General features: G+C 45.3%; 2 protein-coding genes across 8 annotated transcripts; both read right to left on the reverse strand.

Moving 5' to 3' along the window:
• Positions 1–594: 594 nt before the first annotated feature.
• On the reverse strand, positions 595–9463 carry Irak1 (interleukin 1 receptor associated kinase 1). 6 transcript variants are annotated; one of them, XM_051141323.1, is made up of 14 exons: positions 9258–9463; positions 9014–9181; positions 8725–8856; positions 8504–8598; positions 8153–8341; positions 7839–7903; positions 7512–7626; positions 6676–6794; positions 6086–6293; positions 5624–5689; positions 3823–4059; positions 2861–3242; positions 2261–2407; positions 595–902 (listed from the first exon to the last, which is right to left on the reverse strand). In XM_051141323.1, the coding sequence occupies exons 1-14, from the start codon at positions 9391–9393 to the stop codon at positions 841–843; spliced, it is 2121 nt and encodes a 706-aa protein (XP_050997280.1). In that variant the 5' UTR covers positions 9394–9463; the 3' UTR covers positions 595–840. The 6 variants fall into 6 exon arrangements, with proteins under 6 accessions (XP_050997280.1, XP_050997279.1, XP_050997278.1 ...); XM_051141322.1 differs by having other exon boundaries at positions 8153–8344; XM_051141321.1 differs by having other exon boundaries at positions 8504–8607; positions 9258–9462.
• A 10683-nt stretch (positions 9464–20146) lies between these two features.
• On the reverse strand, positions 20147–57954 carry Mecp2 (methyl-CpG binding protein 2). Of its 2 annotated transcripts, XM_051141329.1 has the most exons (4): positions 51752–51875; positions 48706–48796; positions 23818–24168; positions 20147–22898 (listed from the first exon to the last, which is right to left on the reverse strand). In XM_051141329.1, exons 3-4 carry the CDS (start codon positions 23913–23915, stop codon positions 21815–21817), a joined length of 1182 nt encoding a protein of 393 aa, XP_050997286.1. In that variant the 5' UTR covers positions 23916–24168; positions 48706–48796; positions 51752–51875; the 3' UTR covers positions 20147–21814. The 2 variants fall into 2 exon arrangements, with proteins under 2 accessions (XP_050997286.1, XP_050997285.1); XM_051141328.1 differs by lacking the exons at positions 48706–48796; positions 51752–51875 and adding an exon at positions 57792–57954.
• Positions 57955–70939: the final 12985 nt, after the last annotated feature.

Raw genomic sequence — 70939 nt, forward strand, 5'->3', positions numbered from 1 at the left:
CTGTGAGTTCCAGGCCAGTCTGGTCTACAAAGCGAGTCCAGGACAGCTAGGGCTACACAGAGAGACCCTGTCTCAGAAAAAAGGAACCTTCTTCCTTCCTTAAATGTTTTGTTTTGCTCTCAGTTTCTGCTTTCTTGGGGCTTCTCTGTGTCTTGGGACCACAAAGTTGGGCTTTGCTGAACCTTTCTGCCACAACCAGTACTATGGTCTAACGCTTAACTTGGGACAGCCACAGCCCACCTGCAGGGCCTGCTTAGCAGGCAGTCACATGAAACTAACTCACAGGTATCTATGCCAGACAGGGCGCGGGGTTCTAATGGACTCTTGGGCAAATCTCAGAGTGCTCACTTCTAGCTTAGTGGACTTAACTCTAAGACACTTAAAAAAAAATTTTTTTTTTTTTTGCAATTTAGAAGCACAATAGCTACTTTCACTTGGGGCTCTGGGACATTCAAAGGGATGGAGTGACAGTTATTACAGACCTGGGCTATAGACACCTTGTTTAGCTTCCACCATACCAATAGCCCCAGTTGCCTTCCCTGGGCTGTGTAGCTAGCAGTCTTCAATCATGTAGTACCTGAGCCCTTAGGTGCTCTGCTTGCCTTGCTCCCAAATGGTGGCCTGAGACGGCCTGCCCTCTGAGCTTCTATCAGGTTCTTCAGCTGACCCTGTTTGTACCTCATACCCTGAGAACAGCAGGGTCCACCCCCCTCTCTCCTTCACCAGGGTGGGCCCCTACACTGGATGCCTTTGGGCTATTAAGGAGGTTGCACATCCTGAGAACTTCCAACCATGAGAACTTTGACATCTGAGTCTGAAGGATTTGCCTGGGTGAACAAATCAGCTCTGAAATTCGTCACTTTCTTCAGGCCCGTGCCTATTTTCAGGTTCTAAATCCAAGCCTACGGAAGAGAAAATACACTGAGCAAGTTGGGGACAACTTCTTGTCTTCCAAATGCCCTGGCTTGGACCATAACCACAGAATTTACATGGCACTTGTCTCCCTCAGGATCAAACCCAAGGCCTTGCCCTTGCTAGGCAAGTGCTCTACCCCACCTCACCCGGTCTTTTTGTTTGTCTGTTTCAAGACAGGGTTTCTCTGTGTAGCCTTGGCTGTTCTGGACTCTCTTTGTAGACCAGGCTGGCCTCGAACTCACAGAGATCCACCTGCCTCTGCCTCCCCTGAGTGCTGGGATTGTAGGTGTGCACCACCATTGCCCAGCTCAGAAGACTCTTTGGAATCAAGGTTTTCTTTTTTTGTTAGTTTGGTTTTTGAAAATAAGATTTTTTTGTTTTGTTTTGTTTTGTTTTTGTTTTCTCCGAGACAGGGTTTCTCTGTGTAACAGCCCTGGCTGTCCTGGACTCCCTTGGTAGACCAGGCTGGCCTTGAACTCACAGAGATCTGCCTACCTCTGCCTCCCGAGTGCTGGGATTAAAGGCGTGCACCACCACTGCCTGGCTCTAGCTAAGATTTTTGTATGTGTGCACCTGAGTGAGTTTTATATGCACCATATGTACACGGGTGTCTGAGGAGGGAGGGACTCAGGTTGTGAACTACCTAATGTGGATCCTAGAAACTGAAGCCACGTCATCTGCATGCCCTTATCCACTGAGCAATTTCTCTAGCCTGCTAGTTTTGTTTGTTTGCTTTTTTAGATAGGGTTTCTCTGTGTAGAGCTGGCCTCAAACTCATAGAGATCCACCTGCCTCTGCCTCCCTGAGTGCTGGGATTATAGGTGTGAGACACCACACCCTGCTGCTAGTTTGTTTTTTGAGACAGGGTCTTGTGCAGCCTAGCCTAGCCAAGAATGACCTTTACACCTTTACAGGCACACTCTCACCCCAAGATAAGGCTTCCCTATTCTAAACAGGAGTCAAATAGTACCTGGAGTAGAAAACTCCTGCTGGGACTTCCCATTTCCTGGAGGCATGTGGGAGGAGATTGGTACCCACAGATAATGGGAAGGTGCTATTAGTGGTGAGTAAGGGACTGAGCCAGGCATCTCCCTACAGATGTTGAGCACAAGGTGGGTTGCCAACCATCATCAGAAGGAGTGGCCTGTCTGTCCAACACTCTTGTGAGTAGCCAAGAGTGTAGCCAGAACAAATGTTCTACTGTTTAGGGTTGGCATGAGGGATTATGCCTGTGTGCCCTGGGGCTGCAGAGTATGAGCTTGCGTGCATGTGTGCATGACAGCAGTGGGGAGCTCTTCTGGGGGCCCATCCTTTAGGAAGCTCAGCTGGAAGCATCCCCGGGTACCTGGGGAAAAGCCTGATGACAGCAGCTGCAGGCTATCCAAGACCCCCTCCTCATACAGGGTCAGCTTCTGTACCATCTTCTGTCGGGCTGGGTTGATGATGATCTGTGGTGGCTCTGATGATGAGGAGGAGCTGCCCATGGATGAGCCTGGGCAGAGACAGTAACTTCTAAGCTGTCCTTGGCAACTGTGAGCGATATGCTAGACTCCAGTTTTCCCCATCCCCACTGCCTATAACGCTGGCCACAGGGCAGGAGTCCCCAGTGAACTAAGGCCCAGGATGGGAGGGGGTCATACCACAGACCAGGATCCCAGGCTGCCTGGGCAAAGCCTTCTACACTTTTGCCTTCAGGCATCAGGTAGAAGGACTAAGACGGTAGCTCCCTAGTTCTTTTCACTCACGTGGGGAGCATGGCCCAGTGAGGGGAAATAAAAGTACCACGCCACTCTGGCCCTTTCCATGACCTTGAGCTTGCTAAAGACACAGTGGTCCAAGCATTTGGCCCTGGATCCCTCAGTTCAGAAGACATGGGTGGGGAATAAAGAGACTATTGTCAAAGGAGATCCTTGCCCCACCTCTGGATACCTATCCCCAGAGTTACCTTCCATGGTTGTGGGCTGGACGCCTGGACCACTCCTCAAACTTGATTCTCTGGTGGTACCCCTCTGGGTACAGCTAGCTTCTCTGAAGGATGCTGGACTTGGGCAGGCATCTGGGGTCAGGTGCCAGGAGTGCAGTGCAGCAGAGAGGCTGGGAGCACTCTCATCACTCTCCACTGGCTGGTTGGGACTTTTCTGGACTTGCTGTGCAGCTTGGGCTGGGGCTTTTGTGCTCACTACTAGAGGCTGCCATCCTTCACCCCCACTCTGGGCACTGTTAGTGCTGGACATGTAGGAGTTCTCCTGTGGGGAAGGGGGGCCATGGCCAGCAACCTCTAGCTCCCAAGGAGGCCCTACCTGCAGCCCCTCAAGCCTCTTGTACACCTGTGTGGAAAGAGAGGTTCTCAGGATGGGCAGAGCTGGGGCTCCTGGTGGGCAGGTCAACCCAGACCTGACACCCTATGGTCAAACCACACAGCTGCTCCAGGTTGGTCTAGACTGTGTTCAGGTTGCTACCACAGGCCCCATATAACCATAGGAGTGGCAGGAGACACCAAGCAGCTAGGAAAACATTTCCCTTTGTTTCTTTGTCTCATCACAAGACCTGTTGAGATTCATGGCCACCAAAGCCAAGGACTACATTCTCAACTATCACCAGAAATAAGAGGTGGAGGTTAAGAGAAAGATGAAGGTAGTGACACAGTGCTCCCACTAGAGGGCACAATCAGAGCCTTTTCCTTCTACCTGTTACTGGGATCTGGGCCCCACCCAGCAAAGCAGCAGCCCTTAACCACTTAGTTCTGCGAACAGAGCCAAAGGGCAAGCAAGGAATATTGGAAGTTTTGCTTCTGTAAAGAGATCATCAGATAGGCATTTTGTAGCTCTTGCCGTCAAGCAGGGCAAGAGTGCAAGGTTTCTCACTGGCCACTATGTCCCCATTTGTAGCTGGCTTCCCCAGGGCTACCTGGGTCATAGGGGGCCTCTTCTTGGCCCGACGGTACATGCAGCAGCAAGCCAGTTGAGCCAAGGCCAGGCCCAGTTGGGGTGGACAGGGCCCAGGTCTGGAGTCCAGGTGCTTCTTACAGATCTGGGCAGCAACTGGAGCAGCCCAAGCATCCGTGGCCACACCCACCTGCAGAGTAGGCTGGGTGCTTTTCAGGGCCACTCCAGCCTCTTCAGCCTCATCTTCAATCAGGTCTTTCTGTAGGACAAATACTGTGAGCATGGCTCTGCCAAATCTTCTAGGCCACTGCCACTCAGCCCTATGGTTTTCTTCCTCTGGGTTCATTAAATGCTCTCTACTGATAACAGCCACAAAGCAAACCCTCTGGGCCTTGTTTTACAGTCCTCACATTCCACTGCAAGGGCCTGAGCAAGTGGCACTTGAGCTGGGATGTGCTAATGGATGCAGAAGGTTAAAGGAAGGAGGGATAGCCGGGCAGTGGTGGTGCGCGCCTGTAATCCCAGCAACTCAGGAAGCTGAGGCAGGTGGATCTCTGTGAGTTCGAGGCCAGCCTGGTCTACAAAGAGAGCCCAGGACAGCCACGAACAAACAAAGAAGGGCTGGGTAGAGTCTGGTTCTCAGTTTGTTGACTGGGTTAAATCCCACACTGAGCACAACAGTGGACAAAAATACACACCATCTAGGAGAAGCGATGGGAAATGCACAACTTTGTTAGAGGTGAAGACCCAGCATTAGCCAAACATGTTCTGGGGCCAGGAATTGCTGGGATAGTGCTCATGTGTTAAAGTCTGTTTTCTATATGGGAAACTGAGGCTCAGTGAAGAGTGGGAACATGACCCATGGCCACTGTCAAGATAGGGTTAACTTGGCACTTGACTCCAGGTTCCTGCCCAAGCCCAGGTTTTTTGTCTCTTCTTTGTATGTTTGTCTGAGACAGGGTACCAGTGTAACTCAGGCTGGTCTTGAACTTACACTGTAATTGAGGATAATTTTGAATTCCTGATCCTTCTGTTTCTACCTTCCAAGTCCTAGCATTACAGGCATGTGCCACCATAATTAACTAATTATTTTCGAGACAGGGTCTCTCTGTGTAGCCTTGGCTGCCCTGGGCTCGCTTTGTAGACCAGGCTGGCCTTGAACTCACAAGGATCTGCCTGCCTCTGCCTCCTGGAGTGCTGGGATTGTGAGCCACCATTAGTCAGCTAGTTTTTTGTTTGTTTTTTGACAGAGGGTCTTCCTATGTAGCCCCAGCTGGACTACAGCCATCCTCCTGCCTCAGACTCTTGAATGTTGGGACTAAAAGCACATGTTCAGATGCTTTAGATCTCGTATTTCTTAGCCCTATCTCAGTGCACAGCAAGGCACACAGGAATACAGGGGTACAGGCCAGGATGGCTTGGAGCTGCCTCTATAACAGTCTGCCTGTGTATCCTTGGCCCTGTCTTCTCTAAGTTCCACTACAGGTTTGGTCCTAGGGTATTAGGAATATCCCTCTCTTTGTTCCCAGCCCAGGGAAGAGGGGGACCTAGCAAGGTTTTTTTCCCCTTTTGATGGAACCCAGGGCCTTGTATATAAGGTAATCACTCTGCCACTGAGGTTACATCCCTGACCCGAAGGCTTCTGTGCAGAATAAAAACAGGTTGTTCCTTGCAAGGTAAAAGAAACTGCTTGGGGACTCACCCACTTTCAAAGATGAGTCAGCAGCAGCAGTGGCAAAGGCTCTGAATCATTCCACTCTCTGGGGATATACCCCTGATTGCAGCTTCCCCCTCCTCCCTCCATGCCCAGATACTTGGCTCACCAGATACTTGGTCCTGGTACCTTGTGTCCTCACAGCCCTCTGACCGGTGAGGGTCTCCAGTATTACCTAGAGTGGGTGGGATGGACAGCATCACCCTAGGTCTTAGCAGAGAGGTACTGTATAGAAAAGAGGCCTGCAGCATGGGGATGGATTGGTGCTGATGGGAGAGCAGCCCTGGGACAGGCAGGTGAAAACCACCTCCCGGCAAGGACAGTGTTGTTATGGGACCAAAGCTTAAGCAATTCAGAGTAGCTACACGAAGCAAAAAGGTGCAAAATTAGACACATAATTTAGTGCAAGGGAGGAGGGAGGTGTATGAGGCAGGGTGGGCCCTGAGGCCAAAGCTATGCTAGCTTCTCACTAGGTTTGCCTCTGGCCTATGCCTAGAATTCTCTAGGCTTTTCTGCCTTTACTTACTGGTGGTTTTCCCTCCCCAAGCCAACAGAAGGGCTGGTGGCTCACCACCCCAAAGCTGAAGGTATCGGTGTCCACAGCCAGCCGGCCCGTCTTGATGTACTCCTCAGGCAGGTAGGCGAGGGTACCCCGTACTGTGCAAGTCCGGGCCACAGTACTGCTCTGGCTTGGGTTGGCCCCTGCAAAGCGGCTGAAACGAGCCAGGCCAAAGTCTCCCAGCTTGGGCATCAGTCTCTCATCCAGAAGCACATTAGAACTTGGAGAGGGAAGAATGGCACCAGTTCAGGCTGGTCCTAGCTTTCTCTGCCCCACACACCTCAGTGGTCCTGATAAGCTGGACTAGAGGGTACCAGCCTGGCACACTATTTATGGAAAGTGGCTAGCACTGCATCCCAGCCATTTATGGGCCAGCTGTCCCAGGGACCCTTCACATAGTTTGGCTTTTGCTCACCACTGGGGCCTATCACTGGCTTCATTTCCATGCCTGTCCTCAGAGCCCTAAGTACTCTCAGCTCTGAGGTCCCAGGCAGCACTTGTCCCCAAACCCACAGGACTGGGCAGGAGGAATCTCACAGGGGCACTCAGAACATTGAGCAGGGGGCCATGAGACTCTACAGCTCTTCTGAGCCCCTCCTCACCTCTTGATGTCTCCGTGGATAAGGCTGGGGCTATCCTGATGTAAAAACTGAATAGCCCGGGCTGTGCCCAGAAGAATGTCCAGTCGTTGAGGCCAGGAGAGAGGGGAGCAGGCTTGGGTCTGGCAAAGATGGAAGCACAGGGGCAGCTCAGGGCAGCTGTTCTTTGACCCCCATCTGCTCCCCTCACCTGCCATTTTGTGGCTTGGAGCAAGCTATCCACTTTACTCTCTGAGCCTCAGTTTCCGTTTCTGGAGAACAAGGCACAAGACTGTCCATGACCTAATTCAATGAGCAAGTGGTGACTCAAGGTATTCCGAAGCCTTGAATGGCTAGGGAACATTTCTCAGGGCTCAAGACAGAATGTGACGGGCTCAGGCTCACCTGACTGCAATAAAGTGCTGGTGCCCTTCTCCACCGCCTCCCCCACCCCCTAGACAGCCCGTATCCTGTATGTGTGGTAGCTTGTGACACCCAGGCATGGCTCAACCTTGGGTTCAGGTGGACAGCCTGTCTCCATTGGTCCTCATTCCTCAAGAGCTATGTGGACTAGATCCCTTGTCCCTGCCTTGTTCTTTAGAGGAGCAGCCAGGGAGAAGCTGGAGGAAAGGACTGTGTGGAAAATCTTGGGTGTAATGGCACATGCCTATAATTCTAGCATAGAACAGGCTGAGGCAGGAGATTTGCCAGTTTGAGGCCAGCGTGAGCTGGGTTGTGAGGCATTGATTCAAACAAACAGGCAATTAAGGGAGAAAGAAACCCTGGGCTAACCCTTGAGTTTGAGGGGGGACCAGGCTAAGGCGTGATGCCAGTAGAGGTACAAGAGCAGCAGGGACTACCTGACGGTGGAGTCGATCCTCCAAGGAGCCGTTGGGCAGGAAGCCATAAACAAGGCAGTAGAAGCCACTCTCTGCACAGTAGCCAGCAAAGTCCACGATATTTGGGTGACGGAACCTGTTACAAAGAGTGGAGGCTGAGTTCTTTAGTTCTCTGGGCTCCACTACTTTTTATCAGACCAGGTTGGGTGGGCAGCCATTGATGTTCCCTCACCTGGGCCTGGCGGGGCCCAAGGGAGCCAGGTCTTGTCTTGTGCAGCCCTAAAGACTGATGAGGCCCTGGTGTGGCTCTCCTTGTGACCCCAGACAGGAGGGACCCGTAAAGCTCACCTTGACAGCTGCTCCACCTCTGTTAGGAAGCTCTGTTTCACCACAGTCCACTCTAGGTCAGCCTCCTGCAGCCCCAGGCATGGTGGGGGAAGAGGCAGGGAAAGTATGTAGCATGGGCCAAGCTTGCCAGCTGTTTCCAGGCCCATAACAATGGAAGGCTTGGGGTCCTTGAACTGGAATCATAGAGTGCTGAGGGGATTGCTTGGGGAGGCTGGAGGCAGGGGACTGCAGAAGAGAGGGCTGATGGAGGGAGAAGTTGGACGAACAAGGAATGATGGATTGTTTTCCAGGTGGCTCCCCCATGTCCCACCTACCTCCTTCAGTCTCTTCACAGCGTATGTGGTATTTCTCATTACTGCTCGGTACACACACCCAAAACCACCCTCTCCGATCCTGAGCTCTTCAGAGAAGTTGCAGGTGCCTTGAGAAATCTCACAGAAGGGCCAGCAAAATGGGGCGGGCTGGGCTTTTTGGAGGTCAGACACTGGGCTCTCTGGGCTGGGCTGCTGGAAGAGAGAGCATGGATCAGGTGAGGAGCCTGCCTCTATTCCTAGGTCCAGGCTGAAAGCTGGCTGTCTCTCAGATGACCTGGCTGTGCTGATGTGGGCTACGTTTCTTCCTCCTTGTTTGGAGATTTTCCTGGGGGTTAGTTAAGGGGCACCTACCTTGGTAGAGGAAGGGGCTGACGATGGCAGTGGTGGCCTGAGGGAAGCAAAGATTGGAACGGGGAGGAGCTCTGATTCGGACTGGGTCTGGGAGCCTGGAAAAGCTTCATAAAGATAGCAGTAAGAGGCAGACAGAAACCTGCAGCAGTCTACAGACATGTCAACAGTCATGGTGGCCTTTTCCTCAGGCCTATCAAGCCCAACACCCGGGTTCTTTTTACCTGGGGAGAGGAAGGTGGAGGCAGAGGACTGCAATTTCCGGGGACTCCAGTCCTCAGCCTCGGGGCCTGCAGAGATGCTGCTGGGCCTTGGAGCAGCAGGGTTTGGGGGCAGAACAGGGGCAGGAGGGTGCCCTGGGATAACGAGGAAGGAAAGGAGGGTTGTGACTCAGGTCTGTCTACTTGACCTCTGTGTGTGTCCATCCCATATGGTCCCCTGTCTCGCAGGCTCTGTAGTGGTGACTTCTCTTGGGTTCCCATCCCTAGGATCCCTGGGGCTACGCTCGCTCACAGGCTGTAATGATGTCCCGCGCACGCAGCAGCTGCAGGTGCGTGAGGATGTGAACGAGGTCAGCCACGCGCGCGTTGCGGTTGATCCAGGGCCACAGAACGCTGGCCGTGCGCTGCTCGGAGCGCTCGCACAGTCGCAGCTCTGTCTGGTCGCGCACAATCAAGGCCGCTGCGGAACGGGGAAAGTCAGACTTCAGCTCCAGAAGCCCAAGTCCCCCGCCCCATGCCGGCCTGCCATCACCCACCGAACTGGCACCAGTCGGCGGGCTCCAGGGCGTCCATCACTTTGTAGAAGCGACACATAACCCAGGGTGGCACCTCGTATAAGAAGTGCTGGGCACCGGGAACTGCAGGCTCTCCGGGGCCCGGCCCTCCGGCCATGGCCGTCGCCGCCGCCGGACCGGGGCCTCAGGAGGCCTCGGCGGGCGCGGGCCTCAGCCGGCCAGGTCGGCAGACACTGACTCACTTCCCTTTCAAGCCGGCCTCGTGCGACGCCCAGCAGGACGGAAGAGGCGGTGCCCAGGCCCGGCGCCATCTTGCCCTCCGCGGCCTTCCGCCACACGGGGGCGTCCACCACCGCCCTCGACCCGGGGAAGGAGCTCTCCTAGGCAGGAGGGCATCCCTCGTGGGAGAACCAAGGGCTATGATCCTACACGGAGGGTGGGCTTAGCAGGATGAAGAACGCCTTCCAGTTCTGGAGACAAAGGGCACAGCCAAGACACGATGTTCTATAAAGGCAGTTATACCAAGCCTGGTGAAAGTCACGGAGAGGCACCTTTGCTTTATTTGGGGAATTGTTAGTAGGAGAGATCAAATGTGGGTCACAAAATGGCCCTCTGGCTGACTCTATTCATCTGGTGGTAAGGATGAATGCCCAGAGAACGGTCAAGAAGATTGTCTGCCACAGCGCGGTGTGTGCTAGGTCCCCACGCCCCCACCCCTGCCTCCAGGCTCCTGCCAGCAGCTGGGCCAAGCAAGTGTTAGGTCTTCACAGAGGCCGTCTGTGCAGGATCCTCACTAGCTTGCCAACCAACATATTTGTGTCTCTTAACAGGGCCTTGCTCTATTATCATATGCATTCATGTGCAGCTCTTACTGTCCCTTTCCTTTTCCTGTCACACGTTTTAATTTTACTTTGCACTTCTCACCATGAGGACACTAGGGTCTACCGGCTTCTCCTACTCTCTTCTAGAGGAGTTGGTGGTGGCTCTGAGAGGCCTGGTTAAGTAAGTCTAGCAACAGGCGCAGCTTCGGTTAGCTCAGAGCAGGCCAGGACCTCCGTTCTTCAGAGGTGGGTTCAGCAGTCACTGGAAATGCTGCAAAGAGTATACAGCTAACCAGAGACTGCCATGACCTGGCCAGAGAATGATAAATTTAAAAATGGTTTTTACTCCTGGTACAATTGATTAAGAAAGATATACTGCCGGTCTGGGAATCTTCTGCCTCCTGATGAACTCATGACCTGGCCAGAGTAGCCCCTGTGTTTACTCAGTTTGCCTGGGCTTTCTAGTTTAAATGATTACTTAACCCCCTTTGGAATTTAAATGCTTGTAAAAAAAGATCCAGCAAACTCACAGGGTCGGGGGAGGGGTGTCTCCATCCTGTCTGAGTGGTGATTCCAATATGCTAATGATTATCCAGCCCCTCTTAGGAATTCCCCTAAAAGCCTCGATCCCCGGGGTGTCACTTTCATCTCCCAATGGTCATGTTGGATCCTGCAGAATCTTCAGCATGTTCCAGACCCTAACACCACCATGTGTTGTGACCTCTTAGCCACATGAGTGTCTCCTGCCCACTCCTCTAATGTTTTCCACTGAGGGATTTCTTTGGCTTTTTGGCTTACTTGATGGCCCACACACATCTCAGTGCATACTACTTAGCACTCTACTCTCTGAAGTCCTCTTCCCGTGAGTCACTGCTCTCAGCATCAGCCATTCCCACTTACCTGCAAGCCCTTACCTTTATGGCTGTGGCAGGGCTCACCGCTCAAGCACAAATCACCAAATAACTTTCTCAAGGAAGACCTTCCTCAAGTTCCCAAAGCTCCCCCATGGCTGTTTGGAAGATGGCATAGTTAGCCTGTGCCCACCCACCTGAACTTGCATACACCAACAGCCTTAAGCCATTAAGAACCCTTTAGCTGCTGGGAGTGGTAGCACACACTTTTAGTCCCAGCACTCAGGAGGCAGAGGCAGGTGGCTCTCTGAGTTTGAGGTCAGCCTGGTCTAGTGAGCCCAGGACAGCCAAGGTAACATAGAGACCCCTATCTTGAAAAACCAAAAAGAAGAAGAAGGAGAAGGAGGAGGAAGAGGAGGAGGAGGAGGAGGAGAGAATGCTTTAGTTGGACTTGGTGGTGCACTCCTTTAATCCCAGCACTCAGGAAACAAAGGCAAGTGGATCTCTGTGATTTTGAGCTTAGTCTGGTCTGAATAGTGAGTTCCAGGTCAGCCAGGGATACAATGAGACCTTGCCTCAAAAAGATCTAGACCAAATCCAGAAAAAACAAACCCCTTCTTAGTCAGGTGGCCTGAGAAGCGCTTCTCATAGTGCTCTGAAGTAGAGTTTGCAGACACCCTGCTGTAGCCCTTCCTGACAAGACGGAGCATAAACAGCTGCAGGGAAAGCTTCCTTACCCTACCTAATTCTCTTGGACACATCTTGAGCGTGTTGGAGTTCTGGAGTACTTCTGAATTTTTCTAACTTCCCACTGCCCAAGGAAGATCCACAGGCAGCAACTTGGCCTTCCTTCCTTCCTTCTTTGTTTCTCCAGCTGAAAAGTATGCCTGTAAAGCAACAGCTTTCTTCTCCTGACCACTTTCCCCAGCAGATCATTTCGTTTTATCAACCCTAACTGGAAAGGGCTCCCTCTCACTAGCCTGTCCTTTAAGGAACTTATATGTTTCCAGAAAAGCCTACTCAAGGCCCATGGCTGGTCCCACTGGGACCTCTTCTCTGAAGCCAGTTATTGTGGCCACACAAAAGATGAGGTCAAACCGGGTATGGTGGCGCACGTCTTTAATCCCAGCATTTGGGAGGCAGAGGCAAGAGGATCTCTGTGAGTTCGAGGCCAGCCTGGTCTACAAGTGAGTCCAGGACAGCCAAGACTGCACAGAGAAACCGTGTCTTAAGAAAAAACAAAAACAAAAAAGATGAGGTCAAATTAAGTGTGGTGGTGAATGCCTGTAATCCCAGCACTCCAGTGGCAGAGGCAGGAAGTTCACTACAAGTTCAAGGCCAGCCAGAGCTACACAGTGAGACCCTATTATAAATAAGGCAAAGCTTGGCATGGAGGCTCATACCTGTAACTCTAGCACTTGGTAGGCTGAGGCAGATCACCCTACACACTCAATTCTTGGAGTAGAGGTCAGACTCAAACAAAACAAAACAAAACAAACAAACAAAAAAAGAAACCAAACCAGCCCAACAGGTCAAAGCACTGAGCTCCCAGTGGTTTTTCATGGGTCAGTCTTTATTGAGATGTGCCAACTCCAGTATTCAAAACTGTTGTGCGCATTTTGCTAAACTTTATGGGCAGGGATTTGGTCCATTTTATGTACTGGGGACTATCAGTCTGGTACAGGCCTTGCACTGTGGATACACCATGTCTACAGGTCGACTCTTCAACCCTTTTACTTAACATCTGAGGCCAGGACTTCAAGGTAGCTTCTAATAGGTATGGTCACAATTACATGTGACACGGCCAGTATCCTCCCAAGACCAAATCAGCCTAAGGAGAACAGACATAACATGTGCCAAGTGGGTGGCTGCAGAAGGTTCATATTCTGACAGTAAGCCAGTGACAACAAGGGCTCCCTTTGGGCAGTTTCTCAGCATGCCCTAGTTTGGTCACGAAGGCAGGCTAGCCACTCACAGAAGTCATGGAGACAGTCTTAGGTGCTATGGGCCATAGGAGATGGAGTTGGGAAGAAAGGTGTTAAAAAACACCATGGCACATCAGGACCTAGTAGCTGCTGGCCACACTGGTCAGCAGAGGGAACGTTGTGCTCTAGGCACAATTGTCTCAGGCCTTCCTGTCACATGCTGGTGCGGTGTGCCTGGAAAGCATGGGCACCTAGCAAACTGAGGATACCAGGCTTCCTGCCCGCCCCCCCTGTCCTCACAGAGGCTATTGGGGATCAGAGACAGCTGGATCAAACACATCATGTCTGGTGAGCTGGAGGGGACTGCTGACTTATAATGAAAGCCCAGACCTTGAGTCACTTTCACAGAGAGATTTATCGAGAATGCTAACAGCACAGGATACAGTACTTCCCAACAAAAGGTGCAAACGCATCACTTAGAAAGGCATGCTGAGTATTCTTTGCTTTCACATGTATTAAAAAACTTACAAAAATAAAATGAAACCGCGTGCTGCCCATCTTTTCAAATAGTAAAAGAACCTTATGAAAAACCACTTGATTTTTACAACAAAAGACACAAACGGACATTTTTATGTAAATTTATAAGGCAAACTCTTTATATAATAAATAGGTTACAGGGGTTCAGTGGGGTGTGTTTTTGAAACGTATACAGGTACATTCAGACAGGTTTACTGAAATGGTACAAATTTCCTTAATAAATTGCCTTTTGTTTTTAAATATATCAGTGCTTTCAGTCATTTGGCTATACACAAAGAACCTTTTGTTTTGAACACTACAAAAAAGCAATCAATATTTTTTTTAAAACGACCTACTTATTTTCTAAAGTAATTGTCCCAAAACACAAAAACTGAAGGTGAATGAGACAGAGGGCTTTTCAAGACCCCTCCAGCTATGTCTGTCCTGGATCTCTCTCTGTCCTGTGTGCCTGCTCCCACCTCAGATAGGCTTTTGAGCTGGTGCCAAGTACAGGGTGGCCTGTCACTGGCTGCACTGTCCTACAGATCTCAACCTTCAGGCTGGCAGAGAGGAGCACAGCATGGATTTAGGAGGGGCATGCACCCTGTCTTGTTTTTCCAGAATGCCATGGCCAACTACTCACTACAGGCAGCACTGTCTTCACATGAGGCTCCAAGGGAGCACAGGTCTGGAACAATCTGTAATAAGGCTAACACTTTACTGAAGATGGTTGCCATAGAAAAAGAAGGTGGTATCTCACACCTAGATTTTGTTGGGAATCAGATGACATCCAAGGAGAGAACTCATTGCCATGGTTTTATTCCCCAGGCATGGTGGGGAGCAGAGATAGCAGATTAGTGCTGTGTACTAGGGGACAGCATGGAGTGTGACACAAGTATTCTGACTAGTCATGTCCCTGAAACATGCCTTGGAGACAATAACACCCACAGCCTTGGTTTATCTGTAAGAGCTATCTCATGCAGGGAGTGGATAATTCATTTTCTGTCTCTTCCCTAATTGGTGCCCATAGTGGGGCATCCTCCTGCAAGCTTAGGCCTACCCTTTCCCTATTCAGTGAGCTAGGCTCTGCTGTCACATCCTCTCCCCTCCTGGCACTCCTAGAAGGAACTGACCTTGTCTTTTTAAAAAAGTAACAATACTAGAAATAATCTGGGAAGGGACTGGGTAGAAAAGCTGGTTTTGCTCTGACTTTGAAAATGGCAACACATGAGCTTCAGTCTCTTGACTTGGAGTGGGAATCCAGTGTTTTAAGTTCTGGGTGGCTTCTGGCTGATCTGGGCAGGGGTCATCCTTCAGATTGCCCCTCGTGTCCTAATCACCACTCCCATCCCTCCAAATGCTTTGTTTGTATGAAAAAGTGTCTAGAAGCATTTGTCTCTGGAACAATTACTTTAAACATAGTTACAATACAGACTTCAGTTCAAACACAGAAGAGATTTACTTAGCAAAGTTCCTTTCACCCACCAAAAATTACACAAATAGAAGCCTCAACACCACAGTTATAGAGGACCAGGAGAGAGAACCTCATGTTTGGAACACAAAAGGAAGAATAAAAGCAAACCAAACCCAAACGGAAAAACCCCAGAAAGACGAGGAAAGGGCAGGGAAGAAAGAGGAAGGAGAGCAAACACAGCACACGTTACAGTGCCCAGGTACACAAGGAGCCCAGCACGAGGAAAGGGCTCGGCACACATTGAGTAACAGTCCTGGTGATATTTGGTCATATATTCATCAACTACTGACTCTGGAGCGGCTGTTATTGATTGAAGCAGTGACAAATCAAATGGAAAAGGAGGTCGTGGTAGCAAGGGAAGGAGCAGGCTTCAAGTTCTGCAAGCCTCTCACACTCCGTTGTCCAGCTGCCCAGAAACCCTGAACTGGATGGCCTGCTCCATCCAGGCAGGGCTAGAGTTCACCAGGTGACGCTAACTTGGGTGCTGATCTCACATAAGCTGTCAAGCACGCATAGGGACATACATGGTCACCTACCTGTCAGTGGCCACGTTATCAGTGGCGACAACCCTTTGGCCTCTTCTGCCTCCATCCCATGCTGGCTGGGGAATGATGTCACATTCTGCTAATACTGATTGCTCCCTAGAGCAAGGCCCCAGGATATGGTCTCAGAGGCTTCCCCAGCCCGTCCTCCAAGAGCCCCAAGGGTAGCCCAGCCACCCAAAGGACCTACAAATCTCTGTGGTATTCTGGCCTCAGAAGAAGCAATTATGAGGGGATGGGGGTGGAGGTGTGGGGGCAGATTTTGGGCCTGGTGATTATAATGCTCTCTGCTTTGGAAGAACAAGGTTCTAGATTTTGGGGGTGTGTGTCTTTAATTATTTAATGATCATTTCGCAAAAAAGAACTGTTACAGCTAAACTTTCTAGCAGATACTGCTCATCAAGAATTTCAAAAGCAAATGTAGGTACTCATGGGAGCAAGGAGAAGAGAAAGGGGTGTCTCTGGAGTCTTCGCTACTTTCTGGAGACCCGCTGGACTGTTGAATGTGATTCTGGGATCTCTGGCATTCTGCCTGGCACAGGTCTGGAGACAGGTCAAGCCTCCTATCTCCTCTCCAGCCCCTGGACTCAGGAAAATGAGGAGGGTTTTGCAATGCTCCAAGCCCTGCTAACTGGGGGAAGCCTGCCAGACTTACTGCACACAGGCTCTCCCTGGCCAGAGAAGGGTGGAGGAGGTTGGGCCACCCCCATGCACGACAGCTCCTCACCGCTAGAGGTGGGGACTGGGCTGTGTCCACTAAGTTATGAACTTCAATAGGTAAAGGGAGTGTTCTTGTCTCCCTATGCCATGCTGAAATGAACTTTCTTGCACCCAGAATCTTGGGGCCCCTTTCACAGCAAAGGAGAAACAAAGCACACACCTGGGTGCAGCCTGGAGCTTCCTTCACTTAGCACAGGGAAGCCTTTGAAAGAAGCGAGGAAAGATCACAGATCTGCTTGGTCTGAAGACGTGACCAGCAGACAGATGTCTTTTTTTTTTCTTTTTTTTTCTTTTTTTATTTTCCCTTGTCCTACTCTATGGTTATCAGAAATATTGTAATTAAGCAACAGGTATAATTTTAAAAGGTCTTTTTTTGTGTGTGGCGCCACAAGCAAAATGAGTTTATAATTGTGCAATATACAGATATATATATATATATATATATAAATTCAACTGTTTTGTGTGTCTAGTTGGTGCATAAAATAAAAATAGGAAAACTAAAAGCAAAACTGAAAAGCAAATCAAAAGCCCAGAATAGAAGAGACAAAGCAGACCTATGCATATAATCTATAAGTTACTGGGTATAATCAGAGTCACCAGGAAGAACAGCTTTGCCACTTGACACACAAACACTGTAGGGAGAAGGACTATGAGTGGGCAGGAGCCAACCTCTCTGCCTGTTCACTGCATTTGCTCTCAGTGCTAAGCAGGGCCTGATAAAAGAGAAGAGGGGAGAGTGGGGAGCAACAGTCATTTGCGAATTGTCGAAGTGTTCTTAAACTCAAAGAGAGTACTTAGTTCTTCCCACGAGGGGCTTCTCCTCCCCCTAGAGCCTTTCTGCTGCCTGCCTGCCTGTCTTCCTGCCTCCTTTCCCCTCTCCACCCCATGTGCTTTCATTTTTCTGCAGAGGGCAGGCAGGCTGGCTTAAGGAGGAAGGGAGAAACTGGGGTTAAATTTAGGAGGGCATGCCAAAGTGCTTGCCACATAGCCATTTCATCTGTGCCAAGATGGTGGGGGGGGGGGGGGCAGTAGGTAGAGTTCAAGGGGCAGGAGGCCCCAGGGAGAGATAATCTCTCTGTAGGCAGCAGACTCTCCTGAGCTTGTGCAGTAGTGCTGGGGCAGGCTCAGTTAAAGTAAGAGAGCAGATGCGCTGTGCTGGGCCTTCCGGGTCACTGATGAGTGTTCCATTTGATGCACCAAGAGCATCCATACCACTAAGTGATAAGGTCAACAGTGCTACCCAAAGAGGGATTGGCTTTCCATTGCTAAGAAACCCTCGAACATCAAAAGGCTCTGGGTACCACCTCCTCACATGCAAGAGGCTTCAGCCTGGAGTTACCTTTGCCCAGATCACTCACTAGACATCTCAGGCCAAGAACTAAGTATTTTTAGATCAACATTTTTTCCCAAAGCCTCCTCTTATTCATAAACATCAAGATGTAATTTTTTGCCAAGTGTTTTCAAGGTTTTCCTTCTAAATTGTTCAGAACTGGTTTTTCAGTGTTCAATTTTTTTCCCCTTTAGCATATAATTTTAGACCTTGGGGGAGGCAGTATCCTAGCAATTTTTAACAATTAGACTAAGCCTTTTCTAAAGATTGATATAGTACATAAAAGAGAAAGACATAAAAATGGAGAGAATCAACAAATCTCTTCAGAGTGGGGCATAAAGCAGGAAGGAAGAGCCAGAAGAGGATGTGGACAGAGCAGAGGGCTTGAGCTAGGCCCAGACCCAGCTGCATTTGCCCCCAGCCCCCTTCAACTGGGGACTCTGCTATGCCATGGTCTGCAGGGGCTCTATGCCATGCTTTCTCTCTGAGTCTCAGTCACCCACGCTGAATCGCAACGAATCTGGGGCAAAGACAGAGGCTATGAACCAATGCACAACATCTTGAAGAACTGGCACCTGTGATGTCTCCTCAGTCTGGAGAGCCTGGCTGGAATGCTCTGGAAGGAGACTATAGTTAAGAGAAGTGCTGCAGAGCTCAGGTAGCTGGGCTCCATGAAATCTGGCTGGTCTCATCTGGTCAGTTCCAACCCTTTTGCTTCTTCCTGGATGGGCTTGAGCTACTTATTACAACTTATTTAAAATCCAGAGGTTTCTGTTAGCTAAGGAAACTCTTTCCCTGCCAAACCTGGCAGTCTGTTTCTGGTTTACTGCCCTGTTTTATCACTGTCATAGCAATAGCGAGCTGAGTGGGACAGCAGCAATCTCGGCTGTTCTGGTTCCCACTTCCAATGTTCCTGCCCTCTAGTCTGTTGTGATAGCACTGAACACAGTTGTCTGTCCCCATGCTGGGATCACGGGCTATTTTGGCACTGGTGGACTGGGGGAGGAGTGATTTCTAGACCTCCCCTGTGCCTTTTGATATAGAAATACAGCACCAGCAGAAGGGAGCTGTACTTGGGCCTGGCTGTGACCAAGAGTCCTCAACTCACTGTACTGTCAAGGGCAGCAGTTCCACTGGTTAAGACAGACTCAAGAATGAGCAAGGCTGGGGTAAGATGATTGTAGTTGGAGGGAGAGGTAGTAACTAACAACTACAGGAGGGTAGGGAAGACTGGGTGTGACCTTAATGACCTAGCCTCAGGTATCTGAGAGCTGTAGGTCAGTTCCTGTATTTTTCACATATTCTGTGAAAGACACCACCCAATCTTTACAATGTTCAAATACAACAAAATCAAGGTCACACTCCAGGTCTGAGCCAGACACAGCTGGCGAGAATCCCATGACTTAAGGCTCTTCCCTCTGACCTCCTGCCAACCTGACTGCAAGGCAGAGGCAGCCTGAGAGCTATACAGGGTCCCTGGCTGCCAGGGAAAAACCCCAGCAAAGCTCCCTGCTTAAAGGAGCCTGACTCATGACGCTCTTATTTATGGATGAGGGAATGGGGGAAAAAGCAGGAAGTGAAGAAAACTCTAAGGAGCTGCAGTTTTGGAACCAGCTCTATGTACTGGAAAGCAGGAGAGTGAGGGGGCTGAAGATGGGGCCCCAAATTAAAGGGCATCCGAAAATTTGCAATCCCTACCATGAATGTCTAATAGCCTAGGCTGTCTTCCAAGAATGAGGGATCCTTAACCTAGGAGCCCATTTCATTGGACTAAGTAAGTATAACAGGCAAAACCCCAAGCGGACCCCATAAACAATTTGCTGTCAACCTGGCTAGGTGCTGTGAGGGTACGGGAAGGTGTCCTTGAGGAGTGCGAGGCCACTGTGGGAGTCGGGGTGGGGCAAGAGGGGGAATGGGGTAGACAGCAGGGGCCTTTTGTCATCGGAGGAAGCAGGAGTTCAGAAGGACACACCCTGAGCCCTCCAGAGTCCCTCTTCTCACCCTTCTTCCCTCCCCAGGGAGGAATCCCAGGCAAGACTGAGAGGATCAAAAGCAGAGCAGGCAAACAGACTGCCTGATAGGAAGCTGCTCACAGGGTTTGCTTTTATAGCACAAGGAAATGGGTACAAATACGCTAGAAAGTCCAACTATGACTCTGCAAACAGAATGGGGCAAAAATCTCTCACTTAGTTCTAACCATTCCAGAAGAGACAAACATGGTTTTATCTTAAGCTATCAATTGGAACTACGGTTCCTGATCACTAAAGACTGGCAAGGAAGTGCTAGACAATTTCTAGGATGTTTCACTCTTCCAGGATTACACCGCAGTAAGGAAGCAGGGGACTGGTAACAAAAATACACAAGACAACACACACTTGACAGTTCATGGCAGCAGCTCACATGGGACGTGCCTGTGGGGGTTTCTGGAAGCATAAGACTGCTGTCTCATTTGCTACTTTGATAAGGTACTTCTCAGTCGGATTTAGATATGCGACATCTCTGTAAACACAGAAAAGGTTATACCAACATGATGAGGGTGTGCAGCTAGACAAGGACTTCCTGAACAGAGGTTACAACTTTGGGGTCCCAAATGAAAATTGACCAATTAAAATCCCACAGCAAAGCCAAGCCTCTAAAAGCCACCACTACGCCTTCAATGGAGCAGAGGTTGAAACATGGGATGTCCTGGCACCGCCCAGTCCCCAGTGAGCACAAGAGTAAGAGTTGGGGGTGTGTGTGTGTGGAAAGAGGAGGAGGTGGTAGAGACCCTGGTGTCACTCCCTGCTCAGGGCTGCATCTGCCCACACTATGCTTGACATTAGACTGGGGTCACTCAGTGATTCTGGCAGGCCACAGGGGGCCTATCTCCTTTAGCTACCACATGTGACCCACTTTCAAGACCACTTTTCTATAGCAGAAGATGAAAAGGCTCACTGTTTAGGGTCCGAAAAGCCTTTTGACTTTTTTCTTAGCGAAGAGGGGGCTCCCTAGGAGAGTAAGACCTTACCACCTTCTTGTTCTTCACAGAGGCTAGGGAGGACTCAGCGGAGCCCAGCACTTGCTCAGGGTTAAACATGACAGCTGGCACTGGCAATGGGAAGGCAAAGGGCAGGGACAGTCCTACGGCTCCCGCTGACTACTGTCAAGTAAGCACGTGATTGGGCACTGCAGCTGCCTGGAACAGAGGAGACAACTAGGAGCTAGGGAAGGAGGGTGGGGAGGAAATGAAAGCATGAAATGGAAGGATGAAAGAGAAAGCAATCAGGAAGTCCTTATAAAATTGCAGCAAACACTTAGAGTTTCGGAGCTTCGTGGGAACCCTATGTGCTGAGCCCACTTTAAAACAAGCGCAGGGATATACAATCCAGGTAGTTCTGAACAGTGCCACATCTGGTGGCTTGTGGGACATAGTGTCACCATTTCAAGCCGGGTTGCTTTCAGAGCATCTGTTTGTTTTGAAGTGGGAACTTGACGACTCAATAGTGCAAATAATTCTAAGCTGTCCCTAAAGGAGAACTGGAAAGTAATTGGAAGAATATTTTCCTTTCTTCCCCCATACCGCTTGTCCCATCTACTAAGTCCCTAACTACTAGTCATAGCCTGTTCTCTTGTTTTGTGGCACTAGGCCTGGCTTGACCCCACCTAGCAGGCCTGTACCTTGTCCTGCTGCCTCCATGGCACCATTTTAGCACTATCCTCTAGGGAGCATGTCTTGTGAACAGATGATGACACTTCACCCGGGGCCATCTTCTTCTGTGGCTCAGGCCAGTCTATAATCGAGCAATTTAGGACTTGCTCTTAGCCATGCCAGAGCTGGAACAGGCAGGCGCCACTTTTCTGTTTTGGATTGGGTTGGTGTGGGGCCAGACTATGCCACCAGAATTGGAATTACTGTGCACAGTCATTGGCCACCTCCATAGTCTTCTCCTGCCTCACACCTTCCAGTTCCTCAGATCAGGAGTTGGGGTGGTGGAAGTCAGGGAAGCTATGGACAGGGCATCAATGGCACCAAAAATGGGAGTGTCCTCTCAATTGCTCTCTCTAATGAGCACATGGTGGGGAGGGGAGGGGATGTTGTGGGGAGTGCCTGGTCAACAGCTTGTCTGGTCAGTAGTATCTGCAGCAAGCCTTGTTGAAGGAGCCTAGTTTAGAAAAGTGCAAAGCTACTTCTGGCCCTGGTTAGGTCTTCAACCTGACTGTGCTTGTCGGTAAGAAAAACATCCCAATGCTCCAACTACTCCCACCCTGAAGCCACGAAACTCTAAGTTTACTGAAAGAAAAAAAAATATTTTTTATTTCAGTTAATCGGGAAGCTTTGTCAGAGCCCTACCCATAAGGAGAAGAGACAACAGCTGCCTTTATTCTTGTTGGTTTGCTTTGCAATCCACTCTGTGTAAAGTCAGCTAACTCTCTCGGTCACGGGCGTCCGGCTGTCCACAGGCTCCTCTCTGTTTGGCCTTGGCATGGAGGATGAAACAATGTCTTTGCGCTCTCCCTCCCCTCGGTGTTTGTACTTTTCTGCAACTGTGGCGGTGGTTGCAACCATGGGCTGAGTCTTAGCTGGCTCCTTGGGGCAGCCATCGCTCTCCAGCGAGCCTCCTCGGGACATCTTCTCCTCTTTGCAGATGCTGCTGCTCAAGTCCTGGGGCTCAGGGGAGCTGATGGGGTCCTCAGAGCTCTCGGGCTCAGATGGGGGTGGGGGGGGGGGTGGGAGCAGTGGCATGGGGGCCTTTGGGGACTCTGAGTGATGGTGGTGATGATGGTGCTCCTTCTTAGGGGGTGAGGAGGCACTGCTGCTACGCCCCTTGGGGCTGCTCTCCTTGCTTTTTCGCCCAGGGCTCTTGCAGGACTTCAGTCCCTTCCCGCTCTTCTCACCAAGAGTGGACACCAGCAGGGGCTTCACCACTTCTTTCACCTCAATGCTGACTGTCTCCCGGGTCTTGCGCTTCTTGATTGGGAGCACAGTCTCATGCACAGACCGGATGGAAGACTCCTTCACGGCTTTCTTTTTGGCCTCAGCGGCAGCAGCTGCTACCACACTCCCAGGCTTTCTGCCCCGCTTCTTAGGAATGGCCTGGGGATCTGCTTCAGCTTTTCGCTTTCTGCCAGGGCGTTTGATTACCATGACCTGGGCAGACGTGGTAGCCCCACCTCCCTCACCCTTACCCCCAGGCGATGCTTGGAAAGGCATCTTGACAAGAAGTTTCCCAGGGCTCTTCTCCAGGACCCTTTTCATCTGAACACTTTCTGATGCTCCTGCCTTTGGTCTCCCAGTGCCGCTCCCTTTGGGGCGTCCTCGACCCCTGCCAGTTCCTGGAGCTTTGGGAGATTTGGGCTTCTTAGGTGGTTTCTGCTCTCTCCTGGAGGGGCTTCCTCTCCCAGTTACCGTAAAGTCAAAATCATTAGGGTCCAAGGAAGTATCGCCTACCTTTTCAAAGTATGCGATCAATTCCACTTTAGAGCGGAAGGCTTTTCCCTGGGGGCTGTGGAGACAAACAGAGAGACCCAAAGAATAGTTAGAAGGTTTTGACAACATGGACACTGAGGTAGAAAGGGTGGTACTGACAAGCTTTCTTCTAAGACACTGTCAGTGAACAAGGATCAAACTGAAGAAGAACTTGAGAAGACCTAAAACTGGCGGGTACAATCAAGCCAGGTGCATGAGTAGAAATCATCTTAGGGGTAATGGGTACATCTATAGCTTGTTAAGGAGCCAGAATAGGTGGGCCTAAAAACAGAGGACCCATCTGACTTCAAGCCCACTCTGTACACCCTGGCTTCTCCACAATCCAGAAACCAAAGGGGTGAGGCCTAGTACTGGGGAACCACTGGGCTGGGCTGATTCTGTTGGTTGGTACCCAGACCTAATCCACCATCAAACCATTTCTGCATCTTAACCAAGGCATGGTGTTCAGCCTCTTTGGGAAGAGTTGAAGGTTAAATAAACCTAAAAATACTGGGAAAATTGCTAGCGTTTCTGGGATCATTTAAGAGGCAGGTCTGATGTATTTCTCAGCTGCTTCTCTAAACCTCTGGCTCCAGAACTTATTCTGTTTCAACAGAAAATACTAAGTGGTCAGTGCACAGCTGGTCAGATGCAGAAGGAGCAGTCCATCTGTGTCCCTTTCCAAAGGTCCTATTAGAGAGGGGCTTTTCTTACAACTGATTTAGAGACAAACAGAAAGAACTTGACGTGTGGCATAGGTAAAGGGCACACTATTCTTAAGCAGGGAAACCTCTGTAGTGCTTTCTGAACAGATCTGGTGTAGATGTTACCTTTAAGCATCCTACAGGGGGCACATACATTTCCCTAGAGCTGTAGTACCAATGGATCCTTGTATCTAGCCTTCCCACCCACCTGGCCTTTCCTCTTCTGTAGACACAAGACTTGCTCTTACTTACTTGATCAAATATACATCGTATTTTCCAGCAGAGCGGCCAGATTTCCTTTGCTTAAGCTTTCGTGTCCAACCTTCAGGCAAGGTGGGGTCATCATACATAGGTCCCCGGTCACGGATGATGGAACGTCGCTGTTTGGGGGAAGCAGAGGCTTCTGGCACTGCTGGGGCAGAGCTTGAGCTTTCTGATGTCTCTGCTTTGCCTGCCTCTGCTGGCTCTGCAGAATGGTGGGCTGAAGGCTGTAGTGGCTCATGTTTGCCCTCTTTGTCTTCTTTCTTGTCTTTCTTCACCTTCTTAAATTTCAGAGGCTTGTCTTTGAGGGCCTGAAGATCCTGGTCTTCAGATTTTTCCTCCCTGAAGTATTAAACAAATACATAAGTATCACAGAAAACACACTTGTCTGTAGAGTAGTGAGTATGGATGAGCTTGGTAACTTCCCCAAAACAAAGTATCCTTGAACCAAGCTCAGGCCCAAAAATTTCTGTAGCAGCTGGGGATGTTGGTCAACTACACTTGACCTTTACCATAGAACTCAAAACCCTCGTTCTTTCCTTCTTTTTTTTCCCTTCTAACTTGCCCTGCCTGCGAATATTGCCTGCAGGCCAGAAGAGGGCATCAGATCACATTATAGATGGTTGTGAGCCACCATGTGGTTGCTGGGAATTGAACTCATAACCTTTAGAAGAGCAGGCAGTGCCCTTAACCTCTGAGCTGTCTCTCCAGGCCCCGCAACTCTAGTTCTACTGTTGTGAAAGTGGCATAATGATTTTCTCCTGAATATAAGCACCATGGGGCTGGCTTCTCAAAATACCACTAGCAGAAGTCAGTTTATAAATTGCACCTGATGACCCCCTGGGCTTGCCATATGACAAGAGGCTCTCCACTGCCTACCACAGCATGTTTTAGGAGCACCCCCCCCCCCAAAGTGGCACAGAGCACAGTCATGAAAAGAACATGCAGGACTGGAATTGGCCCACCTGAGCTCCAATTCTGGCTTTGTCATTTCTTTTATGTTTTGTCTGTGTGTCACATTAAGTGCCTAATGCCAGTAGAGGGAACTGGGTCCCTTTGGACTAAAATTACAGATGACTCTAATCCACAATGTGGGTGCTGAGATTTGAATCTAGATCCTCTGGAAGAGCAGCCAGTGCTCTTAACTTCTGAGTCATTGCTCCAGCCTCATGACTTTGCCATTCTCAAAAGAAAAGGAGCCCAGCAAGTGATTTCAGCAGTGGAGGCCCCAGTTTCCTCATTACTACAGTAGTTAATCTCATCCCAGGGGCATCCTGTCTATAAGAATTATGGGCAAAAGACCACAAGGTACTGCAGAACCATTGCTAACTCAAGCGAATTACAACTACTGCCTAGGGTTCCAGTATGAGAAAAAATTGTATCCTGGGTCACATGGGTCTTTATCACAAGCTATTCCTTACCCGCCCCCCAAATCACTATATCCTCAGCAGAAACAGAGGAAAGAGAGAAGTGTACTAGAACAGCGTGTGGAATATGGCAACCATCTTGTTTTTGTTCTACAGCTTTGGCTCTTCTTGGTGGAGGCCCTTCATGTACCTTAGGGTTCAAACTCTGTCTGATGCTCTAGTGAGCACTGTGGAGAGACAGTGGCCACACTGCACTGCTTGCTCTATGAGCTGCAGGCCAGAGTAAGGAAGGTTTGGAAAGAAATAGCAGCTGCCTGTTGGTCTAAGACTAGGAGAATTAGGGCTGTGAGGTACATCTAGAAGCAATGTGCTAAGCTCTCAGTGACAGAGGAAAGAAGGGCACTCATCAGCAAAGCTGGCAAAAGAAAGACCACCAGGTACTTATCACTTGCATGTAACTCCACAAGGCCCTTTGGAACACAAGGGCTGCTCCCATGATACTGAACTTGAGTTTGAGAAAACTGCTAACATGAGAAGCTGACTTGAATTCTTACTTGTAACTCTGAAATATGTTAACCACCATCAAATACAAAGCACACCAGCAAAGGAACACCTTCTAGAAACCTACCCTCAGGACATACGTCTGGAAATGCCTAACTGTAAAAGGCTATGGGGCTGCTAGAAGGCTATGGGGCTGGAGAAAGACATGTCTCATGATTTTTCCTGAAGAAAAAACAAACTACAAACCAGGTGTGGTGGCGCACGCCTTTAATCCCAGCACTTGGGAGGCAGAGGCAGGTGGGTGAGTTGAAGGACAGCCTGGTCTACAAACCGAGTCCAGGGCAGCCAGGACTGTTACACAGAGAAACCCTGTCTTGAAAAAACAAAACAAAACAATACACACACACACACACACACACACACACACACACACAGAAAGAAAAAGAAAAAACTAAACTACAGACATGCTTCTCATATGGACCAGGATTGTAGGCTAGACTAGAAACTAATGAAGTCAAGGGTAAGTGAGAACAAGAGCCTTTGAACACTTCTTGGACTATAAAATTATGTCCAATGAATCACATAAAAGTTAACGTAACTGAAAATAAAACAAACGTAGCAAAACTGTAATATTATAATGCATGCAAACAGGAACAAAGGAGCTTAACTATATTATCAAATGTAACATTCTACTTAAAAAAGACCAACTTCTCACCATAGTACTCCCGTAGTATATTGGATATATTCCAAAGCCAATAGTAATATCCCAAGGGTAGTATATACATTAGACCAGCTCAAAGGTGAAATGGGTCACTCTGGTTCTGAGGAATCCAGAAAAGCTGGGGATGGGAGTACAGAGTAGGAGGGAGGGGCGGTCAAGAAAAACCTGGCAATAGCCTAGGCATGGCCAAGGATGTAGGCAGTAGAGGATTTGGGACTTGTTTAGCAGAGGAATCAACAGAGCTCAGTGGTGGACAGGGCAGAACTAAGTTAAGAATTGTGGGCACGTAGCAGTGCCAATGACTGAGAAAAGAAGTCTGGGTGTACTGAAAGGCACACAGATGTCTGAGATTGTATTTTCTCACTGCTAATTAAGGTGGAGAGGAAATGTGGAGACTAGTCCATCTGTGGATCACTCTGCAGCTAAGGCTAGTAGACCCCCGACCTCAATTCTCCACAGTGCTGGGATTACAAGCATGCTCCATCATGCCAGCCAATTCTCTAGTTAAAAACAAGTAACTCAGTGGCTAAGAGCACTTAACCTCTGCTCTTGCAGAGAAACCTTCAGGTTTGGTTCCCAGATTCCCAGCACCACAGGACCACTCAGAACCACTTGTAAGCCCAGTTCCAGGAGATCTGATGCCATTCGCTGCTGGCCTCTGAGGGCTCTTGCATGTATATGGTGCACACACAGACAAGCAGGAACACACATGTACACATATATTAACAAAAATCAGTAACACTGGGCTGGAGAGCTGGCTCAGAGGTTAAGAGCACTGCCTGCTTTCCCAAAGGTCCTGAGTTCAATTCCCAGCAAGTGCATGGTGGCTCACAACCATCTATAGTGAGAGCAACGAAAACATGTGCCTTTGCTATTGTGTCTACACTATTACTCACTGTGATGCCCTTCCCTAGAAGGACAGCCCCTGCCCACACATATCAACAGCAGCTCTAGACCTGCTCTTTCCTGACTTTTCACTTGGAGATCTTTCCTCCTGTAGATTAAGCCTTCCCTCCTCCTCCCTCTCTCCTACCCTGTGCCTTGGAACCAGAGGACACTATCCCCCATCCTCCACGAACATAAAATCTATCACAGTGCACCAATTCCCATCTTCCTGCTTAGTGTTCACTTAATAAATGTATGCCAAGTGAATAGTCAGGATGCACTTTCCAGTTAATGTGGCACACAGCTCTCCTGTTGAAACACCTAAAAATGTTGAACCAAATAAGTATCTAGAGAAGATACTAGAAAACGTCTTAAAACACACTTACAAAGGAAGAATGGAAGGAAGACACAGACTAAAGAGTGAGAAAGAACATCTGAACGTAACAACAATCCTGGACTGGATCCTAGTTTTAAAGGTGTGTACACACGTACACACACGAACACACACACACACACACACACACACACACACACACACACACACACACACAGGCATTAATGGGACATTCAGAGAAATATGAATAAGGCTCTACATTAGCTCATTGCTTAACTTCCAGAATAGTGGCACTATGCTGCTTCATGCTTAAGTATTTAGAACCGAACATTATGATGACTTCCAACTCTCAAGGGGAAAAGGATTCAGGGTAAAAGGGATATGCATAGTATCGACGTGATAATATGTTTCAAAAGCGGAAATGACATGAATATTACCAGAAAGTCTACAGGTTTATGGCAAATTTTTTTGAGACAGGGTCTTTTTATTATGTGGCTCCGGCGGTCTTGGAACGCACTGTGTAGATCAGGCTAAAGCTAACACACAGAAATCTCCATGACTACCCTTCCTAAGCACTGGGATTAAAGCGGACACCGCCACACTGAGCCTCATGGCAATTGGCGGTGCTCTACCACTCAGCCACATCCTCAGCTCCAAGAATAATGTTTTGAAGTGCTAACAAGCAAGAGAAACGACTGGACTTAGCAGAGGCAAGAGGGTCACTGTAAGTTCTAGGTCAGGCTGCATAGTACATACCTGATGAGTTCTAGGCTAGCTGGCACTACAAATTCATATGCTGCTATTTATTGGTTTTTTGCCCCCAAAACAGGCAGCTCTGGCAGCCAGTAACTCACTCTGTAGACCAGGCTGGCAGTGAACTCACACAGATCCACACAGCCTGATTTAAAGAACACCTGGAAACCTTGATGAAGCACTTTCTCTTAGTAGCCGAAACAAGCACAATTCTAACCACAACACTATACTGTAAAAGGTGAAGCTGCCACATGGGGATGAAATAGATATTAAGCTTCAGCCTTCATGTTTTAGGAAAAAGCACTGCTAAAGGTGGCCTAAACTAGACTCCCAGAACATGCCTGTCCAGGAGCAAAAGATATCCAGGATCTTCTGAAGCATCATGAGAAAGCAAGCAGGCTGGTTCCAGTGAGAAGTGATGGCTGCGGTGTGCTACAGTATTATAGTAACCAGAAGGCCTCACCCACCCCAGACAGGGTCTCACGGAGGCCAGGCTGGCCTGAAACTCTTGATCCCCCAAGTACTGGCTGGGATTACAGATGTATGCTGTGTCCAACTTTGTAACCGAATTTTATCTTTTTATGCTTGTATGTACTGGTGTGTGTGCACATGAATATGGAGGCCAGAAGACAATGTTTAAGAATACCACCCAACTCCTTCGAGGTCTCTTATTGGCCTGGAAGTTGTCAGTTAGGCTGGCTGGTCAGTGAGCCCCAGGGATCATCCTGACTTTAATAATAATAATGAGGGGTTTTTTCCCCAGAGTGCATGTGGTGTGGGTCTGGGGGTATGACGAAAATGTTTGGGAATTACTATAGATGACAGCGCCACAACACTGAATATACTTGATGCTGATGTTTATTTTAGCAGTTTCTGTGATGATGAACTAACTGCCTTGAGGATATTCAGCAATAATTACTATCCAGTTCCTGTTGTGGAAGGTTTGGTTTATGACATGTAAACATGTTTTTGTTTTAATCCCAGGTGTGGGATATGGGGGGCGGCTCCAGTCTGTCCACAGCTGAGAACTGCTCCTGAGAGGGCACATGGTGATGTTTGTCAGCTGGGAGAGAGAGGGGGGGGGGGGCTCTGAGAAATAAGAGGGCTGCTGGTGCTTCCCCCATGCTGCTCCTGGTTGCTGCTGATACAGTTGGACAAGAAGAACTTGGAGACGACCTGAAAGGAGGACTGGACTCACCCCAAGGAACCCAAGGAACCTGAACAGCAGGAAGCAGCTCAGGAAAACCATGCCCCCTCTCCCCACTCACCTTCTTTCTCTCCTACCTGGTGGTGGGGTGTTGGAAGGGATTGGGGTGGAGAAGGGAGAAAGGGATTTAAGGAGCCCAAAATAAAAATAGATTTTAAAAGTATGCCAATACCTGGCTGTAGACCAGGCAGGCCTTGAACTCAGAGCTCAGTCTGCCTCTGTTTCCTGAGAGCTGGAACTAAAGGTCTGTCACCACCACCGAGTGCAAGTTTGGATATGTAAGTAGATTTGTGTTATTCCAACCTTAAAATCTTCACTGTAGGATGGCTGACTGTGTAAGTACCGTTTCAACTGCTTTGAAATATAAGTTCAGACACACAAAAAGGAAGAACTCTCCAGGCAGTAAGAGACCTACAAACTATCCAAAAATGTATTCCTCAACTCGAAGCCCATATCTTCTGGCCTCTAAGGGGCATTAGACTGCTTCCTCCTCAAGTTGAGTCTATCTGTCAATCTGCTGTACCCTTCACAGAACTTCTGTCTCCAGCCTCCCTCTGAAATGAGACCATAGAGACTCTGTACCCCAACCCGAGAGGGTCTTTATGGCAAGGGATGGAGGCTCAGAGAATCAGTATTATATAGACTCCAATTCTGTCTCTAGAGAAAGCAGAAAATATTTCAGAGAAATCCCACAGGAGTATCACCCACAATGAGAAAACAGATGAGAAAAGCTCAGAAATTAAAAATAGGTTAGGTAAAACACAAAACAACACATGTACTGTATAGTGTTTTCCAATATGGCATCATTTCTCAGAAGAGAAGTCTGCCATGAGCCACATGTTCATTCACAGGAAACTGCCAGACTGAAAAAGCATTGTTCATCTATACAAGGGAGTCAAAAGCGGGAAGAAGAAAGAAGACACAGCTTCATGCAGCTTGAAGAAGAGATCAGTGTGCCAGTGGGTGTGATCTCCAGACAAGAGTCAGGGAAAGTAAACTAGAAGTGTGTTGGTGAAGCAAAAGGAACAGGAAACCCACCCCGGACAACTGGAGCGGAAAAGACCTCCCAGAAAGCAGCCCTAGGTGAAGAAGCTCCCCCAATGTTGAGGCCCAGGCAGAGCAGCTAGCGCAGGAGCTGGCACTGTGTGTGGACCAGCTAGAGCTGGCTCTCAAGACACAGAAACCCACCCCCAAGCAGAAAAAGCAGGCTGCTGGGCCAGTCCGAATCTTGTGCAGTGAAGACTCCCTTGCCCCAGAAGAGCCAGCCGTTGAGTTCCTTGTTTGGGGACTACAGGGCTCAGAGGGACGCAGAGTGGCCAGAGGCCCCGAGGGCTCTAAAGCTGCCAATTCAGGCCAGGCCCAGCTTATGGGTGCAGCTACCAGGAAGAACAGCGGAAGGGTCTGCAGGCCTCCTCCAGCAGGAAGAACCAAGGCCACTCTGGACTTTACTGAAGAAGAGTTGCGGTTCAATTTCCTTTAGAGTCTCCTACATTCTGGACTAGTCACCCGCCTACAGGGTGGTGTGGGGGATTTGTCTTGAGTGCATGACCTTTCCAGGAATTCTGTCAGAAGTGGGACTGGTCTGCCCCTAACTGCTGTGTGGACAGGAAGCTGCTGGCCGATGTGAGACTGCCATGTGGAAACTTTTTCAAGGAAATGTTCCTCCTGTCAGAAGAGAGATGTGGTTGGGAAATCCGTGATAATCCTAGCTGAGTGTTGAGTGGTTTGTAGAAAATTCCTACTTTGCTCTCCAGGAGGAGCTACTGGATATTGTCCTAATAAATCTTTTTTAAAGAAATAGAAAAAAAAAGTAAACTAGAAAAATAGACTGAGCACAGCAACCAACAATGTGTACAATATGCTAACCTTTTGTTTTTTAAGACAGGGTTTCTCTGTGTAGCCTTGGCTGTCCTGGACTCGCTTTGTAGACCAGGCTGGCCTCGAACTCACAGAGATCCTCCTACCTCTTACTCCTCGAGTGCTGGGATTAAAGGCGCCCAACACCAGTGCCCAGAAGAATTGATTAAAAAGAAAACAACAACAAATTTTATGTTTGAATGATTCACCACAAACATGCCTGGTGCCCTTAGAGGCTAGAGGGGGGCATTGGATTTCTAGAAGTAGAGTGACAGATGGCTCTGAGCCACCATGTGGTTGCTGGGAAATAAATCCTGGTTTCCCCTAAGAGCAACAACTGCTCTTAACTACTAAACCATCTCTCTAGGCCATGTACACCTGCAGGCCAGAAGAGGGCGCCAGATCATATTATAGGTTGCAAGCCACCATGTGGCTGCTGGGAATTGAACTCAGGACCTTTGGGAAAGCAGACAGTGCTCCTAACCTCTGAGCCATCTGTCCAGGACCCCCAGGTTTGACTTCTTAATCACCAAGATGTTTTAATCTAAAAAGTAAAGAGAAAGCTGGGACTGGTATGCACACCTGTAATCCCAACCACAGGGGGGCTGAGACAAGAAGATTCAAATCTATATAGGGAAATACTGTTTAAAAAAATACAGAAAAAACCCCACCGAAACAAACTCATTATTTCAAGCACGTCTTACATATTATATAGAAAATCTTCAAATATGTAAGAAAACAAAAAACAATACAGAGATGTCTGTATACTCATCACCTACACTGTCCCAATGTCAACAGCATCCACTCATCCGCTAATTTTTCTGTAACCCTGAAGGTTGAACTCTAGGTCACGTACACGCAACCCATTCTGTTTTTAATGCATCACAAAAATTACTTTAGTCCTGTCCAGGATAGTTTGATGTTTGATGTCAACTTGATATGAGCTAGACTCACCTGAAATGAGGGACCCTCCATTAAAAAAAAAATGCCTCCATAAGATCCAGGTGTAATCCAGGTGCGGTGACACACGCCTTTAATCCTAGCTCTTGGGAAGGCAGAGGCAAGTGGATCTCTGTGAGTTCAAGGCTAGCCTGTCCAGGACAGCCATGGCTACACAGAGAATGATGGGGTGGGTCCAGCACATTGTGGGTGGGGCCATCCCCTGGGCAGGTGGTCCCAGGAGCTATAAGAAAGCAGGCTGAGCAAGCCATGGGGAACAAGCCAGTAAGCAGCATTCCTCCATGGTCTCTGCATCAGCTCCTGCCTCCAGGTTCCCGCCGTAGTTGAGTTCCTGTCCTGACTTCCTTCTGCGATGGGCTATGATTTCTGAATGTAAGCCAAATAAACCCTTTCTTCCTCAACTTGCTTTTTGGCCATGGTGTTTCATCTTGGCAACAGAAATCCTAAATAAGACAATTCACACACACTCTGGCATTCATGTCATTAACTGGAAAAAAAAATCTATTTCCATCCTCTTTTTTGTTTTTTTGAGACAGGGGCTCTCTGTGTAGCCTTGGCTGTCCTGGACTCCCTCTATAGACCAGGCTGGCCTTGAACTCACAGAGATCCCCCTGCCTCTGCCTCCTGAGTGCTGGGATTAAAGGCCTGCGTATTTCCATCCTCTTTTAGTTTGTTTTTGAGTCGGGGTTTCTCTGTTTAACAGCCCTAACTGTCCTGGACTCGATTTGCAGACCAGGCTGGGCTCAAACTTTCATCCCCAGTTCTGGGATTAAAGGCATGCGCCACCATGCCCAGCTGAAGTGTATAAATCTTAAGTGTACCATCTAATGACTTCTGCTTAGTGCATAAAGCTGTGTGACACACTCTCCTAGCTCCTTGGCATCCTTCCTCATCAGCCCTATTCTGTATTATCAGCAGCATTTGGTGGTGTTGGGGTTTTTATTTGGGAATCAAACTTATAGCCTGACACATGCCAGGCCAGCACTCTACCACTAAGTAAAAGCCCTTGTTATCAGTTTTTAATTTTGGCCATTCCAGCGAGGGTGCAGTGGCATCTCAGTGTGGTTATAATTTGCATTTCACTGATGTCAGGATTCAAATATCTTCCTTTCATGAAGTATCCATTAAAACAATGTCTGTTTTGGGGACTGCTTTAGAGGATAACCATTTGCCATGCAAGGAAGCAATGAAGGCCAGAGTTCAGATCCCTAGAAACCTATGTAAAATGCCAGCTGGCTCCTACTTCCAGCTTGGAAGAAGGAGATCCCAAAAGCAATCTGGCTAGCTAGCTAGACATGTTAGCACATTTTGGATTTGACTGAGATCCTGCCACAAAAAATGAAGAAAGTTTACCTTTGTAAAACTTAGGTTATCTTTTATTATTAAAGTATTCATATATATACATTTGCACAGAAGTCCTTCATTACATATACATTTTCTATTTTTTCTACTTTCACAGTTTCTCCCTTTCCTACACCATACTGGAATCTGAATCCACTCACCACAAAGCTACATCTCCAGCTTGCCCAGACTAGCGTCAAACTTGAGATCCTCCTGCCTCAATTTCCTGAATGCTAGGATTACAGACTTGTAACACAATTACTGGCTACAATCTTTTCAATTCTTTAAAGTTTTCTGAGATCTAGCTATTTTTATTTAATAGGTATAGGCATTTGCCTGCATGTGTGTCTGTGCAGCATGTGTGTGCAGGGCCTGTGGAGGCCAGAAAAGAGTATCAGATATCTCTGGAACTGGAGTTGTAGAGCGCTGTTAGCCACTCGGAAAGAGTAGTCAGTGCTCTTAATGACTGAGCTATCTCTTCAGCCCTCTTTAAAAAACAAAACAAAACAAAATCTTTATTTCATGTGCATTAGTGTTTTGCCTGCATGTACATCTGTATGAGGGTTCCAATTCTCTGGAACTGGAGTAATAGACAATTGTGAGCTGCCATGTGGGTGCTGGAATTGAACCGCAGTACCCTGGAAGAGCAGCCAGTGTTCTTAACTGCAGAGCCATCTCTTCAGCTCCTCTTTTGCATTTCTTAGTGGTGTTTTGTTTTTCTTTTTGAGAGAGGGTTTCTCTATATAGTGCTAGCTGTCCTGGAACTTACTATGTAGCCCAGGCTGGCTTCAAACTTAAGAGATCTGTCTGCTTTTTATCTGTGAGTGCTGGGATTAAATGCCACAATGCCTGAGATTTGTTTGTTTGTTTGTTTTTTGTTGTTTTGAGACAAGGTTTCTTTGTGCAGCCTTGGCTGTCCTGAACTCGCTTTGTAGACCAGGCTGGCCTCAAACTCACAGTGATACGCCTGCCTCTGCCTCCTGAGTGCTGGGATTAAAGGCGTGCACCACCACTGCCCGAGCTGGCTTGATATTTTTTAAGCCCCCTTTTTTCCCATTTTGCGAGACAGGGTTCTCCTCTGTGTAGCTTTGGCTGTCCTGGACTTGCTTTGTAGAGGCCAACCTGCTGGCCACAAATTCACAGAGATTCGCCTGCCTCTGCCTCCCGAGTGCTGGGATTAAAGATGTGCACCACCACTGCCCAGCTCTGAATTGTATCTCACAACAATTTTTTGTTAACATATTGTATTTTTCTCTTTTTTACATATACATTTATATTATTACACATATATACAATAAACTACGTACAGCAAGAGGAACCATGAAATAATCAGGAATTATATTAATGTTATGTTCATAGTGTTTTGTCTATTTGTATTTGGCAACCTTGAAGAAAGCAACTTGCCTATCTTGTTGTGTCTAAAATTCTGAATGTAAGTCAATATCATATCTCATCTCTATCAACTTAAATCATCTATCTAGACCTAAAAACATCTTACCCCCTAAACAACTAAGTTTAATTGTAAAACCAAACTATCTGGTTTTCAAGCCCATTCAGAGACTTGAGAAGGAATAAAGTGATGAGGGAGAGAGGATGGATGAGGGAGAGGGGATGAATGAGAGGGGATGGATGAGGGAGAGGGCTACAATGGGGACGTGAGTGAAGAATTTCAAACTGCAGAACAAGCAGGTAGCTTATACTGCTAACCCCACTACATGGGAATAGCTCTGAGACTGGCTGAGACATGAATGTCTATATATAGACAGTGCTTCTTGTTGGTCACATAATCCATGTGACATTATTAGATGCCATTTTAACAACAATTTTTAAAATTTTAATGAAGTCCAATTTATCTCCCCCTTAATAATTATTGCTCCCTGTAGCTTACAAAATATTTTTTAATCTTCAGAGTTTTGAAGATATATTCCTGTTTCCCTTTAGCAACTTTTCCCTTTTCATTTTAAACTACAGTCTGGCTAGGCATAGTGGAAACAAAACAATGTGGTTGGAGATATAGCTAAGAAGTAAAGTACTTACCTTATATGGACAAAATCCTGGGTTCTATCCCCAGCACCACTAAAACAAACACACACACACACACACACTTTCTATCTTTAAGTACAGTATATCTTTCCATCTATTCTGGTCCTTAATTTCTTTCAGTAACGATTTCAACTTCAGTATACAGAACTTCTACATTCTTCTTTTTTTTTCCCGAGACAGGGCTACTCTGTGTAGCCCTGACTGTCCCGGACTGGCTTTGTAGACCAGGCTGCTCTCGAATTTACGGAGATCCTCCTGCCTCTGCCTCCCGAGCACTGGGATTAAAAGCGTGCACCACCACGCCCGGCTAATATACCCTTTTCTTACTAAAATGATTATGTTTTTCTTTTATCCCCCCATGTTTAGAATGACCCTCAGGGTCTTGTGTCATTCTCTCTCTCCTCTATCTACCAAGTACAATGATCAGACATGCAACACCAAGCCATGCCCAGCTTCTAAGAGTTTTTTTTTTATAGTAAATTAACTTTACTAAAATAAGAGTTAATATTTTTATTTCCTATTATATCAGTTTTACTAAGTTCTTTTTTCAAGTTTTTTCCAGTTTTGTTCAACTCGTAAACCAGTTACATAATACTCTCTTTTTAAAAACTTTTGACTTGTGAATTTCACATCACGCACCCCATCACACTCATCTTCCCATCCCTCCATATCCCCCCCTCCACCCTTGCAACCTCCTCCCAAAAGAAAGCAAAGAATACAAATAAAAGAGAAAAACAACATAAACAAAGTAAAAACCAAACCAAACAAACAACCAATCTTACTGTGGAAGCTTCGGTGTGTCCCACAGTACACTCTTTTGTCCAGTTTTACTTGCCAGTGTCCCCTGTCCTGAGTTATTGGTGTGGTTAAAGGCCTCTGGCTTCTGCCACACTATCAACACAAGAGCTTCATAGGGACTCCTCTCAGTGATCTTGGGGCTGCCCTGTGTCAGGGAGATCCTACACTGGACCAGCCCCTTCATGTGCAGTTCATACATGGGATAGATGTTGGATGGGCCTGGGTGGTGGCTGTGCTGTTCAGACCACCAGCTCTCCTTTATCCATGACACCAGGGCCAGCTCTGCTTTGCCTAGGTGCAAGGCGGGGCCAGCTTTCTTGCTTGAGGCAGCCAGTCAGAGGCAGGACTAACTCATCGTGCTCACGCCATAAGGGTCAGCTCTCTAGCACTGCCAGCTCTTGAGCTCTCACACTCCTACACCACCAGGGGCAACTCTACTGCACTGCCCAGGTGAGGGCCAGGACCAGCTCTCACACTCTTTTTTAAAAATATTTTTTATTAATTTATTCATGCTCTCACACTCTTGTGGCCTGGAGCCAGCTCTACTGTGCTAGCCAGGCGAGGCATAGGGGCCACTCTTCTGAATGCTGCAGCCAGTGAAGGGTGAGGACAGCTCACCTGCTCTCTCCCACTGTAATAGTCTCTTAAAAGTCCTTTCAATGTCTGAAGGGTCTTTAGTAATATTTTCCTTTATGGTGGACACGGGTAACTTAACATAGTCTAAAACATTTTTGAGAGGCTGGAGAAATGGTTCAGTGGTTAAAAGTACTGGTTACTCTTGTAGAGGAACTGGGCTCAGTTCCTAGCATCTACATAGCAACTAATAACCATTTGTAACACTCTAGTTCCAGGAGATCTGACACCCTCTTCTGGTCCTCACAGGTACCAGGCTCTCATGTGGCAGACATATAAATCTTGAAAACAATTCATTACAATTTTACCTCAATTTTTGAGATAATATAATCACATTTCTTCCTTTCCTCTCTTCAAAGCATTCTATAATATTCCTACCCTTCACCACTGAGCCATTTTTTCCAGGCCTCTGTAATTATTTTATAAAAAAAACAAAACAAAAACAAAGCAAATAAGAGTCTGTTGGGACTGGAGAGATGGCTCAGCGGTTACAAGTACTGGCTACTCTTCCAGAGGTCTTGAATTTAATTCCCAGCAACCACATGGTGGCTCACAACCATCTGTAATGAGATCTGGTGCCCTTTTCTGGCCTGTGGGTGTACATGCAGGCAGAGCACTCATATACATAAAATAAATAAATCTTTTAAAAGGTAAGCTGCATTTAATTTTTAAAAAGGTCTATGTTAGCACTGTTAGAAATCAATGTTTTCAGTGAAGAAAAAGATAAAAGTGGGTATAAGACCCCTGAAAGCTAAAAACTATCTCTGAAGATATCATTTTAAATTCATGATTTTTAAAAAAATTATTTTCCTAGCTTTGCTCACTTAAAGGACCTAGATGTGCTGTCAACCCAGTAAAAAATAAAATTCACATCTGACACATACATTTGGGGGTCTAAATACCACTTTGCAGTAAAATGAACCAGAGATTTTTTTCCCGAGATAGGGTTTCTCTGTGTAGCCTTGGCTGTCCTAGACTCACTTTGTAGACCAGGCTGGCCTCGAACTCACAGCGATCCGCCTGCCTCTGAGAGATTCTTGCTGTAAAGGTTCAACCCAAGGCTGCCAACCTAACTTCCCATTCACAATTAATGTAATGGACAAAAAGTTGAGTTCCAAATTAAGAGAAACATCTAAAATATGAGTTGCTTGGGGCAACTGCTTCAAAAAGTCAATGCTAGGGGCTGGAGAAATGACTTGGCAGTTAGAAGTAACTGTTGCTCCCGCAGAACACCTGGGTTCGATGCCCAGCACCCACATGGTAGCTCACAGCCATTCAGAACTCCAGCTCCAGAGCATCTAATAGCCTCTTCTGATAATCTGGTGGCACAAAGCACATACATTCGAGCAAGACTCTTACAAAGAAAATAAAATGAAAAGAAACTAAAACAGTAACAAAAATTTAAAGACTCATTGTCAAAGGTAAAGTGAAGATGGGGAGGATGTTCCTGGTAAAACAAAGGAAGAAAACGTAAATGCAATTAAATATGTAAAATTTAACTGCTTTGTGGCCTAACTCACAGCAATGAGAGACATCTGAGTCTGTGAATTGTAGTATGGTTATCCTGTACCATACGTCTAATATGTGCTTATGAGTGAGTATATACCATGCATGTATTTCTTGGTCTGGGTTACCTCACTCAGGATGGTCTTTTCTAGTTCCATCCATTTGCCTGAAAATTTCAATATTTCCTTGTTTTTAATAGCTGAGTAGTATTCCATTGTGTAAATATACCACAGTTTCTTTATCCATTCTTCGGTTGAAGGACATGTAGGTTTGTTTCCAGATTCTGGCCACTACAAATAAAGCTGCCATGAACACAGCTGAGCAAGTGTCCTTGTTGTACGGTGCGGCATCTTTCGGGTCCAGGAGTGGAATAGCTGGCTCTTGAGGCAGAGCTATTATAGGATAACCATACTACAAACCACAGACCCAAAGAAGCTAAGGAACAAGGAGGTCCCCAAGAGGGGGGCACACGTGATTCTCACTGAGAAGGGGAAATAGACAAGGGGGGTACATGGAAGGAGGGGACTGGGTGGGGGAGGGGATAGGAACAGGAAGGATGAGATGGGAGGAAGATGGAGGGAGAGACAACTGGATTGGGGGGAGCATCTTTGGGATGAGCTAGAAACCTAGGACCGGTGACCCTAGCTTGAAGAAGAATGTTAATTCAGAACATGGCTGTTCCGTCGTCAAGAGATCACATCCAAAGACTTTCTATATGATCCGGCTGGAAAGAGATCACATCCAGAGATCTTCTAGGTCTGCGTGATCCAGCTAGAATACAAACACGCCTTTAATCCAGGAGACAGAGGCAAGCAGATCTGAGTTCAAGGCCAGCCTGGTATAGAGCAAGTACCAGGTAAAGAAAAGCTTAGGTCCAGGCCTGGTGGTACCTGCCTTCAATCCCAAAGGAAGGTAAAGTGAGTTTGTAGAAGGAAGCACCTATGTTTGAAAGTGATGTCAATTGAGTGGCAGAAAAGGTGACCAGATCAGAGAATATTTGACAGAATAGGATTCAGCCAACTGTCAGGAGGAGAGAGAGGAAAGGGAAGCTACTTAAGAGGCAGGTTACCAAGCCGGGCGTGGTGGCGCACGCCTTTAATCCCAGCACTCGGGAGGCAGAGGCAGGCGGATCGCTGTGAGTTCGAGGCCAGCCTGGTCTACAAAGCGAGTCCATGATGGCCAAGGCTACACAGAGAAACCCTGTCTCGAAAAACCAAAAAAAAAAAAAAAAAAAAAAAAAAAAAAAAAAGAGGCAGGTTACCAGGACAGTAATAGAGAGCTGGGTTGCAGAGAGAGAGTTTAGGGAATGAGAAGAAACCAGAAGATTAGAGCAGATTTGCTGAGTTAGTTTGAAGCAACGCAGAGCAATTCTGGGCAAAGAGAGAAGCAAGATTTAAAAAAATTAGCTGCGAGAAGAGTATAAGCCAGAACAGCTGAGTTGAATCAGCCAGCCCAGAGCCTAGAACAAGTAAGGGTGAATTAATCAGGCAGTAAGTGTCAGAGGCTGAAAACATTTTAGGCCTAGATTAGGTTGTACGGAGGCTAGAAGCTTCCAGGACTAGGCCTAGGGTAGTAGTAGGAGGCAGTTTGCCTCCCAGGTTAACAGTTGAGCCAGGAGAATAAAGTTACTTTTCTACTAGCTAAAACTCCTAGCAATGGGGGATACGGACCCTAAACCAGCCAATTTGTCCTGCTTACAAGATGTGCACAGGTAAAGATGGAGCAGAATTTGAGGGAATGGCCAATGAGAGGAAGCCACCCCTGACACTATTAATGATAGTCTGCTCTACTGCAGAAAGGAGCCTAGTGTAGCTGTCATCAGAGAGGCAACACCCAGCAGCTGATGCAGAGACCCACAGGCAAACATCAAGTGGAGCTGGAATTCTGTGGAAGAGGGGAAGGAGGATTGAAGGAGCCAGAGGGATCACAGACACCATAAGAAAATGTACAGATTCAACTAATGTGGGCTCACAGAGACTGAACTACCAACCAGAGAGCATGCACGGGATGTGCCTAGGCCCTCTGCTCATATGTACCAGTTGAGCAGCTGGGTCTTCATGTGGGGCTCCTAAAGCCAGAGCCAGGGGACTATCACTGCTACACTGCCTGCTTCTGTGTCCGTTTCCCTTAACTGGGCCGCCTTGTCTAATCTCAATAGAAGAAGATGTACCTCGTCTTACTGCAACGTGATATGCCCAAGGCTGGCTGATATGCATGGGAGGCCTCCCTTTTTTGAGAAGGAGAGGGAGGAAGGGTGGATGGGGAGGGCGTGAGAAAGGGAGGAACTGGGAGGAGAGGAGGGAGAGGAAGCTGTGATCAGGATGTAACAACAACAACAAAAAAGACATTTGAAGGGAATTTGAAATTAAAGTAGATGCTTGATAACACAGAATTATTCAGTATTTTAGATGTGACCCATGGCATGACACTGTGGTTATACTGGAAAATATATTAATAATTTTTAGGAGATGTCCCTAAGAGTAAATAAAATGCTACCATATCTGTGAATTCCTTTCAAAATCAGCAAAGAAGTATAAAAATGCACCAATCTATGCAGACCAGGCAAATATGTCAGTCAGTCAGTATGTTAACAACTGTCAAATCTAAGCAGTGGGCATACAAGATTCAAAGTAAAGAAAAAAGGTTAGAAGGAAATCAAGTATTTAACAGAGGCTCAGAAAATGAAGACACTGTTTAAAGTTCAGTACATATGCCAATAAATGGAAATTAAAAGAAAAATTGAGAAGTTGGGCAGTGGTGATGCACACCTTTAATCCTGACACTGGGGAGGCAGGCAGATCTCTGAGTTTGAGGCCAGGACAACCAAGGCTGTTACACAGTCAAACCTTTCTCAAAAAACCCAAAAGATGGAAGGAAGGAAGGGAGGAAGGAAGGAAGGAGGAAAAATTGAGACAGGAGCAATCCATGGCTCCTAAATTAAAAGCAAACAAAACACCCAGACTATTTCTTGTTTATTTATGTGCATGCCTGACTGCCTTTCCTCCATGTTGCACCACATGTATACAGTGCTCGCAGAGGCCAGCAGAGGCCAGCAGAGCCCCTGGACCTGGAGGGACAGTTGTGAGCTGCCATGTGGGCGCTGGGGATAGAACCTGGATCCCTGCAAGAGCTACAAGTGCTCTTAACTACTGAGCCATCTCTCTGGCCCAAGAAGTTAATTTGTTTAAAGGTGACAATAGACAAAAGTGTTCTCACTCAGAGATCCCTAGAACACTGAAATGAAAAGACACAGTTTCAGACACAGAAGAAAAAGAAATGACAAAATCTGGGGAAGAAAAGACAAAGAGAAGACCACTTATATGAGAACCAACATAACAAAAGCCTGACATGTGATACACAGCTGAAACTCCAGTACTTTGAAAAAGGTACAGGCAGGAAGATTTGAAGGTCACCCTTGGCTACATAGCAAATTTGAAGACAGACCCTGGGGACAAGACTCTGTCTTAAAGGAATTAAAACAGACAGTCAAATATTATGGTTTCTCTCCTAAAAGGAAGCCAAAGAGAAGAAAGCATGAAAGTAGAAGGGGGGCTTTTAGGGGAGGAAGAAGGCAAGCATCAAGGGAGGCAACCACAGGTGACATGAGGGTTAATATGACCAAATTATTATAATCTCATAATTAAACCTATTTTGTAAATTAAGTCTCAAACACCAATAGCCTTAACCTTCAAGTTTCCTACCAGTCTGATGTCAACATGCAAAGTCTGCAGGGTCCAGCTGCTGCCCGTCGCTCTGAGCACTCCTTGCTACTGCCGCATTCTTTGCTCTGCTGTAGCCGAGGCTGAGTCCTTGCTAGACTCAACAACCCTCAGCCACACCACTTCATCACTTGGCTGTTTCTGCCTAACTACCAGTTCCCAGATTTGTCATTGTGCCTCCTTAACTCACCGAAGACTGCGTTCTTCCACAGTGGGGAGTGAGTCCTGACTTCATACTTGTTCTTCTAATCCAGGGTTCCAGAACCTTCCTAATGCTGTGACCTTTAATACAGTTCCTCTTGTGGTGGTGACCTCAATCATAACATTTGTTCTACGCAAAATTAAATATAGTATAAGTAAGTCTGCCTCTGATACCATGCTCAAGCTCTATGGCCATCCCATCTGTTGCGTAAATCAGTGCCTGGGCAATTATAAACACTTCCCTCCTTGTGGGATGAGTGAACGGTGGCTACTTAATGTCCTATACAGCCTTCCGCATGGAGTGTGCAAAAACCTCACTATGTAAAAATGGCCTGTCAGTATAACCAAGAGACCTGTTTCATAAATGCTGATTGAGATGTCATCCAAATTCCTGCTGTATCCATGTGAAAGGTGATTTCTGGCTTGGACTGAGATCTTGGCAGTAGAAATGACGAGAAGCAGCTTGTCTCATAAGAAGTGCTATTAAAAAATGGTGAAGGAAAGAGCAGAATCAAGGCTGACTCTTAGAATCTGGATTGAGTAACTGGTTAGATATTGCTGTTGTTTCCTAAAATGGAGTAAAGAGCAGAAGGAACATGTTTAAACAGGAAAGTTAAGAATTATGTTTTGGGGGCCTGGAGAGATGGCACAGACGTTAAGAGCACTGGATGCTCTTCCAGAGGTCCTGAGTTCAATTCCCAGCAACCACATGACAGCCCACACCTGTCTGTAACTCCTATTCCAGGGAATCTGACATCCTCACATAATCACACATGCAGGCATAACACCAATGCACATAAAATAAAAATTTTTAAAGAATTATGTTTAGGGGCTTTAAATTTGATGGGCAGTTCAAGTATATCCTAAAGAAGCCATTAAATGTGAGACTCAGAAAAGCCTGGGTTGAATAAAGAGTAGCACCACCAACATTCAAAGCAATGAAAAGGCAAAAACAATGAAATGTCACTTACGGAAAGTCACAGCCTTGAAAAGTTGTAAAATGACATTGAAATGTGGGGATAAAATTTATTTACATGTAAGCTACCAATCCATGACAAATTTAAGGACAACGTCTACTTCTCCTCTTTCTATATTTTATTTAAAAAAAAACTTTTCTACATTATTTTTATTTTGGAGGCAGGAGGATCACAAGTTCAAATACATTATTATTTTTAGAATAATAAAGTGCTGGGTTATCTTTATTTTAGGGAAAAGCGTTCATGCTGATATGCAGAGATAGCTAATGTTAAGAAAAGAAGGCAAATTACAACACCACATGTTGAGTGATCTTGTTCACCTAAAACATTAAGGAAAATGCCAACAGCACTTGTGATCAACTCAAGATGCTGTGACAGAAAGCTTCCAACTTTGAGGTCAGCCTGAGCAACACACTGAGGTCCTGTTTCAAAGGAAAAAAAAAAGGGAAAACAAAAACAACAACAAAAATCCACCTAAAATATCAATAGCATAGGCTATTAATATAAACCTTTAGGCTATTAAATATCAGTTCATTCATGTGGTATTAAGTGCTCAAAATGGGTTTTTTGGGCTGCTGAGGTTGCTAAGCAGGCAAATGTGCCACAAGCCTGACAATCTGAGTTTGGCCCCTGGAACACATGGTGAAAAGAGAAAACTGACTCCTCAATGCTTTCCTCTGACTTCTACATATACAAATAAGAGTGATTAATAAATAGTTACATTGGGGATGGAGAGGTGGCTCAGAGGTTAAGAGCACTGGCTGCTCTTTGAGAGGACCTGAGCTCAATTCCCAGCAACCACATGGTGATGACTCATAACCATCTGTACTGTGATCTAATGGCCTCTTCTGGTGTGTAGGTGTACATGCAGATACACAAAATCATAAATAAAAATAAAAAATAGTTACATTAAAATCTCAGTTACATAAAAAATTCAATTCTGTGTTATTACACTGTGCATCTATAAACTACTCATAATGTGCTCATACATTCTAGGTATAGTTAGGATGAATTTGAGTTTGGTATTGTGAACCATACACTTGTAATCCTAGCATTTGAGGACATCCTGAGTGTGTGACACTATCTCAAAATGGAAGCAATGAAGCTTTAATTTCATTTTGTACCTTTTAAAAATATTTATTTTTTTTGAAAGTATTCTTAATGACGTAGCGGTTAAGCAGTGGAGTACACACGTGAGTATGGGTATCCACAGAAGAAAGGAAGCATTGGATCCCCTAGAGACTGATTTAAAAGCAGTTGTGAGTCACCCAACATGGGTTCTAGGAACCAAACGAGGGCACTCTGCAAAAAAAGTCTGTGCTGGTCTAATTGCCACCTCTCTAGCTCCTTTGTCTCTTTTTAGTATACCTGTGCTTTATCCTATATAACTACATAGTTGGATACTGAAACCTTACTTTAAAAAATTTATTTTTAAGTGTGCATAGAATGCAAAGCAGCCATGGATGCTAGAAATGCTGGCTCCTCCTTGAGCTAGAGTTACAAGTTGCTCTAAGCCACATAACATGGGTGCTGGGAACCAAACCTGGCTCTTCCTATAAGAGCTATGGGTGCTCTTAACTGCTGAACCATCTCTTTAGCAGCTACAATTGTCTGTTACTTCAGTCCCAGGGGGTCTGAAGCCATCTTCTGGTCTCAAGGAACCAAACCTAGATACATTGTGTACAAATAAACCTGCAAGTAAAATACCCACACATTAATAAATAACTATTAAAAACCACAAAAGAAGCTGGGAGGTGGTGGCGCACGCCTGTAATCCCAGCACTCAGGAGGCAGAGGCAGGGGAATCTCTTTGAGTTCAAGGCCAGCCTGGTGTACAAAGGGAGTCCAGGACAGTGAAGACTGCACAGAGAAACACTGTCTCAAAAAACCAAAACCAAACAAACGACAAGCCTACCAAAAAAAATCACTAGATAAATTATCTTGGAATTTAAAAGAACAAAAACCAAACTGTCACAACTTGCAGACATTTCTGTGTTCCAAAAGCAGCTAAAAATATTAGAGTAAATTAGTCCTTAATATGCTCTAATACCTTCTGCTGTTTACAAAAACACAAAACCTAGAAACAAATGGGAATTTATATTTTAAAGATAAATTTCTAAATATGTGTAGGAAAAATTACAATACAACACATCAAAGCAATGTCAATATATACCCCAAGCAACGTATTTTTCCCCTTAGTAGTTTGGTATACTGAATCTGTTCATTTATAAAGAAAATCTCTTTCATTGGTGCAAACTAATGAAGATTTAGGATAATCAGGAATTGGACACAGATGAACAACTTTCAATGACTAGGCAAGTAAAGATAAGAACACTAGTATATATTGTTCAAATCATTTACAGAAATCAATCAGATATGGTCCCAAGCTGGGGGAGAATATCCAATTATTATTAGAAGCCCCAAAAAATATTTTAAGATTTTCAAAACTGACTCACATAGAGAAAATTAAGATCATGCTGTAAAAGTATTAAATTCATGGTTTAGTGGAAATATGGAGGGTTAACCCTAACCCTGAGAGGTAAGTTTAGATACAGATGCCATTTTTTTGGTAGAAAGATTTTACAAAGAAATGAAACAACTTCTTAGTTAAGAGGACCAAAAGGTATAAACATAAAACAAGTGCCAATCCTAATCTATTCTCAGTCAAGACTCTGGTTAGGCTTCTGTTACAAAAATATTTCCACAGCAGAAGGAGACACAAATGAACAAGGTCTGCAAAGATCAACACAACCATACTTTAAAAAAATGGGAAGGAATTGCACATAGCAGCACCCTGCAAATTCACTAAGCACTGTCGCATATGCTATGCTGTATGTACAACAGAAACCTTGCAGGAATGTATCTTAATCAACTTTAGCAGACTGGCTGGCTGCCTTGTGGAGGCAGGGAAACTAATGTTAACCATGGGATGGGATTTAGCTGGGACAGTTTTGGGGTTCTCTAGGAGGAGGCTGGCACAAATATGCAAATTGCCAACACTCAAAAAGTACTCGGGAAGCTACCTCGTGGGTCAGGTATAGGGGATAGGAAGACTGTGGGAAAAGAGCACCACAGAATGACCTAGGAAGGACAGAAGAGCAGAAAGCTCAGAGGATCTGGGAGAAGGTTCGAGTTTCAGCCCTTGAAGCCAGGCTGGGAGAATTAGAGAAGTGCTGTTAACACTGGCTCATCAGAGTGGACCTGGTCTTTGACAAGAAAGGGTTTAAGGGCTGCAGGTATGGGTTAGTGGTAAACTATTTTCCTAGAATAAAAAAAATTAAGAGAATTAAATATCATTTAGTACCACAGATAGCTTCTGCTCATGGGCAAGCTCTGGACCACCTCATAGGCTTGCACTACTGAGGATTATTATATTAACAGAGAACAAACTATGTTGGAAGAAGGACCCCTGTCCTACTTAGTGTCTACCAGTCTCCTGGGGCAAAAGCGTAGGGTAAGGAGCTTCTGTAAGGAGAGCTATAACGGGAGCTCTCCACACAAGAGGTGAAGTGGGAAGGAGACAGAAGTTCGCCTAAGAGTAGATCCCCTCCAGAACAAATTCGGTGTGGAAATGGGACAGGATGGATGAACAAGTTACCTCTGAGGGTAAGAGCAGCATCTTAGAGTATGCTGTAGCTTGTTAAGGAAAGCTGAGCCTGCCTGGAATACCTGCTTTACAGCTGCCTGAACATCTGTACTACATGCCTGCAAACGCAAGCGCGCCCATCCACAGGCTATAGCTTGCCATGCACACATGCCTACATCTATGCACTACCACAGCCCCACACAGCCTCTCCTGCCTCAGTTCTGCTCTATCCTTAAGACACATCTTTTCCTACTGATGCTAAAGTTTCCTTACTGTTCAGGTGTTGACTGCCATTTAAGAAAAAGAAAACTAGGCCAGGCAGGGTGGATTTCTGTGAGTTCGAGGCCACCCTGGTCAGCAAAGTGAGTCCAGGACAGCCAAGGCTACATACACAGAGAAACCCTTTCTCAAAATAGAAAAAAAAAAAGGAAGAAAGAAAGAAAAAGATAAAGAAAACTAAACTGTTCTCTGCCTCCATCCCACAGACCTAACATTTTATGTGCTCCCTGAATGGCAGACACTTCTCACAATCATAGTTGCCAACCCCTTGGAAGGTCACAGGCCATTTGCCCATCTCTACCTATATTATGTCAGGGCAAGGTCAGTCCCCAGTAGCTAGAAATTACCCCACAATACAGATGTTCAATCAGTAGAGGTTATATGAATAAAGTATTGCTATATATAACAGTCATAGAAAAACCATGAAGCAACAATTTGGTCCCAAACACTTACAGGATATTCTTTATGCAAATTAAAACAGGAAGGAAGCAGAAGGTCCCACATCTGGGGGGATTCTCTCCATCCAAGCCATCTAAAGGAGCTACCACAACTTAGGATGATCTAAAATTAAAATGTCCCATTTTCTTAATATTCTGGCTAAAAGCCAGGCGTGTTGGCACACACCTGTAATTCCAGCACTAGGGAGGCAGAGGCAGGTGGATCTCTGTGAGTTCAAGGCCAGCCTCGTCTACAGAGTGAGTCCAGGACAGCCAGGGCAGTTACACAGAGAAGCCCTGTCTCAAAAATAAAAAACAAACAAACAAAAAACAAAACAAAACAAAAGATTCTGGCTGAAATTCCCTTTATCAAGTAAAATGTCTTGCCTGAAATGTACTGCTCACGTGAGGCTGTATTTTACGAAATGGAAGCTTCCAAAGTTTGGTTTTTAGTGGTAACTGCTAAAAACAACTTCCTCCTAACCTAACTATACTCCAATCTCTAAAAATAGTACTGTAGTCATAAATCCATGTTTATCTATTCATAGTTTCCCCCCTAAAAGCCTCAACCAAATAGCCACCCTTTTGTTTAGCAATATTTTAAACACTTAAAATGTATATATCCTTTGACCTAGCAAGTTCAACTTCTAGAACTTTATCTTACAGATAAACTTGCCTCTGAGCTAAGTTGTATCTATAGAAATGAATGTATAGCAACAACATTTTTGGACGGATAGGGTCTTGCTATGTAGCTTTGAATGGTCCGGAACTCACTATGTAGAGCAGGTTGGTCTCAAACTTGCAATGATCCTACTGCCTCTGCTTCCCAAGTACTGCAACTATATGTGTGTGCCACCATAGCAAGCTAGAATAAATGAAATTTTAACAATTAGAAACACAAACACCCATCAGTAGAAAAACACTTAATAGATAATTATTAATAAATAAACTATTTAAACACAACAGTTAAAAAGAAAGATATGGCTGGGCAGTGGTGGAAGAGGCCTGTAATCCCAGCACTCAGGAGGCAGAGGCAGGTGGATCTCTGTGAGTTCAAGGCCAGCCTGGTCTACAGAGTGAGTCCAGGGAGCCAGGGCAACACAGAGATACTCTGTCTTGAAAACTAAAAAGAAAGAAAGATATGGTTCTGTATAAAAGTAATTCCAGACAACCTTGTACCATATTTTATGGTTCAGTTAAAAGATATATGCTCCTTCCCAAAAGATATATTCCCACCATTCCTGTGTGTAAATAGACACAAAATACACAAACATACACTATGGCATAAATATTCAGATTAAGGCACTAGAGCAGTCGAATGGACAGCCAGCAGGATAGTGGTTGGACAGAGGATGGGGATGAAGGCGGAAAGTGGAGATAGGATTAGTCTCCAAGAGAATGAACATCTGGATGTGGACGACAGTAACAGCTGCACAACAATGCCAACACACAATGGCATAGTAACCATTTTAACATCAAAGTTAAAATGCTAACTTTTATGTGTATTTTGACTAAAAGAAATTTAATATCTGCTGGAGTTTGTGGTACATGTTTGTCAGTCCAGCTACTTGGAAAGACTAACAGGAAGACAGTTTAAGGCCAACCTAGGTAACTTAGTTTAACCTTACTTCAAAATATACTTAAAATTTTTAAGTTTGCTGGCTTTATTTTATGTGTATGAATGTTTTGCCTCTGTGCATGTGTGTGCATGCGTGCGTGCATGCGTGTGTGTGTGTACACCAACCACATTTATGTCTAGTACCCACAGAGATCAGAAGAGGGATTCCCTGGAATCAGAATTGTGGAACTAAACCTGGGTCCTCTGCAAGAGCAACAAGTACTTGTAACTTCTGAGCCATCTCTCTAGCCTCTTAAAACATAGTTTTTAAAAAGGGCCAGAACCCTTATAGCGTTGGCTGGCTTGGAACCTGCTGTGTAAGCCCAGGCTGGCTTCAAGGTCTGCCTGCCTCTGACTCCCAAATGACAAGACTGAAGGTGTGTGCCACTACACTTAGCTTTTTGAAAATTTAACATAACTGTAGCTCCAAGAGATCTACGGCTGGCCTCACTGTCCCCCAAAGTGCATACCCTCCAGACACAGACAGAAAAACACTCACAGAATAAAAAAGAAAAAAAAATCTGATGGAATAATGAATACAGAACATGAACACACAATTTACACAAGCCAGATACAACTAGCCAACAATTATTGAGGTTCACGCCTCAATAATAACAAAGGCACTGATTTAAGAAATAGATACCTATTTATGAAGTCCCAGGAATTTTGACAGCCATTTGGAAAGGTGATGTGCCAATACCTACCCGTACCTCCAAGTCTAGGCGGCCATGCTTCAGAATGCCTGCTTCATGAAGAAGTGCTACTTTAAAGTTTTATAGTTTTCTTTTTCTTGAAACAGGGTCTTGCTAGGTAGCTCTGGCCTGGAACTCACTATGTAAACTAACCTGGCTCCAAACTCTCGAAGATCCATCTACCTGCCTCTGTGTCCCAAGACCTGGGATAAAAGTTATGTACCACCATGCCTGGCATTTTTTTTTTTTAAGAAGAAAAGATATGATATACTTTTCTAGTAAAGGCAAGTTCTATTGTTTGAACTCAAATGGTTGTTTTTCTAAAAAATTATCCGTCTTTTCTACTTTCTTTGGAGAAACATGTATACTGTCAGTACTTCCCTTTTCCTAAAGGCATTCATAACTGAGAAAAAGACTATAAAAATCACAGTAAGGAAAATGACAACTGAAGTCACAGGATCAGGACCTAAGGGCAGTGCTATGGTCTTCATTTCCTTCTATTCTCCTCCACGCAAAACTCACTCCCTCAGATAAACAGGCTATTTGAGGGGTGCATGTGCGTGCGTGTGCGTGTACAATACCTTTAAGAGCTGTATTAAGAAAATGCTACTTGGGGGTCTCAGCTGGAATCACAACGTAGCATTGTGAAGTCAACATTTTATTTTATAGAAAATGGGAAAATTCAATTGGAATTATGTTTTATCACACAGAAATCCAGGTGACAAAATATCAAATGTGGAATAACTACTGATATTAAAAGAAAAAAGAAGCTTGAGAGGTCTAAGCCTGATAAAGGATGAGAAATTACAGAACAATTCACTGTTACAAAACTCAAGTCCACACAATGGTACCATGGTAGTTCACAGGGCATCAAATCTGTCACCTAAATGTCAGTCTACAATGACTTGGCTCTCCAGCTTTTCCAAAAGCACTTATCCTGTTCTAGAATCCTAGGAGCTGCACACGGGCCTGGGTGCACTCCATCAGAGTTTAGCAAGCAAGCACCGTTAACGATAGGCTCCACTGTCTTTGACACTTTCAGAAGGGTGCCCTTCTAGGGGACCACTATCAGTTCCTGCGTCGGAAAATGCAGTACACCACTCTTTGCAACAATGACCAGAATGTCAGTTAGCCCAAACCAAAGCAAAGAAAGCATCATGCTGAAGACCAACAGCTAAGAGCAGCAGCACAGGGAAGAGCTCATGACAAGCACCCTCCTGCTTCAAGGTGAGCTGAAGCTGCAGATCACCAGTTCCAGCTCTCATCTGACACCCACCCCCAGAGCACACTGTGGCTACCAAGTAACTCTACCCAAACTCAACTGACCTTTCAGGGCTCAGGGAAGTGACTTTTTTTTATTATATGGCACAGTTTGGCACAGTTATATTTTTTGTCTTTGGGGTACTTTCATACTGTCCAAGAATAGTATATCTTTTTTCCATTTTTTTTTTTAAAAACAGATGGCCAAACCAGGACATATACTAAAAAAAAAAAAAGGAAGGTTACTTACCTGAGCCCTAACATCCCAGCTACCATGGAATCCTGTTGGAGCTGGTCTACAGAAGCAAGGTGTATTCTGGGGAGTCACATGTCACATCAAAGCAGGAACTGGTGAGTCTGTATTTTTATGGAGCCTAAAACAAAGAAAATCGTAAGTTGAAAGTCCCCATTGAGCTGCACCTTTTCCCAAGGCTTTTTGGGACATTCTGAAGATAAACACAGACAAAGTACTATGCTAGTTCCCAGCTCATCTAGTTAGAAGCAAAGAATAAACTGCACATTACTACCACATACACGGAAATGCTAAAATAAAAACAAGATTTATGCTTGTCAGAATCAGAGGTCTTGACACCTCTAGGGGATGCTTTGAAACTACAACACATCGTACAGGAAGTCAAAGATAGAATGTGTTCAAGAGTGTATGCGACATCAAAAACAAAGCAAAACAGAAGCCATCACCTCAAAAGGAACACACCAAATCCAGAAGCAAAGTCTCTCTTCTGCTTCCAGCAGTTAAAGCGGCAAGGACCTGCTCTAACATCACGCAAAGGGGATTTCACCTTGAGATAAAAGACAAAAAGCACCAGGAGAGCCAAAGCCGTCATCCAAACTAGAGAAGTCCATCTATAAGCAATTACTTTAAGCTTTTCAAATCAGTAAATCTCAATGTCTATAACATATTGAGTTGATGGTTCTTTTGACTTTTTTGTTATGTTTTTTCTTTCTTTTTTGTTTTGTTTTGTTTTGTTTTGAGACATGGTTTCTCTGTGCAACAGCCCTGGCTGTCCTGGAACTCACTCTGTAGACCAGGCTGGCCTTGAACTCACAGAGATCCTCCTGCCTCTGCCTCCCAAGTGCTGGGATTACAGGTGTGTGCCACCATGCCTGGCCCATTTTTTAAATTTGATTTTTATTTTATGTATATGAATGTTTGCCTGAAGGCGTATCTGTGCGCTATCCACACACAGTGCCTCCTGAGGGCAGCAGAAGCTACAGGATCCCCTGGGACTGGAATTATAGGTCACTGTGAGCCTCTATAAAGGTGCTGGAAATTGAACCTAGGTTCTGTGGGAGATGAGCCAGTGCTCTTAACCACTGAGCCATCTCTCCAGCCTTTGTTGTCACTTTTTGAGGCAGTATTGTTATGTAGTTCAGGGTGTCCTCAAACACAGATCTTTTCAGACTCTTGTTTTTGAACACATGCTCAAATAAGGCTTTTGCCTTTAAGCTAGCCATCCTTTGTTAAACCTAAATTGCCCCAAATTAGCTAATTTCAGACACCTGGCTCTCCCAGTAATAACAGTTTTATCTTTACACTAAAAGAAAAGCTTATACTATACAACTTAAGACTATTACAGTCACTCATGGGATTAAATGCACAGGAAGGACAACAGGAACCAAATCCTTGGCAGCTGTATGCCAGTTCCATAAATGATGCCTACAGTTATTTTTAAGGATCAGTAAACTCTTAATTCCCACAATTTCCTTAAATCATAGAATTAAGTCATGAAACAGTTGAAATCCCAAAGTTGGTATTTTTTTGATACCCGCCTAATAAAAATCCAACCAGTACCAGCCCGGTGTGGCGCACACCTTTAACGTCAGCACTCGGGAGGCAGAGGCAGGTGGATTGCTGTGAGTTCAAGGCCAGCCTGGTCTACAGAGTGAGTCCAGGACAGCCAAGGCTACACAGAGAAACCCTGTCTCAAAAAAAAAAACAAACAAACAAACAAACAAAATCCAACCAGTACCTTGTTTAGGGAGGCCTGTAAATCCACAAGTTCTCAAGACCACAGGTTTACCTACCTGCAATTTCATTGTTTTATTTTTGTGTAGTGTTGGAATGGAAATCAGTGCCTTGTACAAGTGAAGCAAAGGCTACTACTGACTGAGCCATGTACCTCCAGTCCTTTATTTCAGTGGGAGCTGAACTAAGCTTTATTCTATGGTCTTAAAAAGTTAGAGATTTCATGAGACAAAAAAGCTAAAAATGAGTCCAGTTAGGTAAAAATCCAACAAAAACGTTCATCGTATATAATAATACCTCCAGCTCTTAGAAAGGAAGAGAAGCACACTTTTCCTAAGGTTTGGCTAGTAACAAGAGTCTAGATGTCCACAGTAGCAGCATTCACATGCCAGCAGTGGCCAGAAGGGGGGGACAGGCCCAGGTTGACTCTGGTCATACTGCCCCTTTAACACGGCGAGCACTCAGTCACCCCACAGACTCGATTTCCCATGAAAGTGGTTGAATCAAGTGTTTAAACCATCACACACAAATCAAACTTTCAAAGGCAAACATTCCTTAGAAGAGAAAGGCAAAACAGAACTGTGCATCACAGAAGAGCCCACACACCTTCTGTGTAAGAAGCCCCAGACACAGGGAGCCGCTGACACTGATCCTCCCTGAATGACGAGTAGCTCTGATCGGACAGTAGCAGAGAGACTGCAAACAGCCATGATGGACACTGAACACAATGTCTTTCCTTTGGAAGAACAGTGTTCTTTACCCAACAAAAAGGTTGTTTCTATCCATCACAGGGCCTGATCTGCAGATGTCACCAGAACACGTGATGAAAATGAGGCATTGTGCCACACTACCTGGAATTCTTTAGTCTAGGCTGTGCTTAAAATCACTACTTAGAACGAATATCACTGTCCATGAATCTATGTTTTCCACACATAGCTCAGACAGCCTAGTGGTAAACTGCTCTTAGCCAATTAAAAGATTCTCACTGAGTGACCTGTTTTTCTGGGATTCCAATCATAGGGAGTGAGGGCTCTGACAATTTCCCCTGCTTGGGGGACCCCTTTCCTCCTAGTGGGCTGCCTTAATTTGAGGGTTTCTGCTTAGTCTTGCTGCAACTTGATATGCCATGTTTGGCTGCTATCCCTGGGAGGCCTGCCCTTTCCTGAAGGAAAGGGAGGAGGAGTGGATGGGGGAGAGGCTGGGAGGGAAATTGGGATTGGGATATAATGTATGACAGAATAAGTTCATTTAAAAAAAGATTCCCACTAACAGTCACCTTAAGAAAACATAACAGGAGCTGGGCGTGGTGGCACACACCCTTAATCCCAGCACTCGGGAGGCAAGGCAGGTGGATCTCTGTGAGTTCGAGGCCAGCCTGGTCTACAGAGTGAGTCCAGGACAGCCAGGGCTACACAGAGAGACCCTGTCTTTAAAAACCAAAAAGGAAAAAAAAAAAAAAAAAAAGGAAAAGATTAACAGGTTCCAGGACATCATTTACTATGCAAACAAACTAACCAGTTTATCACCGCTGTTCTTTATTTTCGGTCAAGAAATAAAAAGTTAAAAAAGAAATCTCAAGAGGGTTTGGGTAGAGTTGGGGCACTGACACATGGGACTTAAGCCAGTTTTTCTTTCAAACTCCATAGCTTTGCCTCCCTGTCCCTAGTAGATTAGACCTCACAGAAGCAGATCAGGCAGAGGGAACTCTATCTGGAAAATAGAAACACAGATTGCAAAAACGTTTCTTAACCTTCCAAAATCTTTGTGGCCTATGTGGTGCGCTAGATGTACCTTAGGATTCAAACAGTACAATAAAACAAAGTAGAAGGCGAGAGATGTGGGGTGACTGCCTAGCATGGATCAGGTCCTGGGTTTGACCTCCGGTACAATAACAACAACAACAACAACAAAACAGAGGGGGGAGAGACACAGAAGGGGGGGAGAGTGAGAATCCTCAGTCTAATTGACTACAGGATGCTTTCTTCTTAAGTGAAACAGGGACTTGCTACTGTAGCATGCAAGGCGCATTCTCATGGAAAGGAAATAGGAATATGTGACACATCAATACTAGCAAGAAAGCCACCGTTTCTTCAAATTCTTAGGACATTCTAACTTCAGATGTCACCAGGCACTTTGAAAGGAAACTATATTCTAGAAGTTGCTTACACTGTTTAGAGAGAGCCATGGATACAACAAATAGCTAACTGGATCGGTACCCGAGGAAGCAAACATGTTGCAGAACATGAAAACAAAGTGAAGATTCCAACTCTGAGCACAGGCTCCACATGTAGAGACCTTGGAATCTTTGACAAGCAAGGCTTGGGTGTGTTTATGAAAGTGATTGCACTGTTCATCAGCCACTTGGCTGCCCTGCCACTAATGGGTCATTGTGGATCATTTGTACTTCTAAACGGTTTGGATTCTTTAAGGTTCTGACATGCCCAGGGAAGAAAATAAAAGCAAGTGTTTCCTAGGCTTTCTGAGTATGATTTGAAGTTAAACAAAATCACCAAAAGCCCATAAATAAATGTATTTTTCCAAATCATTGGTGGAAATTCCTCAAGGACCTAAACAATCTAGACTTTATCTTTTTATAAGAGATCTGACATATTTCAACGGACCCAAGAAGTCAGCTTAATCATATTATTAATTGAAACTGCTGACGATTCTCACAACAATTCTAACCGCGAACCCAAAACTCTCCTCTACAGTAATAATTACCTATTAGTGCAATTTTACTCCCCAGGCCCAAATTGGCTTCATTTACATAGCATAACAGAATCCCTAGAACTTGTGAGAGTTCTACAACATTGCAGCCACTTAGCACCATAAATTAAATTAGTCCACCAACCACCCTGTATTTTGATCCTCTTGTCTCACTGTTTTCGGTAATGCTTCCAAACACTGGAGACAACATGCAAATGGCTCAACAGAGCGCATTTGTGTTCCTGGAAAAATAACCAGAAGCACATATCTGCCTGACCATGAGTCAGGAATATCAGTTTTGTGGTGGAGCCCATTTTTGTCGTGATCAACCCATACCCAAACACACACGGAACTAGCAAAGAGTTATTTCCTACCAAGATTTGCCCTGCGGGGGTCCGTACTTAGCAACATCATACTGGGTCTTTCTTGAGACAGCAATCTTTTTAGACTCCATCATGACTTTAAACCTTTAGTGCAAAACCTTAGAAATATTGCCACTGCCACATAAAAGTCACCTGTTTTTTATTTTAAGTGATTCGGCCATAACTTAACTAAAAAGAGAATGAACTTTCAGAGATAATAGACAAAAGTCACAACGATGCAATGAACTTGCCCCATCTGGTACAGACGATCCTGAGCGCTTCAGGACGAAGAGAACCCGTTACATACAACGTCCCATTCCACTTATGTAACTGGATGATCGCTGGCGAAGGGAGGGGGTGGGGAGGGGTGGGAAGACGCTCATATTCCGAAGCCACAGCTCAGCATCCCTAAAGAACCAGAGCGCCCTGCGGGCATGGTCTCACGGAAGAGCTTCAGGTGCTGAGGAACGCATAGTCCCTTGCCCACGTTCCTGATGAGAACTACAACCATCTCCTTCTTGATGATGAGTTGCGGGACCCAAGAACATAATGTCTAGTCCTTTTTGTGGGTGGACAATAACCCCCGCCTACTTGCTCCTGCCAAATGGGGAATGAAGCTGGTGGACCGACTCGCTTGCAGTAGGGTCAAAAATTCATGGAATGGGCGAGGAGGATGAGGGAGCAAGGCCTGGAGAAGGGGGTGAGAGCTCAGGAGCCCTTGTGGCGCACTCTCCCAACGGGAGGTGGACTGCGCACGCGCGCCAGTACGTGTGTGTCGGGGTGGGGGGGGAAACGAGTAACGGGAGAGGGGGCGCGCGAAGGAGAGGGGACAGCGCGATCCAGTGAGAGGCCGGGACCGCGGGCGCGCGACGGTGCCGCGGCCCGAAGCCCCAAGAAGGGCAGGAGCGCGCGCAGCCCCGACTGGCGAAACCCAAACGACAAGGGCGCCTGCACGGCCGGGGCCCAGGATGTGCGCAGATGGGGCGGGCATGGGAGGGCATCATTCGAAGGTGGCTCCAGGGAGATCGCGCTGAGGACGGTCGCTCGCAACTGCGGGTGACGAGTGGAAGAGAAAGCCACCGGCGGCGGCAGAGGGAGGGGGAGGGTAGCGAGGAGGGACGCCATCCGCTAGCCGTGTCGCCCGACCCCGCGGGCCCCTCCCGCGCCACGTCCCGCCCCTACCCCCCCGCCCCCCGGCAAGGGTCCCCGCCCGCGGCCTTGGCGGTCCCACTCACAGTCTCTCTTCCTCGCCTCCTCCTCCTCCTCCGCTCGGCGCGGCGGCGGCGGCGGCGGCGGCGGTGGCGGCCATTTTCCGGACGGCTTTTACCACAGCCCTCTCTCCGAGAGGAGGGAGCGCGCGCGCAACCGATGCCGGGACCCCGCACGGCCGACGTCGCGCCCCGCCCTCCTGGCCAGCCTAGGATCTGCTGCACCTGCGCATCCGCGCCCCACCGCCTGCTCTTTGTCGAGCCTGTTCTCCATTGGCCGTGGAGCCTAGACTCGGGCGGAGCCTTAGCGGTGACGCCCTCAATTGGCAGGAGTTCCTGTCTGTTTAGGCCAGGGAAAAGGGGGCGGACCCCATTCAGCTGCGGATTGGTGGCGATGGACTGTCTTTTGGAGAGAAAAGGCGGCTAGGGCACAGAGGGGCTGGTTTTGTGGGCGGCTTTTGAATCCTAAGGATTAATGGGGCCCTTGTGGATGGAAGCTGGCGCTTAAAAAAGCCTAGGCTCTGGACGCCTATTAGAGCCGCCCTGTTGAGCAGTTGACCATCTATCCGCCAGCGCACTGGGTACGCTGCAATAAGCATTTGAGTGCACCAGCATTTTCTTAGTATCATCATTTTCAGTAGAAGCAGCAAAGTTGCCTGTTGAGGAGCCTGATGTTCCAAGCCAAGGCACTTGTTTTAAAGAGCCTACCCGTTGTATTATTCCACTTAATTGCCAGGTGTCACGATCTTACGGCTGGCAGTAAAATCAACATCAAATGCTGGTCTTTTGCAGACTTCTATGGTGGGAAGATGGCGAGTGCCAAGCCTGTACGTGATCTGTCATTGTTGGATCAGCTGGTTTGATGGCAGTGAGCTCAAAGGAAGCAGCACTGCTTTGAAGACGTAATTAGGGACCTGAGATCTAACAATCTAGATTTAAGACTATGAGGGAAGATTGAGGTAATAGGGTGTCAGGTTTGTCAATGTTCCTTGTATTATGCTCAACAACAGACTTTTTGATTCAAATTTGGTTCCCCTTCTACTCATTTATTTACTAGACATTTTTTTGCACTGAACAAGGAGACAAACTAGAATCCTGGTAAAGAGTCACACTAAGCATTTAAGTAAGTAGAACTTAAATTTTTACATAGAGATAACTCCTTTGAAATAAATAAGACAAAGGTGAAAGGAGTGCTATTTAGATAGCCTCTGGCTTTTGCCCTCATGTCACCCCCTAATATGGGTAACTGGGGGAAACATTCTAGGCAATTTTAAAGACCCTAAGGAAGGACTATGCCTGCTTTTCCGAAGGAAGCCAGTGTGACTGCAGAGAGGTACCCTAGGCCACCAAGAGAACTGGGAGGTTGTTTTGAGATGAGAAGTGTAGGCCCAATTTTCTTTCAAATATATTTTATTACGTACTTATTAACCGAGAGTACCTCACTTATAACCCGACTAACTGAACAATAGGAAAAGATTAAAGACTACAATAATGAAACCGTAAGGATATCAGTTCCGAGGAACGATTCTCCTGGCGTAATCAGCAGCATTTCTTCTGCTGGAACCTGAAGCAACTGGAACCCGGAGCCTCAGCTGGAGCCCCAAAGCTTCCCTCCAGCGGTTCTCTCTAGGAGCAACAAACAGCCAAAACTATCCCAAGTCTCCAAAGGCCCCGCCTCGTGTTTTTGGCTCACATTTATACTTCCTCTCAGAATTTGTTCAAGAATGTTTTTCAGCTGGTTAACAACCAACCAATCTCCCCCACACGGTGGTTGGACTTCTAAGGAGATAAACATCACCTGCTCTCTCACAAGTCTTTTTCTCATCCCCCACTTGTAATCTAAACAAACAAACAAAAAACATGTTTATCTCTCCTTCAGAGAAGCCCTTGATAGATACTTGAGTCACTAGCTGAAATCATAAAACCTATGTTGCAGGTGGAGAATGGAGAACTGGCTGTGGTAAACACTAGGACCAAGAGCAAGAGGCCAGTCCAGAGGTCCTGGCCACAGTTGAGAGAAATGAAAATGGCTTTAACTAGTGCAATAGCAGTTGAATTCTGATAAGTTGTAATATGTTCAAAACTGAGCAGTTGAATTCTGATAAGTTGTAATATGTTCAAAACTGAGCAGTTGAATTCTGATAAGTTGTAATATGTTCAAAACTGAGCCTCAAAGTATTGGATATCAAATGGAAAGAAAGAAGAAAACAAGGATAACGGCTGAGTTTGGGGCATGGTTTAAAATTAGAAATCAATTACAATTTTAAGAACAAATCATGTGATTATCCCAGTATGTTGAGGAAAAAGCATTTAATAAAACTCAATACCTAGTTATGATTTTATTTGTTTGTTTGTTTGAGACAAGATCTCCCTGTGTAGTCTTGGCTGTCCTGCACTCACTTTGTAGACCAGAACTCACAGAGATCCACCCGCTTCTGTGTCTCTGAGTGCTGGGATTACAGACATGCACCATCACACCCAGCTCCCTAGTTATGATTTTAAAAAACACCACAAAGAACTATAACTTCCTTAATCTGATCAAAACTGTAGAGTAAACATGATATTTAATTAAAAACAAAGCAAGAAACAGAACAAGAAGGCTAGAGAGTTGGTTCAGAGGTTAAGAGCACGCGCTGCTCTTCCAGAGGACCTGGGTTCAATTCCCAGCAACCACATGGTGGCTCGCAACTATCTATAATGAGATCTGATGCTCTCTTCTGGCCTACAGGTGTACATGCAGGCAGAGCACTGTATACACAATAAATAAATCAAAAAATAAAAAGAAACAGCAAGATATATGGTGCATTATCATTCACATAAAATAAAATACATCATTTCCCTAATATAATCTCATAAATGGCCCTTTACTGTAGGAAAAATGGCCATTAATCTAAGTTTAATATTAGGAAGCAGGCATGTAATAAAATGTTGCCAAATATAATGGGAAGGTTAAAGTCTAGAAATAAACTATGAACTATAAATTACTGGGTCTCTGAGACAGCTCAGCAGGTAAAAGTACTTGCCTAATAACCTTAGTGATAGATACCTAGGACCTACATCATGGAGGAAGTAAACTGACTCTCAAAAACTTGTCCTCTGATCTCTCCACTCACACTGTGGCATCTGAGTGCTTATGTACATACACACATGATAATGAATACCTGTAATAAAAAATTTAAAGAAAAGGAAAAACCCTATATAAAATTTTACTGAAATAGTTTTAAAATGTTTTTTTTTAAAGTCAATTATAACAATCCTAGGATGAAAGAGTCAACATAAAAATGTCAGTGCTTCATAAATAATCTGGAAATTGCCCTGATCAAAATCTAAGAGTTTTGAGCCTGGTGTGGTGGTTCATGCCTTTAATCCCAGCACTTGGGAGGCAGAAACAAGCAGATCTCTGAGCTCTAGGACAGCCGGGGCTACACAGAGAAATCCTGTTTTGAAAAACCAAAAATAAATAAATAAGTCAAAAAATGGGGGGGGGGGCTGTAATGAGTTAATCCTGCATTGAAAAGAGTAATGTATGAAACAAGAAGCCAAGAAATTTTGAAATTCTGTGAAGAGAATCTTAAGTTCCTTAAATTAGATAAAAGATATTTAAATGACATATTTTATGTTTGCAGTGAAAAAAAATAGAAAAGCATACTGTACCAAAAGTATTTCAGTAGTAGAGTAAAAATGAGCCATTTTAAAAACAAGACTTTAGCATTTAAAAATAATATCCCTTTAAAATAAGGAGATAAAGTCTGAGGATAAAGCATAATAATAGAACATTTGTAAAGCCTTGGATTCAACCGCCAGAATAAAAAAATGGGGTATTTACAACCAGAAAATATGTTATACACATATATACCTCAACAAACTGAAGGACTTTAGCAATATGGAAAATAGAGCACATGTATCTACTCTGTCTAAAATTCTGTGGGAGTGATGGAAAACCATTTTTAAATAATAAAACTAAAATGACAAAGAAAAATGAGAACGATGACACAGTCCAAAATATTGAATGCACATCCCAGAGGATGCCACAAAAGTATAAACACAGCTTTGCTTGTGGATACTTATGGAATATCTCCTAAAGCCATTCATGCATCAAGCACACCAAAACAAAAACAAAAAGGAAAAACAGTTCCAGAGCGTGTGTAAACCTGGCACCCCATAAACCTGGCATGGTGGCATACATTTACAAGGCCAGCACTCAAGAAGTAAAGGCAAGAAGATCAGAAGCTCAAAGTCATCCTTGGCTACATTAGGAGTTCAAGGCCAGCCTAGGCTACACGAGACACTGTCTCAAAACCAAATCAAAAACCAATCTCATATAGAAAAACACTCATTCATAAAATAAAAATTAATACACATTCCAAGGTAAAATAGAAAAGACAATAAATGAACTAATTTTTACATCCCACATATTTATGATTGTGTGCGCATGCTCTCAAAGCTTTCCTTCTTTACTCTAAAAAGTCCCCAAAGAAAAGTATTGGGCCTGGCAAGATGAGTCAGTAGGTAAAGGTACCTGTTGCTAAGCTTGACGGCCTGAGTTCAAGTCCAGGACCTAGAACCAACTCCCATAAGCTGTCTTCTGGCCTTCATTCACAGGCATGTTGTGGCTCATTCTCTCCCTCTCCCCATCCAAACAAACAAACAAACAAACAAATAAAATTTAACAACAAAAGAAAAGTGCCAAAGAATAAAAGGAAGTAAAGAAACTTTAGTGAAGAAGAGAAAAGGTCATCAATGGAGAAATGTTAACAATTTGTTTAGACTGTACATTGGAAGACAGCTCTATTGGTGAGCTTCATGCAAGTGACAGGCCCAATCTCTAAAACGTGATTGATGCAGAGAGCACGAGGTCCCTGCAGTCCCTGACAAGCACTATAGAAGCCAGGAGTGTGACGCATGCTGGCTTGTCTCTTCAACGGAAGGGAGGTGTGTACCTGTTTTCCACATGGAAGCCTGGGCCTGCTTGTGGTTAATAGCCTGGTGATCTGTGCCACCTGCAGGGCCAGGCCACACCCGAATCTCCCAGGCTATTATGTTTACCTCACACCCTCCCTCCCTAGACCTTCATCCTTAGTCCTGTTTCTCAGTCAGTACAACCCTTCCTCAGGACAGAGGTTGTTTGGATCAGGAAAACATCTATTTTTTCCACCAGAACATTAAATCCACAATACCTTTATCAACTATAAATAATTACTAAGTATCTTTAAAAAATGAGAAAAAGAGCTGGGTATGATGGCTCATACCTGTAATTATAGCATTCAAGAAACCAAGAGGCAGGAGGATCCCAACGAGTTTGAGGTCAGCCTAGGCTACAGAGAGAGTTCCAAGTCAGCCAGAGCTACAGAGTATTGCAGGATGTTTGCTCCCATTGTGATCTCTGAGATTGTGAACTGTAAAAGCCTGTCTTTTGTTTGGCATGGTTGAGCCCTAGCACACACCTTTAATCCAAGAGCTCTCTGTACACAAGATTTAATAAGTTAACCCTAGGTCAAGAGACGGAACAAGAGAGCGGCTGACAGAGACTTTGGGTTGAGGGGTGATTTAGACAGCGTGTGGAAGTAGAAGGAGCTCTTGGGCTCTTGCTTTTGGGATTTTAGCTTGAGCTCTCTCTTTAGCTCTTTAGCTTTTAGCCCATTGGCCTTTAGCTCTCTAGCTCTTGAGCTCCTCAGCTTCTTGGCCTTTGGCTTTTTGGGCTTTGAGCTAGCAAGCCTTTGGCCTGGGGGTTTTGACCTTTTCTTCCTGGGCTGTCAGCTGAGCTAGTGAGCCTTCTGAGCCTTTTCCGTTGGAATGTGAGCTGAGCAGGAAGGTCAGCTGGGTTCTTTCTTTGCCTCTCTAGCTAGCAGGGTTTTCACCACAGCATCTGTCTCCTGAGCCTTTATTCATAAAATAGAACAATCTGGAATTTTCGATTAAAACAACAACAGAGTTAGAACCTATCTTCTTAAACATGAAAAAAAAATTGGAAGGAGGCCTTCAACACACACAAAAATTTAAGGTCTTGTCTAAAATGCTTAAAAACCTTGGCTTTAGTGCCCAATACTGAAAAAAAAAAAAGATTTGAAATTTCAGGAACTATAAGATGCACATACACACACACACACACACACACACACACACACACACACACACACACACACGATTAAGCTTATTTAGTATATTCAGAGAACTAAGAAAATATTGTATCTGTAAATCAGAACAGAACATTATATAAAAGAGCAGCCAGAAGCTGGGTGGTGGTGGCTCACACCTGTAATCCCAGCACTCGGGAGGCAGAGGCAGGTGGATCGCTGTGAATTTGAGGCCAGCCTGGTCTATAAAGTGAGTCCTGGACAGCCAAGGCTACACAGAGAAACCCTGTCTTGGAAAACCAAAAACCAAACGAAACCAAAACCAAAAACAAAAACAACAACAACAACCAAAGACAAAATGGGACAATTTAAAAAGATTCATGTATTTATTATTTATACTACACCCTGCCTGCATACCAGAAGACGGCCCCAGACCTCAGCATTAGAGGGCCATGAGCCAATATGTGGTTGCCAGGAACCGAACCCAGGACCTTTGGAAGAGCAGCTAGTGCTCTTTACCTCTGAGCCATCTCTCCAGCTTGACAAAAGGGAAATTTCAGCTCAGTGGTAGTGCTTATTTAGCCTGCACAGGCCCTCAGATTCACTCTCTAGCACTACAAAGAGGAAAATTATTTAAGTTCAAATTCCCACATGAATATTAAGGAGAAAGATTCAACAGGTTTCTCAGAAAACAGTGAAACAGCAAAGACAAAACTATCAGAGAAATAATATTTTTTAAAAGTGGGAGAAAAATAACTTTAAGAAGTATTCTAGGAAGTTTGGTGCCTAACAAGAGTTTGAAAACTAAAAAGTGAGAAAAAGGAACAGTAGTGAGACTCGCACCAGCCCTCCAAAGAGGGTAACAAGGAAATAGACAACAGGGCAAAGCTTTCAAAAGTCCAGGAGAAGCAATCTATTGCTAGGGACCCCATTTTGATGCAGAAGGTTGTTTATTTCTCAATAAAACAGTCCTTGTCCCCCCCAAAAACTCTAAAGGAAAACAATTGTCAGTAATAACAAGCCAAAATACTTATCAAGTATGACAATGAAAGAAGGAATTGTAGAGATATATAAGATAATACATTTCTCTCTCAAATACATTTTCTTAGGAAGCTACTTGAGAATGTTCTGAAGCAAAACAAAGGCGTAAGCCAAGAGGACGTGGTGGTACCCACAAGGTAGCAAGTCCATGCCAGGAAAGCAGTTCCAGGACATCACAGGGATGCCAACTGGGCAGCAGTCCTGGCTGGTGACCAGCCCTTGTTGGAAGTAGAGAGTGGGCAGTTCTGAGAGAGAGGAGTCCAAGAATTAAAAACAAATTAGCTATATGTTTGTGAATTCAATGCATCAGAAGGTGTGATTAGGAGTTGGACGAAGCTGGGCAGGGTGTGGGTGTGGTTTGCTTGGTAGACTGCTTGCCTAGCGTGCAGGAAACCTTGAGCTTCATTTCCAGCACCACATTAACTGGGGGTGATAGGACAGCACTAGTGAGTTAGAGGTAAGAGGATCAGAAGTTCAAGGTCATTGTCAGTCAGCCTGGGACACACTAGACCCTGTCTCCAAGACACTGAAGCAGGACAAGGCAGAGGAGGAGAGATAATAAACTGTAGAAGAAACACAAAAGAAATTGTAATTAGAAACATCAAGAAAAAAAGAACTGCACAAGAAAATTATCATCACTATCAGAGGCAAAGCAAAATTTATCAATTTTTCTAATTCATGGCACATAAGGAAACGGAGCACATTGGGACCTTGATGATAGAAAATGTTTTTTAAATGGTCCAGGAGCCATCAAATTAGACTCATGAAAATGAAGTACAACATGCCTCCTCATTCTCCCCCCCTCTTTTGGTTCTTTGAGAGAAGGTCTCAGTCTGTAGCCAAGATTGGTCTCAAAGTGACATCAATGTGGGGGGTTTTGTTTTGTTTTTTACCTGTTTGTTTGTTTTGGTTTTTCAAGACAGGGTTTCTCTGTGTAGCCCTGGCTGTCCTAGACTGTCTGTGTAGACCAGGCTGGCCTCAAACTCACAGCGATCCGCCTGCCTCTGCCTCCCGAGTGTTGGGATTAAAGGCGTGAGCCACCACGCTGGGCTGACATCAATGTTTTTATCTTAGCCTCTCAAGTGTTGAGATTCCAGGTGTCAGCCACCATGCCCTGCTTTATGCAGTTATCTTTAGTTCTTGGTAAATTTAAACAACACACGTTAACTTCTTATGCTACCAACTTTCAATAGCAATATTATCTTTGACCATTTTGTACCAGCTATACTTTAATTTTACATTGTTGGGGTTAATATTTAAGAAATACGAAAAGATAGTCACCAAAGGAGAGATAAAAGCATGGAAAAAATTAGAACAAGAAAGTATAAAGGGCTTGAGGGACCCTGATAAATGAGTCCATTTTCCCCGCTGAGAACTTAATAAGCCAAATACACACAGTTCAGCTAACAATGCTTTATTTCAAGGTTCTTCAGTAAACACACACAAGTTCAGCCAGAAAGGAAACCTTCCTTTAATTAGATAATTTAAAATGCTATGGTGATACAGTGATGAAACGAATCCAGGTTTGCTGTCAAAACAGACAACAAACAGACACGCATGTATTCTCAAAGGGAACCAAGCACAGGGTGATCAGCTCCAGAAATGTGTTGGCTAACCCTGCTTTTATTCCCTCACCCACTCATTTCCTTAATCCGCAGAAATGTGGCCCATGACCTAGTTCTAGCCAATGAAAAGTGAGGGTAGTCCTCGTGGTCAGGATGAGCCTTGAAGAAGACATGGGATGTCTGGCTATAGGTCAGTCAGCCAACAATGGTCCCTTTTGGTTGTTGTTTTTAAAGACAGGGTCTCTCTGTGTAGCCTTGGCTGTCCTGGATCTCACTCTGTAGACCAGGCTGGCCTCGAACTCACAGAGATCTGCCTGCCTCTGCCTCCCGAGTGCTGGGATTAAAGGTGTGCGCCACCACTGCTTGGCTCCAAGGGTCACTTTTTGAGGTCTTATGAGATCAGAGATGTCATCAGTATCTGTTATTTTCCAGCTTTGGTTAAAGTATTATTTTCTCTTGTTCTTTTCTTTGCTTAGGTTGACTGCTGTTTTCTCTTTCTGTCTTTGTTCTGTGCCCTCAAAGAACCAGATCTGGTACTAAATCTCTTTTCTCTCTGTGTTCTGATTTGGTAATGCCAGCGCTCCGGTGGTGGAAGCATTAAGACCAGAAATTCAAGGCTGAAGATGATGCTCCAACGATATAGAGAGCGTTGGGTGGCTGTTCAGGCAGCAAGCTGTCTCTGTCAGTTTTTCACTTTGGAAGCTGCTAACCTGCATTTCCTGTTCACTCAGGTAATTAATTTTATTCCTTCTCAAGTCTCTGATGGGGTTGAAGACCAGACAGTTTAGTTTTACAATTAAGCTTAGTTGTTTAGCGGTTAAGATGTTTTTAGGTCTAGATAGATGTTTTAAGTTGGTATTGACAAGATATGATAGACATTGGTTACATTCAGAATTTTAGACTCACCAGGATAGGAAAGATGTTGTCTTCAAGGTTGCCAAATACAAATAGTTGAAACACTATGAATGTAACACTGATATAATTCCTGATTGTTTCATGGTTCTTCTTGCTGTATGTAGTTTATTGTATTTATGAGTAATAATACAAATGTGTATGTAAAATTAAAAAAAGAAATTCAAGGTCATCTTAGCTTAACTTTTATATTTATTTTTAGAGTAGCATTATGTTCACACCAAAATTGAGAAGAGGTTATCAAAAATTCCCACATACCAGCTGCCCCCCAATATGCATAGTTCCTTCATTATCAATACCCACCAAAACTAGAGTCATCAAAGAAGAGGGAGTTTCAATCAAGAAAATACCTCCATAAACTCCAACTCGAGGCAAGCCTATAGGGCATTGTCTTAATTAGGGATTGATGTGAGAGGATCCAGCCCATTGTGGGTGGGGCCACATAGCATTGGGTTCCATAAGAAAACAGGCTGAGCAAGCCATAATGATCAAGCCAGTTAGCGGCACTCCTCCAGGGCCTGTGCATCAGCTCCTGCCTCCAGGATCCTGCGTTGTTGGAGTTCCTGTTCTCACTGCTTTTGATGATGATCTGTTACATGGAAGTTTCCTCCCCACATTGCTTTTGATCATGGTGTTTCACCACAGCAATAGTAACCCTAAGACACATATGTATTTGATATGTATTGCGTGCATGTGTGTGTGTGTGTGTGAGAGAGACAGACAGACAGACAGAGAGACAGAGAGACAGAGAGAGGAGAAAATCCAGCACAGCCCAGGCTAACCTTGAAGTCTTGATCTTCCCTTTGGGATTACAGTTGTGTGCTATCACTTCCCTTTGTGTCATAGGTTGGCGTCAAATTTGCTATGTAGATAATGATGACATTGAATTCCTGTCCCTCCTGGTCCCACCTTCCATGTTTGGAGATGGCAGACCTGTACCCTTATGCCCAGTTATTGTGATATTTTCAAAAAAATAATTTGTTCTTATTCATCCTCTTCCCCTACTGCCCTCCCCTGCCCCATTCTCCCTCTTTCTGGTCCCCTTTACACCCTTTATGCTGTCATGTCACACATTATTCTAGTTAGGTTTTGTGTTGTTTTGTTTTTTGAGACAGGGTCTCTCTGTGTGGCCTTGGCTGTCCTAGACTTGCTTTTATAGACCAGGCTGGCCTCAAACTCACAGAGATCCACCTGACTCTCTTTGCCTCCCAAGTGCTGGGATTAAAGGCGTGCGCCATCACCATCCCTCATCATTTATTTTCTTAATGATAGCCATTTTGAGTACGGTGAGATGGAATCACAAAGAAGTCAGTTCCCTGATGGCTAAGGATGCTGAACACTTTTTCATGTATTTATTGTCCATTTGTGTTTCTTCTCTTGAGAGATGTCTGTTAAATTTATTGCTATATTTATTGATTGAATAATTTGCTTTTGGTGTTTAATTCCTGCGTTTCTTGTTTATATGTTCTAGATAATAATTTTAAACCTCTGATATATAGCTGGCAAAGATTTTCTCCCATTCTGGAAGCTATCTCTTCACTTATGCAGCTGAAGCTAGCCTCAAACTCACAATTTTCCTGTCTTAGCGTCCCAAATGACAAACTGGACAGGTGCCATCATGCCCAGGCTTTCTGGTTTAATTTTTTATTAAAACACTGTTGTTATATTTATTTATGTGCAAGTGGATGTCAGAAGATAATTTGTAGGAGCAGGTTCTTTCCTTCCTTCATACAACTCCTGAGGACCCAGCTTAGGTTAATATGCTTGGCTGAAAGCACTTTCACCTACTAAGTCATTTTTCTGGTCCCTTATTTTTGTTTTTTATTAAGATGATACTGGACTAATACAGTGAGTTAGAGATATCCTTTCAGCTTTTATCTTCTGAAAGAGAATTTGGATACTGTAATGGATGTTTTAGTTTCTTTAAAAACTCAAATAAAATAGTTTAAAAACAAACATCAAAGAAATACTTTCTTTCTTAAATGTCTGATAGAAATCACAGCTTTTCTCAGACATTCAAAAGGTAAGAAATGAGTATCATGATCCACTGTGCTCACACAGTTATTATCAAATGAATAATTTCTTAAAAGATACAATCTTCCCAAGCTCAGCCCTGAAGAAATAACTGGAGTGGCCCTATACCTATTAAAGAAATGGAAACAATAATAAATAACTTTCTAAGACAGAAAGTACTAGGCATACTTGGGCTTCTTCTCTTTCCTTCTTTGTATGTGTATGTTTGTGTATGTGCAGGTAGGCAGACACAAGCTAGTGTGTGTATGTGCAGGTAGGCAGACACAAGCTAGTGTGTGTCCATGGAGCCAGAGGACAACTTCAGGTGTCATCTTTTAGGTCCCATCTGCCTTTTCAATTCTTTTTTTTTTTTTTTAAGATAGTCTCTCAGCTGGTCAGTGGTGGTGCACACCTTTAATCCAAGCGCTCAAGGAGGCAGAGGCAGGTGGAGCTCAGTAGCTAAAGGCATCTATTGTGCCAGCCTGGAGACTCAGGTCAATCCCTAGAACCTATGTAAAGGTGGAAGAGGAGAACTGATTCCATAAAGTTGTCCTCCACAGTCATGCAGTGTTGAATGTCCACTCTTTCCATCATGTACACACAATAGTAGTAGATCATTTTATGTGCATGTTTATATGAATGTATGTCTTATGTAAAGGCCAGAGGACGTATTGGAATCCATAGAGTTGGAGTAACAGGCAGCTTTGAACTGCCTGATGAGGGTGCAGAAGACTGAAATCAAGTCCTCCAGAACAATACCAAGTGCTATTAATCACTGAGCTACCTCTCCATCCCCAACACATAAAATTTAAAAAACTGAGGCAAAAGACATGGCTCAGTGGTTAAGAGCGCATACCACTTTTGCAGAGGATACATACTCCCATGTTGAACAGCTCACAACCACCTGTGACTCCTGTTCCAATGGAATGTGACACATCCGGCCTCTAATGGTACCTTATCATCAACTTACCCCCACACAGACATATACACATAAATAAAAATAATACATAGAGAATCTCAAAAAATGTGCAAAACCTAACAAAATTGCCCTTACTAGTTTTTATTGTCAAATTAAAACAATCTAGTATCACCGGGAAAGAGGGAACCTTGATTCCGTTAAAACCTTAACGGAAGAACTTCCTAGATCAGATTGGCCTGTTGCCATGTGTTGAGAGATTGTCTTGATTGATTGATGATAGATGTGGAAGGGGCTGGGCAGCACCATCCCTATGCAGTCAGGCAAGCTGGAGAAACAAAGCCAAGAACTCCCTCCTAACACTAGCTCCCTGCCTCGAGTCCCTGCCATAACTTCTCTCAGGGATAATAGTGTTATTTGGAAGTGTAAGCTGAAATAAATTCTTTCCTCCTTGTGTTGCTTTCGGTCACGGTGTTTAATCACAACATCAAAAAGCAAGCTAGGACAAAAAGCAAAAACATGCCTCGTGATCAGCCACCCCTGGAGTTTTCAACTTGTCCACATCAGTTTTAGATTTATACTCAGCATCCAACAATTTATCAGGTGTAGTTCAGGTGCTCCTGTGTGGGCTCTGGTTCCCAAGTATGTTTCTAG

The sequence above is a fragment of the Acomys russatus genome, chromosome X (assembly GCF_903995435.1).
Source record: "Acomys russatus chromosome X, mAcoRus1.1, whole genome shotgun sequence".
In the NCBI taxonomy this organism is placed as follows: Eukaryota; Metazoa; Chordata; class Mammalia; order Rodentia; family Muridae; genus Acomys; species Acomys russatus.

Excerpts from the sequence above, each read along its gene's own strand:
- Irak1 (XM_051141320.1), bottom strand. The coding sequence starts at position 9,393 with ATGGCCGGAGGGCCGGGCCCCGGAGAGCCTGCAGTTCCCGGTGCCCAG. Across the intron at positions 7,627-7,838 it reads GAGGTGGAGCAGCTGTCAAG|GTTCCGTCACCCAAATATCG; the intron begins GTGAGCTTTACG and ends TCTTTGTAACAG. Across the intron at positions 2,408-2,860 it reads CCAGCCCACAACCATGGAAG|GCTCATCCATGGGCAGCTCC; the intron begins GTAACTCTGGGG and ends GTCTCTGCCCAG.
- Mecp2 (XM_051141328.1), bottom strand. The coding sequence starts at position 57,865 with ATGGCCGCCACCGCCGCCGCCGCCGCCGCCGCCGCGCCGAGCGGAGGA. Across the intron at positions 24,169-57,791 it reads GGAGGCGAGGAAGAGAGACT|GGAGGAAAAATCTGAAGACC; the intron begins GTGAGTGGGACC and ends TTAATACTTCAG. Across the intron at positions 22,899-23,817 it reads TACGATGTATATTTGATCAA|CCCCCAGGGAAAAGCCTTCC; the intron begins GTAAGTAAGAGC and ends TTGTCTCCACAG.